This window comes from Arvicola amphibius, chromosome 13 (assembly GCF_903992535.2).
Source record: "Arvicola amphibius chromosome 13, mArvAmp1.2, whole genome shotgun sequence".
Lineage (NCBI taxonomy): Eukaryota > Metazoa > Chordata > Mammalia > Rodentia > Cricetidae > Arvicola > Arvicola amphibius.
The window spans coordinates 68,676,272-68,746,811 of record NC_052059.1 but is presented as its reverse complement, the minus strand read 5'-3'; the positions used below and the strand labels follow the sequence as shown (position 1 = coordinate 68,746,811).

Below are 70,540 nucleotides of genomic sequence, written 5' to 3'. Positions count from 1 at the left end.
AATGAAGTGGATGAGAGTCAAAATCTAGGCCTGGCTTGCCACCACATTGGAAAGATGATCAAGGAATGGAGCCCTTGTTACATTTCAATTACCTGACTAAACAATTAGCAGTAGAAGCTGAGCCATTTTATACACCAATTCTCCCTTTTATGGAGAATTTTCACAATGAACGAAGAATTTAACCAAACTCAGATTTCCACAAAATGCTTGCATTTCTGAAGCAGGTTGTAAAATGTAAAGAGAGATACAATAGTAAATTACATTAATTCATGCAGTTAGTCTGCTGCCTTCAAGCTCAGTACTTGTTAATATTAATGTGAGTTCATGAAGGCTTTTCCAGTTTGTGACCCTTTCCCTTCTGAACCACAGTTCAAAGCGTTTCCAAAACCAGCTCCCTTGGACTGTTAGAACTACAAATTCCTGGCTATAATTAATTAAATTGGAAACAGAGTTGATTTAAGTCCTTCCAGTCCCGCCAACTAAAAAATAAATAAAAATAGCCAACATGGTGGAATTCTGAAGTCTCTGTTAAAAAAGATAAGGAAAACACAAAAGAAAAAAAACTAATTAAAAACTCTCAGTAGCAAAACATCAGAATTAATTTTAAAAACATTGATTCTTCTCCAGCTGTGGCGTTCTGAACACACCCCAACCATCCAATGCCCAGCCACACCTCAGACTCCTGACTCACTCTCTTATCCTTCCTCACATCTGTGTGCTTGGGAAACGCTGGCACCTTCTGTCTAGGACAGAGCAGCTTCGTGACCTTAGGAGCTCAATCCAGTGTCAATCCCCCCCTCCAGCTTTTACAGAAATCACATTGTGTAGGTTAGGACTGCCACATTACCTCTGCTTTCATCGTATGCCGCGTCCTGTACTCGGCGGCTCAGAGACAGGCCACATTGCTGGTGATAAAGCAGCAAAGTTAGGGCTTGTGACAGGAGGAGATGCTGCTGGTATGTGTGGAATGCTAAGAAGGACATCAAAACTGAGCCTCAGTGGGGGAAGTAGTATTCTCAAGAAAGACATGCCAGAAATCAACAGTCTCGAATGAGACTTGAGGGGAGAGAGGCATTTCTACAGAAGCAACACATTTAACCTAAGAACAGAAAGTAAGGATGACACTGGGTATCTAAAGCAGACCTATTCTCGGGCCTCGGTCATTCCCTGTGAAGTCACTTTCTGGCCTAAGCCAGTCTTTAACTGAAGTGGCTCACCCGCTCCCAGATGCCATTGATATCTTCATAAGTGTAAGTAAAATATTGATCTTTCCCAGCTTATGAGTCAATGAAGCATTCTGACTGTGACGCTGACAGTAACCTGGCGTCCTGGGAGTTCCAAGGGAAGGATGCCACACTTGGGGAAACAAAGGGAATTGGGTACCGCCTCTCCCCTTGGGCTTCCGCCCTGGCGTAACCTCTGGTGCAGAGCTGCTGTCTGGTGAGCACACTGACCCTGAGGAGGGTGCTACACTGTTCCTTCACAGGCTCTTTGTTTGTTTGCTTGTTTTTTGAGACAGCGTCTCACTAAACAGGCCTGGAACTTGCTGTGTAAACCAAGCTGGCCTTGAATTCACAGAGATGGGTCTGCCTCTGTCTCCTGAGTGGTGTGGTTAAAAACATAAACCACCATTCCTGGATATACTGTTCCTTCTTTTGCCACAAGCAAGTCAAACGTCAGGCCCAGCCTTATCTCTGTAGAAAGAACCAGTGCTCTAGGCCAGGCTGGCTCAGGGCCTGTGAACGACAGCTGTCACTACAGTGTCACTACCAGGGCAGTGGCTGGATGGCAAGGGGTGGACGCAGAGGGTCACTTCTACACCGAGAATACAACACACTTACCAATAGCTGATTTCATCTCTAGTGGTTGAAAAGCACTATCTTTCTTTCCTTGTCTTGCGACGGATTTCAGGTAGAGAGTGTCCATTTTCTGCTCTTAGACCCATTCTCCCTGGCTCCTGGTTTTAGACAGAGTGGGGAAGAGCTCTGGAGCCCGCTGATAGATCTCTGTACTGAAAGGTAGGATCCTCTATGAGCTTCTGGTCAGGAAACAAGACTTGATCCAGACGTGAGGATCTTACCAAAGGAAAGGGGGAGAGGGTGGAGGTGCAAACACGGCCCAAGGGGCTCAGGAGAAATTTGTACTTCTGAGGCAACTTCCTAGACACTGCCTGGTAAATCTGGAAAGGAGACAAGAAATGCTTTCTTAATGAAAGCCATCAACTGTCCCACCAGGCAGCTGTAAAAGCAGCATTAACTATGGAAGTGAGGGAAATCACCGCATGTGGCCCGCATCAACTGCCTCTCTCTTCGTGACACTCGGGGAGAAACGTGTAACCCAGTAACACAGACATCTCTTCACCCTGAGGACTTAAAATGATAGTGTGCATCTTTCCCTTGGGTTCTATGGCAGAAAATAATGGAAGGCCCAAGGGTGTGATAAGATGGTGAGACTCTCTGTACCATCTCTCTCCTGTTGCTTCTCCCTGCCATATTCTTTATATCCTACCAAACATATCACATGTAACTCCACACACCCTAAACACTGCCAGGGATCTCAGACATCTCTGAGTTTCCATCATATGCTCCTTACTGGAGACTCTACTCAGGTTCAAACCTCAGTTCCCTCAGTTGTCCTGCCCTTTCCTTTCCTTCCCATCTTCCTGACCAGTTCTGATGCCTTCCCTCCAGCCTGCTAAATCATGACTTCTTTGTCTTGGCCTATCTTCTACTCTCTTAATAACCAGTGTGCCAAGAGTTTGCCTTCGCATTCTGACACGAGCCTCAGTGCTTGGAAAACCAGCAAGTGTGCTAAGCTGCTCTGAACCCAGACTGGAAGAGTAGCTTCTGAAATAAATGTGATTTGGGTTTTGAGTCAACGTTCTAGGGTCAGTTTGACTGAATGCAACCTTTCTGGACATACTGCTTCTGAGAGCATGGGATTGAGCCGTAATTGAGCCAGCCTGGAGGAAGGGAGCAGCCATCACTAGACTGTGAGGGAAGGAGCCAGAGCTGAAGGGCTGGAGAGCTGCCACACCAAATCAGAGAAAGCTAGAGGGAAGGGATGCATCTGAAGAGACAACCCAAGAAGGATGAGAGCCCTCTAGAGAACGCTGTACAAAACTTTAACCCTTTGCTGAAACAGAACCTAGTGCTCACGCATGTAATCCCAGCACTTGGGAGGACTGCCATAAATCTGAGGCCAGCTTGGTATATATAATAAGATCCTGCCTCAAAATAAAACTTCTTGGTTAAACTATAATACTTAAAGTTACTGAAAAAAAGAAAAAAGAATGAAGAAAAAAGAACAAGGTGAGTTTTTTAATTACAGAACTAGTTTTTCAAAATTTAAATTTTTAGCTAGCATACAAAAAATTTCTTTGAGATGCTTTTATAATACATATTATTATTATTTTTTGAAGGTGCGTGGTTGATCGGCAGTTATGATTCACCAGACAAGCTTTAATATATATAATTCAGTTTTAATAAAGGAAAGGAAAGGGAACTTACAAATCCAAGGTTCCAGCGAGGAGGGCAGGAAAACAAAGAGCAGGCGGGCCACAGACCCGCAAGATTTTATAAGTCAATATTAGCCTAAGGGGGACACGCCTAAGAGGGACACGCCTAAGAGGGACACGCCTTTAGACCAAGGGGGACACGCCTTACAAAACAAGGTTTTTGGCTAGGCTTCCCCTTCATCTCCCCCTTTTGTCTAAATAAGACAGAACCAAACCAAATACAACTATATTCAATAGGAACAAATAATAAATATAAAATTACAAACAATATTAAGAAGAAACATATAACAAAAGTTTTACTAAGCATTCTATTTCAAGGAGTCTAAATAATGTAGAGGGTAACTACAATTATCTAATCTTCAACCCCATCAAAGATCTGAGAAGGGAAGTAATATTACTTAAGCAACCAGGAAGTACAAACAAGAAACTTCCAAAATGTGCAACAAATGACAGAGACAACTAACTACCTGGGCAGTCACCCAAAGTTTCGTTTTGCAATGTTGAGGCAACCAACTTTGGCTAAGGCCTAACACAACTGACATAACATTTTTCAAAGGCAAGGAACTTTTTGTAGAACTGTCCAACCCTGTCTTGGCAAGATAAGACAATCCTGTTTTTATCCATTTACGGATACTCTGAAACTCTGCAGTGGTCTAGGTATGGGCTTTTTCTTTGCCTAAAGGCCACTTCTGCCAAGAAGACAAGCTCCCAGTGGAGTGTCTTTGGTGCTCAACATTCTCTCGGGAGTAGAGTGGTGTTGCCAGGAGTGATTGTGTCTCATAAGTATCAAACTCTAGGTTAGATTAAAGGCCATGTTCTACAGCTCTTCAAAGAGGTCGAAGATTATACTATCTATACTAAATATAATTTCTATGTATCTAAAAAACCTGAAAAACAACTGTGCAATAAATGAGGACAATATCCCCAAACGTAAACAATGTCATTATACAAATAATATCAGAGGTAGAAATGTACATTGCAATATGATAAATATCTCAATATAACAATTGTTCTAAACAGAGGTAGAAGCATACTCTCATACAATAGAGGTAGAAGCATACTCGCATACAATGTTCAATATACAAGAATCAACACCAATGCAATTTTCTAATAACAATAATTCACAAATACCAATCATCCCATCAAACCAGGTAATTCCCCCCCCCTTTTTTTTTCATAAACACCCTTGAGTCCATATAATACCTCCCCCATCCCCTCAACCCTATACCAACTACTAAATGATGTCCCTAAACCAGAGGGCAAACTCTGTTGGGAGAGGGGGCGTCGTCCTGTAGATTGCTTCCAGCTGACATGGGGGCGACGTTCTTCTCAGGGGGTCCCGTGAAAGCAAATGATGGTAAAATTCCCAGAATAACATTTGGTCGAGGAAATTGTAACTAGCCTCTGAGTGTTTTGAGGAGGTCCGGCCAGAGTGTTGTCAAAATTGTACACCATTTGAAACTGTCTTGTGTAGTTGGTATCAAAAAAAAACAAACAAAAAAAAAACATGACGTCATAGTAACCAGGTGAAATTGATGTTGTGGGGCCCCATCTTCATCCTGGAAACTTCAAAGATTACTGAAGAAAAATTTGTTGTTTGTTACAGGAAAGGTAAACATTATCTACAAAGACATATACAGACATATATATTCGATGGAAGGTATAATAAAGACAGACACAGATATGAGGAAAGGCAAAGAAAGTTTATCAAGTATCATCATCATCATCATCATCATCATTATTATTATTACTATTATTATTCTGTCCCATTTCATGGCTCCTGACCTGAGACAGAAACTCTGAGATATCTCTTATAAACAGGCTTGGAATTGAAGAAGGACTGAGCCATAGTCCAACTCTAAAACCAGCTCTATATACATATAAATAAAAGCACAGTATATATGTAAAAAAATGTTTTATACTTACTAAACATATTCGGGTTCTGTGTTGATCCATATTAGGTTGTAACTAGTGTCCATGCATCAGTATTTAAATATCCAGGGTCCCTTAAGTTCTTTGAAGATGAGTGGTTTCCTGTGGAGATAAGAAAAGAACCCTGCCCCCAACCTATATGCTTTTCTTACCATCAGTATGATCATCATCCTTGTGAATGAATTATTTTTCTTTTCCAAGGGGCTTCTTCTCTTCAAACCGAACCTTTATTAATTTTGACGGTATCCACAATTTTTCCTCTCCTGTGGAGACAAGAGCAAAACCCCTTCCCCAACGCAGCACATCTCCTGGCTTCCATTGCGAGGTCAGCACATCCTTGAAATAAACTGGTTGATTTAATTCAGCAGACTTTTCCATTATCCAATGTCTTTCTGCAGCCGTTGTCCCCTTCTCATTAGCGTTGAGAAAATTCAAGGTTAATAAAGCACTATGTAACCTATTTCTAGGGGTATTTTCCACCCCTTTCTGTTTGTTTAACATATCCTTTATAGTTCTATTTGATCTTTCTATGACTGCTTGACCTGTAGGATTGTATGGTATACCTGTAACATGCTTAATATTGTAATAAGCAAAAAACTGTTTCATTTTCCTAGAGACATAAGCTGGACCATTATCCGTCTTTATTTGTGTAGGTATACCCATGATGGCCATAACTTCTAATAAATGAGTGATTACTGAATCAGCTTTTTCTGAGCTTAAAGCAGTTGCCCATTGAAAACCTGAATAAGTGTGAATGGTGTGGTGTACATATTTTAATTTGCCAAATTCTGCAAAGTGAAACACATCCATCTGCCAGATTTCATTCCTTTGAGTGCCCTTTGGATTAGCCCCTGCAGGCAGTGGTGTTTGGTTATAAAAAGAGCAAGTAGGGCATTTCTTTACAATTTCCTTAGCTTGTTGCCATGTAATAGAAAACTCTTTCTTCAAGCCTTTGCTATTGACATGATGTTTTTTATGAAATTCAGAGGCCTGCAGCACACTACCAATCAACAATTGATCAATTTCTGCATTACCTTTTGCTAGAGGACCTGGCAGACCCGTATGGGATCGGATGTGTGTTATATACATAGGGCAAAGCCTGTTCCTGATCATGTCTTGTACCTGGATAAACAATGAGGTTAGTTCTGTATCATCAGGTATAAATTCAGCAGTTTCAATATGTAAGATTACTCTTTCTGCATATTGTGAATCAGTAACTATATTAAGCGGTTCTTTAAAATCCCTTACCACCATAAGAATGGCATATAATTCTGCCTTCTGGACAGAATTATAAGGACTTTGTTCCACCTTACTCAAATCTTCTGATTTGTAACCTGCTTTCCCTGATTTATTAGCATCAGTATAAAATGTACGTGCTCCAGTTATCGGAGCATCACGGATGATTCGAGGGAGAATCCAAGAAGTTCTCTTTATAAAGTTAAGCCTCTTGCTTTTCGGATAGTTGTTATTGATTTCTCCCAAAAAATTAGCGCAAGCTCTTTGCCATGGTTCGTTATCTTCCCACAACATTTTTAGTTCATCAGCAGTGAAAGGCACTATAATTTCTGCTGGGTCTATGCCTGCTAGTTGACGAAGTCTCAATTTGCCTTTTATAATTAATTCAGAGACTTTTTCCACATAAGTTTTTATTTTCTTACTTGGTTTATGTGGTAAAAAGATCCACTCTAAGATAATATCATCTCTCTGCATTAAAATTCCTGTAGGAGAAATTTTGGAAGGCAATATGACTAGAATACAACTGAGCTCTGGATTCACCCTGTCCACATGTGTCTCTTGTAATTTCTTCTCAATCATTCTCAGCTCCTTTTCTGCTTCAGCTGTTAATTCTCTGGGACTGTTTAAGTCTTTTTCACCATCCAAGGTTTTATTTAAATGAATTATCATATCAGGTGTTATGCCAACAGCTGGTCGTAAGCTGGAAATGTCTCCTAACAACCTTTGAAAGTCATTGAGAGTCCGTAACCGATCTCTCCTAATTTGTGCTTTTTGTGTCTTAATTTTTTGTAAACCTATTTTATAACCTAGATAATTAACAGAATCTCCTCTCTGAATTTTTTCAGGAGCAATCTGCAATCCCCATTTAGGTAAAAGTATTTTTACTTCTTCAAACAGTCTTTCTAAAGTAGCCATGTTTGAATCAGATAACAAAATATCATCCATGTAATGATAAATTATCGACTTGGGAAATTGCTTGCGTATTATTTGCAATGGTTGATTTACAAAATATTGGCACAGGGTGGGAGAGTTCAACATGCCCTGTGGGAGGACGGTCCACTGGTATCTCCTTGTAGGTTGAGAATTATTATAAGTAGGCACTGTGAAGGCAAACTTTTCTCTGTCTTTTTCTTGTAAAGGTATAGTGAAGAAACAATCCTTTAAATCAATTACTATGAGAGGCCATCCTTTTGGTAATAAAGATGGCAGAGGAATTCCAGATTGCAGAGAGCCCATAGGTTGAATAACCTTATTGATAGCCCTGAGATCTGTCACCATTCTCCACTTACCAGATTTTTTCTTAACAACAAATACAGGAGAATTCCAAGGGCTGGTAGATTCTTCTATATGTCGAGCATCTAATTGCTCTTGTACCAGCTGTTCTAAAGCCTGCAACTTTTCCTCAGCTAAAGGCCATTGCTTTGTCCATATTGGTTTCTCAGTCAACCATTTTAGAGGCAGTACTGTTCGTATCTCTGAAGGGCCATCAATTGCTTTGCATTCTTGTACAGCCCGAACAGCCGGTTTCCGCCTTCTGTAATATCTTTTAATATTTCCCTCGGTGATATAGGCTCTAGAAGCAGCAGGAATGTTAATTTGGGTATTCCATTGCTGCAACAGGTCACGGCCCCATAAATTCACTGCAATATTGGCTACATATGGCCTTAATTTTGCTATTTGTCCTTCTGGCCCTATGCATTCAACCCATCTCGTGCTCTGCCTTACTTGAGATAGGGTTCCAATTCCCAGGAACTGAACATTTACATCCTGAAGAGGCCAATACGGATGCCAAGATTCTGGAGTAATGATACTTACATCCGCACCTGTGTCCAGTAGGCCAGTAATAAAAACGCCATTTACACACACTCTTAACTTTGGTCTTTGTTCATTTATAAAAGTCTGCCAAAATACACGTAACTCATCTTTCAGGCCATTTTTGCTTTTAACAGCAGGCATGGGGCTTTCTAATTTTCTTGACGAGGCATGTTCTCGGCAGTAACTGGAAATGACTGGACCACATTCGCCATGGGGGCCTGCGAGAGGCCCCCCATTGAGTTTCCCAGTGGCAACAGGTTGCCTTGTCTATCTCTTGTTGACCTGCACTCATTTGTCCAGTGTCTGCCTTTTCCACATCTCCTACATATACCTGAAGGCTGAGTCCTCCTACGTCTGTTATTTCTAGAAGAGGCATTATTATTATTATTATTATTATTGTTGTTGTTGTTGTTGTTATTATTATTATTATTATTTCTGAAAATCCGTTGTCTGCAATTCCTTTTAATATGTCCCATCTTGCCACAATTAAAACATTTGGTAACTTGATGTCTCCTTTTTGCATTAGAAATTGCTTCTTCTACCCATGCTTCAGTGCCATAGTCAAATGATTCAACATTCATTGTATGTAAGACCCATTCGTCCAAGGGCACTGATCTCATCTTTAAAGGCCCCAGGATCCTTTTACACTCCACATTGGCATTCTCATAAGCCAAAGACTCAATTATTATACGTCTTGCTTCTGGGTCAGATATCCCTATCTGTACAGCTTTAGTTAGCCTTTGTAAAAAATCACTAAAGGGTTCTCTCTGACCCTGTTTAACTCTGATATATGATTCCAGTCTCTGTCCTGGGTCTTGAACCCTGTCCCAAGCCTTTAAGACTGCTGTAGTACGTATGGATAAGGTGTGTTCATCATAATTAGCTTGTTCCAGAGGATCGGAGAAAAGTCCTTCACCTAGAATTTGATCTAGGGAGATCTCAATTCCCTTTGCTCTTTCCTGCTGTTCTAAAAGTTTAGCCTCTTGTCTGAACATGCATTTCCAATTTAATTGTGACCCACTCTCTAGAACAGCTGATACTAATTGTACCCAATCATGGGGCATTGCCTTATTGCTTATAGACCAAGTTTTGAGCATCTCTCTAACAAAGGACGAATGTAGCCCAAAGTTCATAATGGCTTGTTTAATTTCTTTGAGATCATTCATACGGACGGGTTCCCATGTATATTCCTTGATGACTTTAGGGTTTTTGGAACCAGTCACCTTTTCTGACGTTACTATTGGAAAGGCAGGTAGAACTTTATGGAAATTATCCCGGAGAGTTTTACTCATTGACGGAGTTAAATTTCGCCTTTGTACCGTTTGCTCCTGTTCATCATAGTCTATAATTTCCTCAATCTTTTCTAATCTGCTTACTATTGCCTTCTGTAAGGCCTGGATCTCCTGTCCAGAATTATGCTCCAAGGCCTTCATGGAGGATTCCAAAACATGAAGTTTGTCCAGTAGAGTTAGTATCTCATCCTTGGATAGAATTTTCATGGCATGAATTGTGCCTTCTTGTATTGACAATCTGTCAGCCAATCTGTCATATCCTTTAGACAAAGTCCGATTTTCACATTCAGCAGTTTTAATTCTCTCTGATAATGTTTCAGACAGGGACTGAAGTTTACGATCCAAATCAGCTGTTCTCTCCTCCGCAGCAATGAGTCTCTCCTTAATATCAGACTGTAGTTTTTCTAAATTTTGCTCATTTGACCGAGTCATATCAGACAAAGCCCTATTCCCTTCCTTGAGACCTTCAAACTCTTTCTTGGTGTCAGTCTGAATTGTTTTTGCAAATACCTCGACCGACTTAAAGTTGTCACTCAAAACAGTTGTGCCCTTTCTTAAGCATTCAACCTCTGTCCTAAGAATCCTGGTTTCATTCTGTAAGGACTTTATCATTTTTCTATTTTCAAACCATGTAAGGGAGAAACCAAATACGAGAAAAATTGCAAGCCCTATAAACATCCAAGTTATGGGAATATCATATGTATCCTGTAATATTTCTACCATAGTATAATTAAATAGATTGCAGAAGCTTTCAACAGTGATATGGTCAGACATTTTTTTTTTTTAATCAAAAGAAATTTTACCTGAAATGACCGTTTTCTGCCAGTAGGTCGCTAGGGCAATAACCGCTCGGCCAAACCGAGTCTGTAGTACCGGCGGAGCTCGAATGTTGGGACTCCGGCAGTAACCGCTAGTCTCCGGCAGGTCAGGGCCCAGGCCGAACTCAGCCGGGACTGGTGCTGCCTGAGGGGTTAGCGAGCTCGGACTGAGTCACCCGCGCACACACACACGTCCTTTGCTCCGTACAAGCGGGGCTGGGACAGGCTAGTCTGGGAAACTGCTCTGAAGCAATCAAGAGCCCAAGGCCGAATCCCTGCCACGCAGTGTGGGAACTGGAGCTGAAGGCTCCCAAATGCCCGAGTTGGACGCCAAATGAAGGTGCGTGGTTGATCGGCAGTTATGATTCACCAGACAAGCTTTAATATATATAATTCAGTTTTAATAAAGGAAAGGAAAGGGAACTTACAAATCCAAGGTTCCAGCGAGGAGGGCAGGAAAACAAAGAGCAGGCGGGCCACAGGCCCGCAAGATTTTATAAGTCAATATTAGCCTAAGGGGGACACGCCTAAGAGGGACACGCCTAAGAGGGACACGCCTTTAGACCAAGGGGGACACGCCTTACAAAACAAGGTTTTTTAAAGATTTCAATTTTTAAAGATTTATTTATTCATTATGTATACAGTGTTCTGCCTGCAGGCCAGAAGAGGGCACCAGATCTCATTACAGATGGTTGTGAACCACTATGTGGTTGCTGGGGATTGAACTCAGGACCTCTGGAAGAGCAGGCAGTGCTCTTAATGGCTAAGCCATATCTCCTCCAGCCCCCAATACGTATTATTTATTATTATTATTACTATTATTATTATGTTAATTTTCCCTCCTACCCTTCCTCACGTCTCTTCTCAGTTTCTTGTCAGTGAATCCCCTTTCATGTTCCGATTTCATGGCACACACATCCTATTATCCTCTCTTGTTCCCTCCCTTTAGCTCTTTCTATAGTCGCTTCCTATCTCCGTAGCTTACATACATACATAAACAATACATTTTTTTTGTATTCGTATTGTACAATGTGTGTATACATTTAAATCTAGAACACGCATATGAAATAAAACTTATTTGTCTTCTGAGTTTGGCATCTTTCCATCTTTTTCTATTAATGTCATAATTTCATTCAAGATTTTACAGCTGAAGATGACTCCATTTTGTGTATTTACCCAATTGTTCCTTTTCTATGTGTTTGTTGATTGCTGTTTGACCCCATTTCTTAGCTGTTACGACTGCAGCAGCAATGAACGCAGGCGTGCAAGGATATCTGTGGCCTGCTGACTTAGACTCCTTGGGTATGGCTGGATAATATGGGGGTCGTTAGTACTTTGGAGAGTCTCAATATTTATTTTCATATAAGCTGTATCAGTTTATATTCTTACCAAGAGTAAATGAAGATTCCTTTCTTCCTATGTCCTGGCCAGCATTTGTTGTCCTTTATTTGGTTGCTGATTCCAAATGGGGTGACATAGAATCTTGAAGCAATTTTAATTTTTCCATGATGGCTAGGGATATTAAACACACTTTGAAATCTTTATTGGCCATTTGTATTTTATTTCCTTGGAGAGCTACCTACTCAATCAATTAGCTTATGTATTAGTTATATAATTTTTGGTATTTAACTTTTGGGTTCTGTATGGTTTTCAAACACTGATCTCCTGTCAGACAGTAAAGATCTTATTTTTCTTCCATTCAGCAGGCTGGGTCCTTGGTCCAGTGCCTGGATCTTTGCGGCACTGAAGATCTTATGCAATCTTGTTTGTCAGCTCTTAAGATTATTTCCTGTACAATTAAAATCTTTTCCAGGAAGTCCTTGTCTATTCTTGAAGCGTTTTTTCCTGTTTCCTCTAACAATCTCAAAGTTTCAAGTCTAATCCTAAGGTATTTGATCCATTTTGAATGAGTTTTTCTTCAGGGTAGGAGGGTGGCTTCATTCTTCTATATGCAGACATGCATACAGACACATGCATGCAGACATGCAATTTTTCCAGAACTATTTGTTGGAGAGACTTTTCGTACAAGAACATGTTTATGATGCCTTTGTTAAAGATTAAGTATTAAAATTACAGAGTTACTTGTATGAAAATGGCTTTGGTACTCAGGTAATAATACAGTCAAACCTAGCTGATCATATAACAGTAGAACATACTAGAAAAATGCTTCCTTATTATTGTGATGTTTATATGCTTATGATATTTTAGATCTTACCTTTAAGGTATATACACATGGTCCAAAAACAAAGCTATAACAGTATATAGGCTAACAGTGCGAGGTATAGCTCACTGGGATGTACTGATGACGTGTACAAACCCACTGTGTAGAAACTGCTCCCTCCTGTGTCCACACCCACTCATTCCCCATCATCTAATTAGCCATTTTCATTACTTTTGTGTGGATTCTTCTAATTGTTTTTGGTATATGACAGCAAAAGGCAAAAATGTTCCTGTGTTTACTCATTATTTTCAGAGTCTGTGCTGTTTCTTTGCTTTTAAGATATCCTGCAAAATCTCCCTTCTCTTGACACTGAAAACAGGCGTGAAATGTTTTAACTCAGATATCTATTAATTATTTTATGCCTTTCTGGAACAAAATATCTAACCAAAGCAACTGAAGGAAGAAAGGGATTGTTTTGGCTCCCGTCACAGTCAGGACAGCATGGTGGTTACATCTGCAAGGTCTCACTGTGTAGCCCTGGCCTGAACTCACTGTCTTAGAACTCCGCCTGCCTCTGCTTACCAAGTGTTGGGACTAAAGGCGAGCACCACCACACCTGCCCCCCTCCCCTGGTTTAGGACCCTAGACCAAGGAATGATGCCACCCACATTTAGGGTGGGCCTTCCCACATCAATTAACTCAACCTAGAAACTTCTTTGCAAATATGTCTAGAGATTGGTTTTCCTGATGATCAAGCCCCATCCAGTTGACAATCAAGGTTAGCCATCACAATGAATCTATTGTGCTAAATGAGCTGCAATCTTCTTGAACTAAACTTAGGCTTAGATCATTGCTTATTGGGTTTTTCCCCTCAGTTTTCCTCATTAGTGACAACTATTGCTATAAACTACATAAAAATTAGTTATGACAAATTCACATATCTGGACTTTTCTTCAAAATCAAATGGGAATATAAATAAAACTGGCTTGGCCATGAATTAGTGATCTGTAGAACTACATGTTGGTAATACCATGATTCATTATACTAGTCTAGCTATTTTTAGTATGCTTCAAAATTTCATAATAAAAAGTCTTAAAAATGTGAGGTAGTAGAGGTAGGTAGGCAACACAGTTGGTGGAATGCTTGTTTTGCAAGCATGAGACCTGAGCTTAGATCCCCTAGACCATCATAAAAGCTGAGTGTGGTGGCATATGCCTCGTGTGGGATGAAAAGGAAGGAGCGATCCTAGAGGCTGCCAGCCAGCTGGTCTTACAGAACTAGTGGGCTCCACATTCGGTGAGAAACCTCAGAAAGTAGGTAGAGAGCGATACAGGAAGAAATCGGGCACGAGCCTCTGACTGCCACAAACATACATGAGCTCCTCACAGTCCTGACATCACGCCTTCCCCACCATGAAGGGCTGCACCTTAAGACTGTGAGCCAAAATAATAAACCTTCATTCCTTAAGTTGTTCCAGAGATGGCAGGAAGTAGCTAAGGTATGTTCCACGTACGGATTACCTCAGTTTGAGCTTTTCCCATCTGCTCTGCTCTAGTTACCTCTCTGGGGCTGTGATAAAACACTGTGACCAAAGCAACTCCAGGAGGAGTTGTTTGGGCTGACGGGGTGACAGGAATCTGTCGTGGGCGGAGGCTCGGCAACATGGCCAGCGTACCTTCAGGATCAGGAAGCCGAGAATTCCAATGGTAAGGAGGAACCAGAGAAAGGGAACTGGAAATGGCATGAGGCTTTTAATCTCACAGCCTGTCCCCCAGTGATGTACTTTCTCCAGCAAGGTTCACCACCTATCCTCCCCCACCCCCCGACCCCACAACAGAGCCATCACCTGGAAATCAAGTGTTGAAATACCCAAGCCCATGGGGAAATTTCTCACAGAGACCATCTCGGGCTCTAAATGCAGAGAGGGAGGATGAGTAAGCACATAACAGTGGCAATCCGAGAGACGACTGAGTTTGGAGAAATAAAGTATTTCCTTGGTTAAAAACTAATGTCAGAAATACCTCCCTAAAGATAGAAACTAATTCTGCAGTATTAACCAGTCTCTGGGGAATGTCAAATGCCATGCGGGTTTTACAGATCCCAGGAAATGCAAACTGATAATGAACTCCTAAGGGAATTCAGGTTTATCAGAAGTAACCTGCTTCTGGGTCCAGACAGTGTGGAGGCAAGGTAGAAATTGAAGAAGACAGAGAATCTCAGTTAGGAAGCAGAGACTACATTAGAATAATGGTAGGAACACAGAAGTCTCTTTTTTATTATGACAGATTCCTTAAAATTAATTATTTTTCTTTTGTCCCATTAAAGTTTTAACAACATAGAAAGCAAGAAAAAATGTTTTCACAAAAATAATACGACAGCAAGTTGCCAGGAACCAGGCAGGCTGGAGGTAGAAGCGGGTGGCAGGGCACTTGACTAGCAAAGATGACTCTAGTCTTGGCCCATAGCACTGTGAAAACAAACAAACAAAACATTTATTTTCTCAATATTGAAGATAGAGCTGGGAGCCACGGTCATAGCAGCGAGGTACTCAGCGTTTAGAGGATTTTTTTCTGGTTTACTTGCCCTCATCCATGGAGAGCCTGCTATCTCTGCCTCCATTTTACACAGGCGCTAATTCCATTGATGAGTGTTCTATCCTGTGTTAGTCAGCTTTCTGTCACTGCGACAGAAACCTAAGATAAGCAACTTCCAGAGATGTTATATGGGGTGTGGGTTCACGGGTCTGTGGATCGAGGGCATGGAGGCACTCTGAGGGTGGTCTTAGCCTTCTCCAGTTGCAGGGGATCAGCCTCTGGGAACTGATTCACTGTAGCTTAGCAAAGGGCTTTTTTATTGTTACCCAATTCACACCTTTATCAAGCCAGTTTCTGTACACCAAGACCTCTAAGGTCTCCAAAGGGACAAATGCCACAAACAAATTCTCAATTAGGAGACAGTTTGGTTTGCTGAGTTCTTCCCCAACCGAGTTTTGCACAGGCTTGGCACCTTTAAAGGAAACCCATTCAAGATTTATATATTTCAAATAGAAGGTAATGGAGACAAAGGTAGCAGTCACATAAGGCAGACCAAAGCTAGGTGCTAACATTTCCAGAAATAAGCCAGCTTCAGAAATCTGCAGGAAGTCCCACAACAGAAAAAAAAAAAAAAAAAAAAAAACCTTAATTTAGCTTACAACTTTTTGTTTATTTGTTTGGTTTTAGACCTGTCTGGCTTCAAATTCACTGCCTCCGCCTCCTGAGTGCCACCATTCAAGGTGCTGAGGATTAAAGCGAGGAACCTGTACATGCTAGGCTATTGTGATACAACTGCTGTTCTGACCATATTCTCCTGTTCACACAGAGATGTGTGATCTCACAGGAAGCTCCCAAGTTAAAGATCTCACTAACAAGGTGTAGAACCTCCAATTATAAGCCAAATAAATGATCCTGATTTTTAAGTTCATTGTTGTGTTAACAAGCTTTCAGGTGCCGCCACAAAATAACTGAAACAAACTTTAAAAAGTTTATTTTGGTTCTTGGTTTCCGAGGTTTTCAGTTCATGGTCAAATAATATTATTTTTTAAGGGATATTGACTACTTCACGATTATTTTTTAATTTAATTAAAATATAATTACATCATTTTCTCCTTCCTCTCTTTCCCCCTACCCCTCCCAAATCCAAAGCCTCCTCTTCCTTCACCATTGCTATAGACACACATAAGAGAATCAGCGCAGAACTACAACCTGCTGAGTCTGCCCACTATCTGCTTGTGTGCCTTTCCAGGGCCCCAGACCCCCACTGGCCACACGGGCCAGGACTCTGTAGGCGATTCTCACTTTGAGGCTGCTTACAGATGCCCTTTCTTCCACCCCAACTCCATTCACCAGAGACTCCAATTCTTGGCATGGACCCATCGTCTTCTCTAAATTATTCTTTGTCCTACTGCAGACTGTCTGAGGGAGCCTGTGGACTTGCACCACCTGGAACTGCAGTCAGGCAAGGGTCTGGGGAGTAAAGAACACACAGAGACACAGTCATTCTTGAAGCAAGAATGCCAATTTAATGTGTTCCAGGGCAGCTTATTCAGTGCTCTCCTTGACTAGTGGCCACGCCCTAGCTCTTGGGATTTTCAGCTGCAAGCTCACCAGAAACCACTTCCTTGTTATCAGGAACTCATGAGGGTCCCATGGTCAGAGCAGCTACAAACACAGGAAAACAAGTTGTTTACTCCAGCAGGCAAGAGGTCACAGAAAGTTCAGGGTCTGAGGGTCTGCAGCTCCCAACAGCTCCCTCTTTTCTATATAATTAGACCAGGCCTGTCTTGGGTTGCAGAAGCACAAATTCACATCATCATCAAGAACACTTGCCTCAGCACACAAGGCCTCTGTCTTAGGTTGACTGTGACAGGCTCCTGTCTTACCCATCTCTGGCTCACTGGCCTTCCTGTAGCATGTTGACCCAGACTGCGCTCAGAGTCAGCCCATTCACTTGGGCAAGCATTAGCTGCTGCGCAGCGATATTAAAGCACTGCTGTTGTTGCACTGATGCCTGTTACAAAGGCAGAGCAATAAAAAAAACCTCCAGCTATGAGAGTTCCTAGGGCACAGCCCCAGACCAGCTCTTCAGCAAGCCTAGGTCATAAAGAATGCCCTCATTTAGTGAATCTGTGGAAGTGGGAGGAACATGAGTCTTGTTAGTATTCACCTGGCTGACAATAACACTCAGGTTTCTGACTGGCCAGAGCCGACACAAATATGATGGAAGGAAGGGGAGTAACTATCCATATGCAAATCTCTATAGCACACCCCCTTTAAATGTACACAAACATTTATAGACAACATTTGGGAATATTGGTGTAGTTCTCTCCAAACTGCTTCCTGCTTTTTGTTGGGGGAAGTAATTTTTGGGGGGTATTCACAGTGACCTTTCGGGGGGGGAGGGGTCTTGGTCCATCAAACAACATTAGTCTGGAATTAATCCACAGGTTCTCATCTTCTGTGGAAACAAAAGAACTTCTTTTCTAAAGCAACATATCCTTAGACCCAAATTCTGAAATCAAGATACCTTTATGCTGGCTTATCTTAGCAGCCCATGCAATAAAATGTCTCTCTGTACTTAGTTCCTTCACAGTCAAAAAATTCAAAGAAAACACAATATACATAATCTAGACTTTCTGTTATTTTCCATCTTCATGTGGCTTGTTTTTCTGTATTCTTTTACTCTTTTTCTTCTTTCTCCCAAGCCTATGCACATTTTTCTCTTTTAATCTCTATACCCTGCTTTTTTCAGTAGTACCTGCAATTCCATTACATGAGCAGACTTGGAAAACTCTGCCCCCATTCTTACAATTTACCCTCTCATCTTCTTTTTATTACTTACCTGTTTGCCAGCCTTCTGGAGGGTGTCCCTTAGAGGTGTCCCTAGTTCCCAATCCCAGTCAGGCCCTGCAGGAGCCCCTCCTCCCACCAAACCTCCTAGGGACTGTGCTTCTTGGTGTGGACAGGATCCCATTACCTCTTTCTCACAGCCTCTTTCAGCCTCTCCTGTTGACCCAGCTCTATTCCACTCTTTCAAAAACTAGGAGACCTACAAGCTTCCCTAAGATGCAGAGGTCCACAGACAGAGCAAAAGGAGGCAGGAACCAGAGCACCCACTCATCAGCAATAAGAACTGATACCACCCATCCACCCAAAAGCAATAACTGATATCAGCCCCCCAACCACCTGTCCTATCCCAACCCCAGATGCCTAGACACCACCAGAACCCAAAAATCTCCCACAGTAGACCTAAGAAATGCAATATAACCAAAGCACAAGACTTCCGAATAGCAAGCATGAGTATGTTCAAGGACCTTAAAGAGACGATGAATAAATCTGTTAATCAAGTCTACGAGAATGGAATGAAATAATGAACACAGTTCAAAACATGAAAATAGAAATAGGCTCACTAAAGAAAACCCAAACTGAGATAAAATTGGAAACAAAATTTAAGTAGTCAAACAAAAACCTCGGGTAAGCCTCACCAACAGAATATAAGAGATAGAAGAATCACAGATGCTGATGACAAGGTAGAAGAAATGGATACCTCAGCCAAAATGAATGTAAAACCTAAAAAACTCCAGGCACAAAATAGCCAAGAAATATAAGACACTATGAAAAGGCAAAATCTAGCAATAATAGGAATAGAGGAAGAAGAAACACAGGCTAAAGGCACAGAAAACAGAAGAAAAGTTCCCTAACCTAGAGGAGATGCCTAACAAGGTACAAGACACATATGGAACACCAAGCAGACAGAACCAGAAAATAAAATTTCCCAGCACACTATGTAGTGAGGAGCGGACAGGCTGCATTCCCACCCGGCTCCCGGCTGCCTGGCTAGCTTATGCCCCGAAATAACAGCACACAAATTGTATTCTTTTAAACACTGCCTGGCCCATTAGTTTCAGCCTCTCATTGTCTAATTCTCACATCTTGCTTAACCCATTTCTAATAATCTGTGTAGCACCACAAGTGTGTCTTACCGGGAAAGATTCAGCATGTCTGACCTGGCAGCTGGCTCCATCACATCTGTCCCAGAGAGGAGAGGCAGGGCAATTGCCCGAGGCATCTGTCTCACTCCCAACATCCTGTTCTGTCTACTCCGCCCACCTATGTTCTAGCCTATCAGGCCAAGCAGTTTCTTTATTAATTAACCAATGAAACAGCAGATAGAAACACTCCTACATCATTTCTCCTTTTTCTGTTTAAACAAAAAAAGAAGGCTTTAACTTTAACATAACAAAATTACATATAACAAAACAGTTATCAGGCAAGAATTAGTTACAATATTTATATCTACTTTATCTTTTATCATAACAAAGGAAAACAACTATAACTATCTATCTATTCTTCAACTCCATCAAAGACTCCATAAGGATATAATATTACCTAAGTAAATGAGAAGTAAACAACTTACAAAACTCTAGAAACCACAGAGATATCTCACTGCCTGGACAGTCACCCAAAGTTCCTCTGTACCGTTAGGGCATCCATCTTTGGCCTACAGGCCCATAGTTTCCAGCAGACATTTCCATGAAGCAGGAAATTTCAAAGGCAGTTCAGTCAGTATCTGCTGTGTCCTGCAGAATGCCTCGCAGACTCTTTCATGAATCAGGAACCCCGAAAGACCATCTCACCTTTAGGCAAGTTCACAGTCCTTTTTCTGTGGGTTCTTTGTGTCCAGTTTATGCCAACAGTCCAGGCAAGAGCAGTCTCTTGCCCAAATGGCTATCAAACTCCATAAGGAGCCTCTTCGATGCCCATCTTCCTCTTGAAGTAGATTGGTGCTGCCAGGAGCAGACATGTCTCGTCCTGAAAAGGCCTAAGTTATTAAAACATTTAAATGCCATATTCTGTAGTCTTTGAAGGATATTAGGAATGCCTATCTAACTGAAATATAGCTCTATATATCTAGAAAATCTAACTAACATGACTACAAACTTGACTATTTTAGATGATTATCTCTTAACCTATATTTCCTAATTATATATTACATTCTTAAATGAACTACACAATCACAATATCTTAATCAATATCAGAAATACATATACATATAACAAAATTGACCTTAAATGTAAATCACTAAAGCAAAATCCACATCAATGCAAATTATTCATATCTATATCATATCCCCCTTTAAATGTAAAAGAACATTTATAAACAATATCTGGGAATATGGGCACAGTTATTTCTCTCCAAACTGCTTCCTGCTGTATGGGGTGCTGTTAATCAGATCTTTCATGGTGTAACCTGTGTGCCAGGTTCATCTCAGTTATCAGTTGGGTGACGTAATTTTCTGAAGGTGTTCACAGCAACCTTTCAGGAAGGCGTGGTCTATCATACCATATTGGGATAGAAGCAATCCACAGGGTCTCATTTTCTATAAAAACAAAAGAAGAAACTCTTTTCCAAAGTATCATATCCTTAGATTCAAATTCTGAAGTCAAGGTATTTTCAAAATATCTGTTGGATTCATTCAGCAGCATTTATAAACAAATATCTTTTAGCATCTGTTGCTTCTTCCTCAGCATTCAAACAATTCAAAGAAAGCATAATAGCATACAGCATCAAGATCCTCTGTGTATTTTCCATCTTTGTGTGGCTTTATTTTAACCTCTAATTCTTTTAATTTTACTTTTACTTTTTGAGACAGGTTCTCTGTATATCTTTGTCCTGGAATAACTCTGTTGACCAGGCTGTCCTTGAACTCACAGAGATCCGTCTGCCTCTGCCTCCCCAGTGCTGGGATTAAAGGTGTATGCTACAACACCTTGAAGTCACAGAGATCTGTCTGTCTCTGCCTCCCAGGCATTGGGATTAAAGGTGTGTCCTGCCACACCTTGAAGTCACAGAGGTCAATCTACCTCTGCCTCCCAAGTGTTGGGATTAAAGGTGTGTACCACCACACCCAACTACTTTCTTTCTTCCTTTTTTACCCTAAGAACTTTAACCTTTAGCCTGCATATATTTTTAACACACTGTAAACCATTTAGATGTTTTCTTCGACTTTGAATCTTTCTTTTACTGCATTATCTCTCTTTTTGTGACCACATGAGTCTTTAATTTACCAAGCAATATCGGTAGGACTAACGCTGTGGCTTTGCCGGCTGGATACAGCTCATTCCTTAGCTTTCCAACCTCATGGCAGAGGTACCGGCTGTAGCCGTGTTTATTGCCACAACTCTATGGCAGTTCAAGGTCCCTGCCAGCAAGAAAGCTGCAACAGTGTTAAACAACACTCAAAAGCTCCATAGTCAAGACCGCCTGCTTGAAAGAGTCAGAGTTTGCTCTGGCAGGACGGCCCAGAAAGACAGCATTTTTAAATGGCACAGTTTTTTTTTGATTGTTTTTTGTTTTTGCTATGGCTGAAAACTGAAAAGCATGCAGTCAGTTTTTCATCAACACCATTTAAGTGTTTGGTGGCAGGACCTCTTAAAGAGCTGCAGGGTTTTGCAGCTAAAGCTGAGTCAGGAAGCCTCTCTTAGATGAAAGCACTTGCTTGTCTCTAGCAAGCAGAGCAAGACCGAGAAATTGCTGCCACCAAGAAGCCATGCTTTATTCTTTCCCAAGCTTTCTCAAGCTTTCTGTGGATTCAGTTATCCACGTGGGCGTTATTCTGTAGTGTGGAGCTGCGGGCAGGCCTGCTTTTTGTCCCACCCAGCTCCCGCACGGCTAGCTTTACAAATAACAACACGCAAATTGTATTCTTTTAAACACTGCCTGGCCCATTAGTTTCAGCCTCTTATTATCTTATTCTCACATCTTGCTTAACCCATTTCTAATAATCTGTGTAGCACAAGTGGTGTCTTACCGGGAAAGATTCAAGCATGTTTGACCTGGCAGCTGGCTCCATCACATCTGTCCCAGAGAGGAGATTCAGGGCAATTGCCCGAGGCATCTGTCTCACTCCCAGCATCCTGTTCTGTCTACTCCACCCACCTATGTTCTAGCCTATCAGGCCAAGCAGTTTCTTTATTAATTAACCAATGAAACAGTAGATAGATAGAAACACTCCTACATCAACACAATAATAGAACAAAATGTTAAAAGCTGCTTTTAGAAAGGCAGATCCACTAGAATAACACTCAGCTTCACAATGGAGACTCTAAAAAGCCAGCAGGGACAACTGTTGTGCAAACTATGAGAACATAGATGTCAATCCGGACCAGTATATCCCATAAAACTACCAATCACAATAGATAGAAAGGGGAAAATCCACAATAAAACCAAACTAAGCAGCATCTATCCACCGATCCAGCTCTGCAGAAGAAAACCTCAATCTAAAGAGATTAACCACACCCAAGAAAACAGAGGAATAAATAATCCCAGGCCTGAAAATCAAAAGGGGGGACACACATCATAACAACAAAATAACAGGAATCAATAAATAAGAAGGTAGGAAAGAAATCACATGGCCATTCTAGAGGAGGAGGCGGCTTAAATACCCTGTAGGCATGCGGGGGTGGTGAGGATGCTCCTCCACAAGCCGGGTTTGTGTCCAAGTAGAATAGCGCTTGGGACTGAGATTGGGGAGTTGGCAGCTTCAGGGTAGGAACCACCAGCGCTTTGGGCAGGTTTGAGGAAAGAGAGAGACACACACACACACACACACAGAGAGAGAGAGAGAGAGAGAGAGAGAGAGAGAGAGAGAGAGAGAGAGAGAGAGAGAGAGAGAGAGAGAAAGAGAGAGAGAGAGAGACATGGAGAGAGACAGAGACAGAGAGACAGAGAGAGAGAGACTGGAGATTCTGGGCAACACCATCCTGATTAAATTCCTGGAGAGACTAGAGACACTGGGGACATAACTCAGCATGATAAGCTTGAGTCATAGCAAGTGCACAGCCAACATCAACCTAAACAGAGAAAACTCAAAACGATTTCACTGAACTCAGGAATAAGGATGCCCACTCTTTCCATACCTACTCAATATCGTACTTAAGTCTTAGCTGGAGCAATAAGACAACTGTAGGGACTGGAGAGATGGCTGCTCTTGCAGAGGACTCAGGTTCTATTCCCAGAACCCACATGGCAGCTCACAACCATCTGTAACTCTCTCACCGCAGGAAACCTACAGACATCCTCTTCTGGCCTCTGAAGGCGTCAGGCACACATGTGGTGTGCAGCTATATATGCAGGCAAAATACCCACCCATAAAACTTAAAAACCAAGACAACTAAAGGAGATCAAAGTGAGAGAGCTGGGGAGGGGGCAGGGGCAGACCAGGTTCTCCTAGTAGCCAGCGGAAACCTGAACCTTAGTTTCGGTTCACTAAAACGGACAGAGCTAAAGAGATAGATAGTCCTCAGAAAAGCCACAGCTTCTGCTGGCTCAGCGGGTACCCCACAGCCTTCTGCTGGCTCAGCGGGCACCCCACTGTCTTCTGCTGGCTCAGCGGGCACCCCACTGTCTTCTGCTGGCTCAGCGGGCACCCCACAGCCTTCTGCTGGCTCAGCGGGCACCCCGCAGCCTTCTGCTGGCTCAGCTGGTACCTCACAACCATTCTGCTGGCTCAGCAGTCTCCTGATACCTAACCCAGACTAACCTTTCCTCCACCAATCAACCCCCAGATTAATCTTTCCTCCACCATCAGCCCCCAGACTAATCTTTCCTCCACCAATCAGCCCCCATACTAATCTTTCCTCCACCAATCAGTCTCAGATTAATCCCTCCTCTCTGGAATTCCCCTAACTCCACTTAAAAGGAGCTTGTGACCATCTTTGGGGGTCACCAAGTGCCACCCCAACACTGGAATTAATAAAGTGCTCTTGTTATTGCATATGTGGCTGTTAGTCTTCTTGGGGGCGTCTCTCAGACCCCGGCAATGGGTATACAAATCGGAAGGAAGAAGATAAAGCATCTTTATTTGCAGATTATATTATTTTTATATTTAAAAGACCCTAAAATCACCACTAGGAATGTCTACATCTGATGGCTACTTTCAATAAAGCCGCAGGATACAAAATTAATACATGAAAATCAATACCCTTTCTATCTACAAGTGACAGAGAGGCTGAGAAGAACAGCATGGAGACCACAACAGCCTCAAAAATAATAAAGTACCCTGAGAAAACTCTAGCCAGGCAAATGAAAGGCTTATGTAATAGCAACTTCAAGACACTGAAACACATACCAGAAGGTAGAAAAAGCTTCCCTACTCATGGATTGGTACTCATTGGATTGGTTTCACAGCCTGTGAAAACAGCTCCCAGGTCTGCACCCAGGGTTACAGCAAATAATGCTTCAGAGCAGCGGGGGGTCTTAGGAAAAATTTTCTATTTGAGGGGAAAAGACTCACGTACACATTCTGAGGGTCGTGGATTTCCAGCTCTTGTTCTCCAGTTCCAATTCACCAGCTCTAATTCTCTCATTCTAATTCTCTCGTTCCAGTTATCAGTGGTCCCTTTGTTCACACAGTTTATGTACACACCCAGCGGCAAACTTTTGGCAATAAAAAAGGTTACCAAACCTACATCTGAGGGGGCTGAGTAACCATGGCAACGCCGGGCTTCAAGGTTCCCGGTGTACAAGCTGAGACCTGCGGCCAGAGGACATAGTGCCCAGTGAGACAAGATGCTGAGGACTTTGTGCAGGAATTGGGTCTTTATCAAACATACTTGGTATAAAGTTTTTTTTTTGTTGTTGTTTTTTTGTTTTTTTGTTTTTCGAGACAGGGTTTCTCTGTAGCTTTAGAGCCTGTCCTGGAACTAGCTCTTGTAGACCAGGCTGGTCTTGAACTCACAGAGATCCGCCTACCTCTGCCTCCCGAGTGCTGGGATTAAAGGCGTGCGCCACCACCGCCCGGCAAGTTTTTTCGTCCGATAAGCCTCTCCGCCAAAGCAATAATCCAAATCAGACCGAATTAGAAAAGAAAAAGCCCAGGTTTAATGGGTGCCAGAGCTCCCGGGTGGCCCTCTGTGTAAAACGTGGAGAGGGAAAAGGTGAACCAGAATGACCATGTGTTCGTTCTGGGTGGCAGCTTAGCCTGTGGGAGTGGTCTTGACCGTTTGGCGGGCTTTCTCGGTGGTGGCATCTGGACTGCAGCAACTTCCAAGGGAGGAGGCTTGGGGTGGACAGTTCCACCCAAACATTCCAGACATTCCAGACTCCCAGGACTTACGGATGCCAGTGGCTGGGGTGAAGCCTCCAATTAAACATCCCAGACTCCTTGAATATAGGGGTGCCAGGGGGCTGGGGTGACACTTCCAACCAAACACGTGGGAACAGAAACTCATAGTATTTTAGGTTGGTTTGTACTAATAACCTTGGTCGAGACCCTGAAACCATGTTTTTGTGCATATCTGTGAGGTTTTAAACTTACGATCCTTTTAGAGAGATACCCAGTCTAATTTGAAATTGTTCTGGGGTTTTAAATCAGCTAAATGTATGTAATTTGTCTTAGACTAGGGAGAAATTGCTGTTTTCTTATGTTAGTCTGGGTAAAGAAACAAAACAGGCTTTTAAGAGTTTAACAGTCCTCTGGAACAATAGATCTAGTTATGAAGCATATCCTAGTATATTTCTGTTCATCAAAATTATACAAATTAATGAGAAGTCATCTTCCTGACTATCCACAAATACATGTGATTGAGATGTAATCATGAGATTACTTGTACAAATTACACAAAAATGCTTGACAATGGGGAGATTGCCCAGCTGTTTTTGCACATGTGAATTTATAGACAGAAGCAGTCGGTTTCCAGAGTCTGTGGTCCTGTAAGCCTTGCTTGAATGAGGTTCTCCCCCATCAGAGAATAATTCATCTGGTGGGTTGACATCTGAATTACCAATTGCCATTGTGACTGAATATAGCAAAAATGGCCATCCTAGCAAACCAATATACAGAGTCAATGTAATCCACATCAAAATTCCTACATAATTCTTCACAGAAATTGAAAGAAAAATGTTTAACTTCATATGGAAATATAGAAAATTCAGGATAGCTAAAACAATCCTGAATAATAAAAGAATTTCTGAAGGTGTCACCATTCCTAATTTCAAGTTGTACTTCAGAGCTATAGTAATAATAAAATAAAATAATAATAAGCATGGTGCTGACATAAACACAGATGCCCTGATTGGTGGAACTGAAGACCAAGACATAAATTCATACATCTATGGACACGTGAGCTTTGAGAAAGCCGAAACTACACACCAGAAAGGTCAGCACCTTCTGCAAATGATGCTGGTCAAACTGGATGGCTAAAAGCCAAAGAATGCAAACAGATGGCTGTTTTTTACCCTGCACGAAACTCCACTTCAAATGGGTGAAGGGCTTCAACATAAGGCCAGATATCCTGAATCTGATACGAGAGAAAGTGGGAATAGTCTTGAACTCATTGGCACAGGAGATGACTTCTGAGCAGGACACCAATAGCTCAGGCACTAAGACCAACAGTTAATAAATGAGACTTCATGAAGCTGAAAAGCTTCTATATGGCAAAGGATACCACCAATTGTACAAAGCAGCAGGCAACAGAAGGGGAAAGGATTTTTGCCAGTTACACATCCAACAGAGGGCTAACATCTAAGCTGTATAGAGAGCATCAGAACCTGGACTCCAAGAAAACAAGTAACTCAGTTTAACAATGGGCTACAGAGCTAAACAGAAAGTTCTCAAAGATGAAACTGAGAAAGACTTAGAGAAATGCTCAACTCCTTAATCACCAAAGATATGCAAATCAAAACTACTTTGAGATTTCATTTTACACCGGTCCGAATAACTAAGTCAATAAAAAAGGGGGGGGGGCAGCTTATGCTGGTAAGGATGTGGGAAAGGGGGAGTGCAGACTTGTACAGCCATTGTGGAAACCATTATGGCAGTCCCTTAGGAAGCTGGAAAGAGATACTCCTCACGATTCAGCTGTCCCACTCTTGGGCATTAATCCAGAGGATACCTCATTGGATACCTCATCCTACTACAGAGACACTCACTCATCTATGCTTATTGCTGCTCTATTCATAACAGCCAAAAATTGGAAACGGCCTAGCTGTGCATCACCAGTGAATGGCTAAGGGGAAATATGGCATTTTACACAATAGAATAGTATTTGGTTGTTAATTAAAACAACCTTGAAATGCACAGGTAGATGTATAGGGCTAGAAAAAAATCATCTGGAGTGGAATAACAGATTCAAAAGAGACACATATGGTGTGTATTGTTTTGTATGTGGATGTAGCATTTGATAGGAATACTATAGTATATATAACCATAGGGATTAGGTATAGAGCAAAGAAATGGTGGGAACTCCCAAAGAGGGAGAAAAATAATACATAGTTATGCAGAGACTGGGAAAGACTAGAACAGGGATTAAATGGGAAGGGGGTGAGGGACAGAATATGGGGAGGGATAGCCAGCAGTAAGGACCACTTGAGGGGTCATAGGGAAACTTAATACTATAGGAGCTTTTCTTTCATATGCATACATATGTATGTATATATCTGTATGTATGGAATCTAACTGGAGCCACCAAATTATAGGGAGAGAATGCCCTAACTAGACACCTTTCATAACCAAGTAAAACTTCCAGTGCCAGGAAATGGTTACAACTTGTCGAGTTGTTAGACAAATGGGCCTACTGAAACCTATGTACATCTCAGGCTATTGCCAAGGCAAATTCCCCCCACAACCTGATGGTGAAGACAACACTTACATATCTCACTGGTCCCAGAGAATCTGCTTTATCCCTACAAATGAGTGTTCACAGTACTGGAAGATTCTCTGCAAGGAGAAAACACCAGACCACTATGATTTACAACAGGGACCTGCCTACATGACATATTGGTGTAACAGTGGCTCAAACACCGTGGAGTAACAAATCACTATCTGACTGAATTTAAGGACCACTCCATAAAATGGAGCCCATGCCTGACACCAAGTCACTGCTCAAGTCACGGAGAACCAAAGCCTAGATAAGTCTTGGGTGAAGGGACGCTAGCCCTCTCGAGTGTGTGGCTCTGGCAGGCCTTGCCCTTCTCCCCCATTCCCTCTGCTTTGCTAAACATCATTAGATTACTTTTCTAAAGCTAGCTACCAATGTAGTTATTCCTTATTTGGCCACTTCCTCCTCCTGAGGCTATCAGAGTCAAGCAATCATCAGAAGCCAGCCCCCTTTGGTTCACCTAATTAACATGCCCAATTAAAATTAAACACCTCATCCTAACACGTGGTTCCCCCTTTACCTTTATAGACTGCCGGTTTCCTATCTGCCACGCCTGTCTCTTCTCTATTTAGAGGCAGTCCTCAGTCCTTCCAGGACAAATACTCCTGCCTCCTTTCCCTTGTCCCCTCCTCCCTCATGATACCTTCACCACCACATCCTAGCCCATTCTAACACAGACCTCCCCTTTTTTTCTCTTCTTAAGAATGAACCTGAGCAAAAACAGCAGCCTATAGAATGGGAAAGATCTTCATATACCCCACATCTGACAGAGGGCTAAGCTCCAAAATAAAGAACTCAAGACATCAAAATACCAAATAATCCAATTAAGCAGAGAATTCTCAACAGAAGAATCTCAAATGGCTGAGATATGCTTAAAGAATTTTTCCACATTCTTAGCCATCATGGAAATGTTTATCAAAATGAGTCTAAGATACCAATTACACCTGTCAGAATGGGCAAAATCAAAAACACAAAACACAGCCTCCTTTGGAAAGGACGTGGAGTAAGGGGAAACACTCCTCCATTGCTGGAGGGAGTGCAAACTTGTACAGCCACTTTGGAAATCAATATGGTGATTTCTTAGAAAGTTGGGAATCAGTCTATCTCAAGACCCGTTATACAAATCTTGGGCATCTACCCAATAATGCTCAATCATATCATAAGGACACTTGCTTACTTATGTTCACAGCAGCATTATTTGTAATAGCCAGAATGTGGAAATCACCTGGATGCCGCTCAACTGAAGAATGGATGAAGTATGTACATTTACACAATGGAGTACTACTCAGTGGTTCTTAAAAAATGACCTCATGAAATTTGCAAGTAAATGAATGGAACTAGAAAAATTCTTCCTCAGTGAGGTAACCCAGACCAAGCAAGACAAACATGGGATGTACTCACTCATAAGAGGATATTAATTGTGTCCAGCAAAATCCCAGCAAAATTCTTCACAGACCTTGAAAGAACGGTACTCGACTTTGTATGGAAAAGCAAAAAACAAAGCAAAACAGGACAGCCAAAACAATCCTGTACAATAAAAGAACTTCTCGAGGAATCACATTCTTTGACTTCAAACTCTACTACAGAGCTACAGTACTGAAAGCAGCCTGGTATTGGCAAAAAACAAACAGGAGGACCACTGTAACCAATTAGAAGACCCGGATATTAATCCACACACCTTCGAACACCTGATTTTTGACAAAGAAGTAAAAAATATCAAATGAAAAAAAGAAAGCATATTTAACAAATGGTGCTGGCATAACTGGATACCAATATGTAGAAGAATGAAAATAGAGCCATATCCATCACCATGCACAAAACTCAAGTCCAAATGGATCAAAGACCTCAACATAAAGCTAGCCACACTGAACCTCATAGAAGAGAAAGTAGGAAATACACTTGAACATGTTGGCATAGGAGACCACTTCCTAAGTATAACCCCAGCAACACAGACACTGAGAGAAACAATTAATAAATGGAACCTCCTGAAACTGAAAAGCTTCTGTAAAGCAAAACACATGGTCAACAAGACAAAACAACAGCCTACAGAATGGGAAAAGATCTTCACCAACCCCACATCAGACAGAGGGCTGATCTCCAAAATATACAAAGAACTCAAGAAATTGGTCATCAAAAGAACAAATAATCCAATAAAAAGAATGGAATACAGACCTAAACAGAGAACTCTCAACAGAGGAATCTAAAATGGCTGAAAGACAATTAAGGAAATGTTCAACATTCTAGTCACCAGAGAAATGCAAATCAAAGCAACTCTGAGATTTCATCTTATACCTGTAAGAATGGCCAAGATCAAAAATACTGATGACAACTTATGCTGGAGAGGATGTGGGGAAAAAGGAACACTTTCTCCACGGCTCTATCTTCTGAGTTCCCTAGATAATCAACATTTTTGTCCATCCCACAGGATAAGCTCAGCGATCCCCTTGACAACCACTAACATCTATCCCTTTTCCAAGACTGAAGCAGGAGACTGTGGTGATGTTCGTTTGTGTTTTAACAAAGAAAGCCTGAAGACCAGAGTGCAGCGCTGAGCCACGGGGGCAGGTAGCAGTGGTGCGCACCTTTAATCTCAGGACTCAGGAAACAGAGGCAAACGGATCTCTGTGAATTCAAGGCCACCCTAGGCTGTACAAAATTGATCCAGTCTAAAAGGGAAACAGAGCTCACACAAAGGTGATCCCAACACTTGAGATCACACGCCTTCAATCCCAGCACTAGGGAGGTGGAGACAGGAGTGATATGGCTCGGGGGAGAGAGGAATATAAGGCGGGCGGAGACAGGAGCTCAGTGCAGTCTGACAGGATCACCCTTTTGATTTGAACACTGGTAGAGGTAAGAGCCCTAGTGGCTGCCTCTCTGCTCCTCTGATCCTTCAGCTTTCAATCCCTGATAGGTGACTCCGAGTTTTTGTTATCAAGAATAATCAGGGGGCTGGAGAGATGGCTCAGAGGTTAAGGATGCTGACTGTTCTTCCAGAGGTCCTGAGTTCAATTCCCAGCAACCACATGGTGGCTAACAACCATCTACAATGAGATCTGGTGCCCTCTTCTGGCATGCAGTCATATTTATGTATTGTATACATAATAAATAAAATCTTAAAAAAAAAGAATAATCAGAATTCATACTACAGGAGAGAGGTAGGAAAAGTGAAGGAGTCAGACACAGACAAGGAAAGAATAATGGTTGGAAGAAAGATGAGGATGAAGAGAGTAGAAATGGAGGAAAGGAGAAAGGGTGAGGTGGAGGAAGGAACAGAGAGGAGAGGTGGACCGTAAGAGAGCACAGATGGAAAGGACAGAGGAAGGAGGGTGTCTCAGTCAGGGTTTCTGTTGCTGTGAAGAGACACCATGATGACCATGACAACTCTTACAAAGGAAAACATTTAACTGGGTGACTGTTATCATTATCATCATGGTGGGACATGACAGTGTGCAGGCAGACATGGTGCTGGCTCCCACGCACGTGGTCGCGTCCTGGGTCTCCCTTCCTCCGGCTCCGAGATACACCCCACGCCGAAAAGAAGAACAACAGTTAGTTTCCTTTCTCTTGCTGTGGGAAAACACCATCACTAAGGCGAGCTATAAAAAGTAGAATTTATGCGGGCTTACAGCTCCAGAGGGATGGGAGTTCCTTAAGGAGGGAACACGTGGCTTGGTGGCAGGAACAGTAAAGTGGCTGATCACATAGGATCTAGAGAGTGCGAGCTGGAAGTGGGTTAGACTAGGAACACTCAAAAGCTTCCCCAGTGAGGCTGTACCACCTCCCCAAACAGTGCCACCAACTGGCAACCTCGTGTTCGAATCCTGGAGCCTCACCAGACTGAACTCTTCAGTGACTATCATGCCACCTTTGGATCTAGAAAGAGCAAAATGGCTCTTCAAGGTCCCATTCGACAATATTCGGACACAGTTTTGTCACATTTGATTAGAAGGGCACCATAAGAGACCTCAAATTTCTGTCAATGCATGGTAAACCAGGCCTCTTGTCTCAGCGCTCAAACCAGGCCTCATATCGAGCTCCAGAACAGCCTGGGCTGCAGGAGACTGCCTGAAAAGAAAGCAAAACAAAGCAAACTCAACCTAGGACTTTTGGTTCAGGTCTTTGCTGACATCACTTCCTAGGGGTTTCTGTAGGAAAGAAGGGGGACACAGCGTGGGAGAGGTGCAGATGAGAAAGACCACACTGTTTTTAGTCTTTAAGCCGTTCACACACCCGGTCTAGCTGCAAAGAAAACGCTGGCAGCGGTGGGATTCGAACCCACGCCTCCGAAGAGACTGGAGCCTAAATCCAGCGCCTTAGACCGCTCGGCCACACTACCAAGTTGTCCGCTTCCTTTTGCGGACACTAACTATTTACATCATTCCACGCTCTTCAGCCCGCGCTCCGAAACCAGAGTTACAGGATCTTCCCGTCGCGTTGCTCGCCCACCCTGCTGGCTCGGCTCTAGCCGACTAAACAAGCTATCCTCCGGTTGTGCAGTCCCGCAACCCTGCTGCCCGCACCGGAGCAGGGCCGGGTGGCTTCCCGACGCACGCAGACCCCGCGACCCCTCATTGCCTGGGCGACCCCAAGGGTTTTTCTGGTCTTGGAATTTGAATTTTTCCGTTTGGAAGCCCGGAGACGAATTCATCGAGAAAGAGGGAGGCCAGCGCAGTTCCCGGGTGCTCAGGAAACCCGCGCGCAAAAGCAGCCAGAGCCCCTGCCTGCAGACTGTGTCTCCTCTGTGCGTCCCTCCCAGAGGAAGCAGCCTGAAGGGCCTCTCTTCTTTCTAGAGAATCCGTATCTTGTTTGTCCAGGGTGTTGCCAGCGGCTGCAGACGCGTTGTGCACTGCGTGGAAGCTGTGCTGGCTGGTGGTGGCTGCAAGAGGAGATGACCCAGCCCAGACTGAGTGAACCAGGACTGGGCTCCAGGCCTCCAGGGTTCTGAGATGTGGTGTCCTCTCGCCACACGCCCCCTCCCATCACTCCTCTTTCTCCCCGAAGCTCACAGGTCATAGGACCAAATGAGTCCTCCGACTTAGGCAAGAGTGGTCACACCGCAGAATCGCTTTGTTGATCTGACCCTTTTGTTTGTGTGTGGCAGTACCCGATAGTTGAACCCATTACTGTTTTCTACAAAAACAGGTGACTATCCCAGCAAAACGCTGGGTTTGGGATTAGGGTTTGTTTGAAAGAATTCTGTATCTTTAAAAGGAAATTGCGGTGGCTCCCTGGTGATATTCAAATTACATCTTCCATTTGACTAAACTCTGTAGACTTGGAGGCAGATTTCCACAAAGAGGCAGTAAGCCCGGAAGCTGTGTATGTCCCTGATCCTTGCTTACCTCTCTGTGGCAAACAGTGCACTCAAAGTTGAGATTGTCTAGGGGTCAGGATCCGGTTCTTTTTCTCCACCTATTAAAAAATTAAAAGGTAGGAAAATCTCAGACGCAGCAGGCAGCAACAGGTAACAGACTGTATTAAACGTGAAGACGAGAAAGAGGGCGTTGTGCACACAGACGAATTGGGAGGATAGCGGGAGGGGGGGGCACACTACAGGAGACATTGCCCACAAAATGGGAACGGGATCCAGAAACTGGTCTGTTTTCCCCTGGAAGGCTAGAAATTTTAAGTTGTTTTGGTGGCATGGGATGGGACCCTTCCGCTTGTTTTATATTGATCGGCCTAAACAAGGTGTGTGGGGGGGGACTGCTGATAGACCCAGAACTTAGGTATCAAGACTGGCCTTGGACATATCTGACTGACCGGTCAAACAGAAGGGGAGACATGGTGGGCAGAAGATGACGAAGAAACTAGAAGCTTGCCATCTTTACTCTCTATCTGTACCCTCTTCCCCTCTCTAGCTATCAGAGATCTGTCTGGCTCCCAGTCGCTCACATCCTTAAGACTAGAAAACTGTTACTGTGTCCGAATCTCTGGTTCTCCTCAGGCAAAGAGATGCACTGTTGCTATGTGCACAGGTGTCTTGTTCTTTGAAAGACGCCAAAAACATGGAAACACCCAGTTCAGAGATTCTCCCAGTGGCATTTTTACCATCTTCCTTCAAGAGTACATAACAGAAAAAAGATATTTATCTTTTCATTTATGGATACATGTGCGAGCCTGCAACAATATGTGTATTAAGTGTGCACAGAGGCCGAAAGAGATCGCTGGCTCCCTGAGGTTGGACTTAGAGCAGTTGTGAGCCACCATGCCTGTGCTGGGAACTGCACCTGGGTTCTCAGCAAGAGTATCAAGTGCTCTTAAGTGATGAGCTCCTCCAGCCCCATAGACTTCTTAGAAGTGCTAACTTAGCGGATGACCTGCGGGATCAAACTTCTTTATTTTATTTTAAATTTTGGGCGTTTGTGATGGCTTGGTGAGTCTATACTTGGCTTGCTTACCCAGCAAGCAGAGTTTTGGACCCCAGAATTCATGAAAATAAAGATGGGAGGAAAACTGATTCCACTCAGCTGTTCGGACTCCTTCAAACGTATCACTAAGATTTTTCATCCCTGGAATTCACTTGGTGAAAGGTTGGTCTTGACTCCACACTCCAGCTGGGGCACTCAAAGACCCCCATACAGATGCAAACCCAGATCAATGTTCCAAAGAGAAGCACCTGAGTTCCAGGCCAGCCAGGACTACATACAGACCCCACTTAAACAAACTAAGGGCAGAAAGTAGCCTTTTGGAAAGTTAATTTTTACTTATTGATTGATCAAGGCAGCGTCTTGCTATGTGTTTGTCCTTGGCTTACTTGCCCTAATCTCAGAGTCTCAGGTCCCAGTCCCTACAGCCAGGTTTACTGGTGAAAGCTACTATTATGTTTAACTTTTATTATTTTTTTTATTTTTGTGATTCTGGACATTGAGCCCAAGACGCTGCAGTTCAGGAACGAGCTCTACTGTTCAGCTCTACTCCCAGACATAATTTAGTCTCAGCATGACTTAGTTGGTGGACTCTAAACACAGGCGAGTCCGGTGAAGAGCTCCCGGCACCTCCTGTTTATCCCACTCAAACCCTGATATTTCTGCACTTCTCTCCTTTCCAGATATCCTGAAAATGTGGCTTTCTTTTTTTACTTTTCCTTTTACAAGTATCAAGGTATGATTGAGCGTCTCCTCTCCTCTCTGTCCACCGTATTTAAAGCAACAGACTTTCGTTTCCCTGTCTGTGTCTTTTTTCTTTCCTTTCAGTCCGCAGCTGCCACTGCCATGTGCTGGCCCGACTCTGGTGTCAGGGCTCTCTAGTTACTCCTCCCCTCCGTTTACTTTGCATTCCATGCTTGCTGAATTTCTGTTTTCTCTTTTCCAAAGGGTCTAACGTCCTTCCTGTCTCCTAACCATCTCAGCTCTTGTCCCTTCTATGAGGGTGGACCAACCATGTTCTGGTCTTTCTTGAACTTTACTTATAATTTTCTTTTGCCAGGAACTGTCTGCTACCCCACACCCCCGATTGTACAGATCTCAGCCTCTCCCAATCCTGAGACCTAGTCCACCCCTTCTAAGGGCTCTCCAAATGGCTTACTTGCAAGTTACACTTGGTACACTTGCTTTTAATTTTGGTTTCATAAAAATTTCCATGGACACTAGGCACTCACGTGGTGCACAAAGAAGTATGAGAAATAAAATAATTTTCAGTGAAGTAAATTACTAATGATAGAGTCTGAATCCCTGTCTAGTTTCTAGTGTAGAACGTAGCACAGAATAGAATTCGGAGCTTCTTGAATGAAGGAATGAGTTGAAAGGCGACCTGGCGCTAGCTTGTGCTGACGCTGAGGGGAAGGATCTTTTAAGAGGCAGAGGGGAAAATGCAGATATGGAAGAGTCCGTTTTCGCCCAGACTTGTGGCAGAGTTATTTCTTTGCGCTGGATTTCTGTTTTGAATTTCACCGTCAGAAGAAGAAAGCCCGAGAGGAAGACTGTTGCTGCGGTGGTGGTGGTGGTGACATTTCTTCAAATTTATCAGAGTAGTGATCCCCATCAGAATCCACTACTGTGTCAGTTCCAACAAGCCCAGAGTCTGTAGACTAAATTCCCATACTGTATATGGGATTGGAGTGTATACGGGAATGTACCATGTATGGCAATGGTCTTCCTTCATACGGTCGGGTGGCCAAAGAGCCAGCAAAGTTATCCTTTTCTAAGAAAGAAAGATGAAGTTCTACCGTGTGGCCCTATAGCTCAGGGGTTAGAGCACTGGTCTTGTAAACCAGGGGTCGCGAGTTCAAATCTCGCTGGGGCCTGAGCGCACAAGAGATTTTGAAGAATCGCTTATTTTGATTTTCGCTGGGGCGCTCCAGTCCACGGAGCTGTCCGCCACGCGTGACGCGTGCTGCGTCACCAAACCATGGTAAGAACTCAAAGAGGTTATGGCTTTCTTTTAAAAGATGCTTTCTCTCCAGGGAGAGGGTTTGTTGTTGGTGGTTTGGTTTGGTTTGGTTTGGTTTTTTTACATTTAGGAGCTGAGGTTGAAACTTGGAAAATCCAACGTTAGGAAACCGCGCTACCAAGCCACGCCTCCAGTTCCTGGGTGGAATTCCTAGCGTCGTGGCATCCCACGCCGTGCTGTGCGCGGGATGCCGTGGGGTCCGGGTGCCGGGAGCACGTTCTCAGCTCTCTGGCGTCCGCGCACCGCGTGCATGCACCCCCTCTCACCGCACGCATGCACGCGCCCACCCCGTAGGCGGACACCCACAGAGCTTTCCGCAGTGGGGCCGGATGCGGGACCCAGCAGGGTGTCTGGGCTTCCTGCAGTCCCCAAACGCCGAGAACTGTCGCTGGGTCGTCCCCGCGGCGAGGTGGCTGTCTGCCGACTGAAAACCGCTTTCTGAAAACTCTTTTGTGTGCTCCCCTTCGATAGCTCAGCTGGTAGAGCGGAGGACTGTAGTGTGTACAACAGCCATCCTTAGGTCGCTGGTTCGATTCCGGCTCGAAGGAGTAGCCTGTATTTTGGGCTTCCGACCCCCCCCCTAGTTATCTCTAGTCCTGTGTTCCGGCTCCTTCCTAACAATCTCGGTCAGAACCGGCAGCAAGAGAAACACATAAATCCCTGGACTCTGGCTTGCGTTTTATTGTTTACTTTTAGTTTCTAGCTGAGCTTAATTTGCTGCCCTATGTCCTAAGTTCAGAACCTATGGACCCGCTTGTGTGCACGTTTTCAGTGCTCTGCTGGCCCGCAAGAACTCTGTTTTGCGGAACAAAACCCATAACTGACAGCGGTGATTGCCTCCCCTCCCCCCACTGGCAGAGAAGCGCTTTTATTCATTTAGGTATTTGTCGGAGATGAGACTGGAAGAGTATAAAGTTCAGCAAAGGAAATGAGATTGAAAATGCAGTTCCTGCTCCTGCGAGGGTCTGCAGGGTTCTCTCCGATTCTCCTCCGGCCTTTCTGGCCGCCCGCAGCGTTTGCGGCTGCAGGCAGCGGAGGTCGCAAGCCTGCAGAACACGTCCTGCGCCAGTCGGAGGCTCAGCTCCACCCGGAGCGGGCAGCGCCACCCAGGCTCGCTTCGGGCGCCTGCCTGGAAAAACAGGCGTGTGACTTGAAATCTGATTCCATTCTGAGCCTGGAGTTGTCGGGGACGTGGAGAGAGAACAAGAGCGGATAGACCCAGAATTCATAGGTGGGAACTGAGAAAGATGGGGTGAAAATTAAACAGCACGAAAGAAAATGTTTCCGTAAGAAGAAAAAAGAGAAAAGAAACACTGGCTCGTCCTTCAGTTCAGCGCCGAGGGATGGACAGAGTGTAAACTGCCAAGAAGCATCCCGGCTCGTTGGTCTAGGGGTATGATTCTCGCTTTGGGTGCGAGAGGTCCCGGGTTCAAATCCCGGACGAGCCCAATTTTACACCTCCTCTCTTTACATACTGGAAAAAATCCCTCTTTATTTGACTTTCTCTGACCATCCCGCCAAAGAGGACCAGACCTCCGGCAGCTCTAGATTTCTGGGTTCTGCAGCGCCCCCTCCCCTCTACCCTCCAGGGGTGGGGTTCTTCTCGATCGTCGTAGCATCTATGGCCGGTATCTTTTGTGGCGGTCCTCGGGACGCCTGCCAGTCTGGTTCCTCTGCCCAGCGGGGAGGGGCGTCCTTGCAGAGATGGGGTGCGGTCCCAGCCACAGAGCCTGGAACGCCCACCCTCCGCTCCTCTGCACCCGGCCCCAATCTGTTTGCGTGTCCGGACCACGCCGACCTCACCCATATTCGGAACGAGATTACAGGGGAAATTGCAGTTCGCCTATTCGGCATCCCACTAGGAAAACAAGGTGAGAAACAAAGCGGCCTCCTCCACAGTTCCACGCCCGGTGGGCTTCTACGCTAAACTATACAGATAGTTTGCCCAGGAGCGGTTTGTCTATGGAAACCCCGTCCATCCAGGGGCGGTGTAGGGGTCCTGGGAGACCCCTTCTCGGGTCTGATTGCGGAGCTGAGGTGTGGCGGCATCAGCTCTTGCCAGAGTTGAAGATCCCCTTTCCACGATTCCCTTTCCAGCTTGGCAGAGGGTAGAACCCAGGCTCAGAAGGGACCACAGAATCTGCGGAGGGAGGATGAGTGCCAGGAACCCTTATCTGAGCGCGCGTTCGCTCGGGTAAGGAAGACATGAGGGTTCCTAGGTTGGAATCAGATTTGTGGGAAAAGCTGTCAAGGTTGTGCACGCAGAACTTAACATTTGAGGACTGGTGTTTTTCATTTTCTATTTCCTGTCTCCCGCCCATAACTCACCCTGAAGAGTGTTGTGAAACTTTTGGAGACGAGTGTCAACAGCCGCCTCCGTCCGTGCCTTCTCACTGGACGGCTGGGATTCTCTTGCTCTGATACAGCACATCAAACCGTGGCTGTGCAATATCTTCGTCCTTAACTGGGACTTCTCCAGTAGGCCAGGATCTCCCTCTGTGGCGACAGCAATTTTTACTGTTCGTTCACACTCGCTAGAAAGCTCAGTCGTCTATCTGAACAGGCCCTGGCCAACTCCCTGCAGCTATTCAAAGTGTCGCACCACTCCAAGTTGAACCAGCGGCTTTAATTCAAGAAACTCCTTGCTGATGAAAGGGGAATTCAAATGTTTGGGAGATTTATAGAAATAATCAGTGTTGGTTTCCTTTAACTAATTTTTAGTATTATTTTAAAAGTTAGTTTTGATTTTTCTAGAAATCATTCCGTCACAGGAATGTAAAAAGTTTCTTGGTCAATTAACGTCCCTTTCTCTGTTCTTAATTTCGACATCTGTAAAATGAAAGTTGGTAGCTTCCCAGGCTTCCCTCTGTTCCCGTCCTGATTGCATGGGCTGGTGCGGTGTCGTAACACGGGTTCAGATACTGTGGACTTGACCTGTAGTTTAACGGGGGGGGGGGGGGGGGGGCGGAGGGGGAGGGGTGGCCAAGGTCAGAGACGGGCCTGCAAAAGTCATCAGTTCATCAGGGTCTCAGTTTTGTGGGGTGCAGACCTCCTGTTCTCTCTGAGTCCCACAGAACGTTTGTGGGGCCGCCCAGTGGCGGCATTGTTAGTGTGACCCCAAACATGGATAAAAAAGTGCACTGACTCAGGCTGGGAAAACATCTCTCGAGATTTCCCATTTCATCTTTATTTGAGCAGAGTGCAATCTCTGTAGGGTATTCTGAGAATAGCTAGAAATCAGGAATAGGCCAAAGCCCAGTGTATGGGGAAGTAAATGTTTAATTTGTATCTTGTTTGGAGATTCAGGGAAGTCTTCAGGACTTTGTTCCGTTCTCCCTCAACCAGTGGAGCCCCCACTTCCTCAAGCCCTAGTCCTGTGAGCTTTTTTTCTTTTCAGCTACTTCTGTCGTTGATTGTGTTAAATTAGCATTGTACAGGAATTTACACAATTTTCTCATACCTTCCCCACCTGACCCTACAATGAGTCCGAAGAACAGAATCAACATACACTCTATTTAAAGGGGAAATATTTTGGAGGGAGAATTTCATGCCTCATGTGTCCATGGATACTACTGGCTTGGAGAAGAGAGTCAAAATTTCCAGGAAAGGAGAATGGTTCTCAGGAGGTTAAAACTTTGGAGCCTGCCTTGGAACTTGCTCTGTAGACCAGGCTGGCTTTGAACTCACAGAGATCCACCTGCCTCTGCCTCTTCCTCCTGAGTGTTGAGACTATAGGCATGCACCTCCACTACCTGGTTGGTTAAAACTTTTTTTTAATGAATACTTCTTTTTAAAAAAAGTTGGCAGTTGTTTCATATGAGTTAAAATTACTGACAAAGATAAAATATTCAGGCCCAGGGATGTGGCTCAGTTGGTAGTCTTCATAGCACGTGCAAGGCCCTGGGTCTGAGCCCTAGCAAAACACACACACACACACACACACACACACACACACACACACTTTATCATTCCTAGGCTATAATAACTTGCATCTTAATAAAATACAAAACTTTAAAAAATACCCATTTCTGTTTCAATATGTGCCGAGTTGGGAAAAAAAAAAGGCCTGGCCTTTTTCAGGGAACTGAGCAGGTTCTCAACCCTTTGTGTGGTCAGATGAAGGGCCAGCGACTTCAGAGAAGGCATTTGGCTGCTCCGCACACTAACACAGCTCCCGAAAGGGAGACTGGTCTGTCTGTCGGGCAAGGCGGTGTGTGAGACTAGCAGACTGTGTGTCTGTGTGTGTGCTGCGGGTTAGGGTCAGGCATCTGCTTTTGTGACTGTTTAGCAGGAAAGAGCCTTGCTGATGGTCATTCCTGGCTATGGGATTGGATGATACTCCTCCCACCCCTAAGGGACAATGAGGCCATCAGGGTGTTGCAATGCGCTTGGCTGTTCTCTCTTAACAGATGAGTGGTTGATGACTCCAGAACTCAGTTCTTCCACATCTGTTTAAAGAGTGATGTGGGATTAATTTAAAACAGGCACCGCCATACACAGTATGTTTGCACATGGAGTGCGTCAGTGTCCCCTGGATAGCAGCAAGGGTCTCACCTTGAGGGTCCCCAGGCTATTACTTCTCTGTACTTTAAAAACACTTCACATTTTGGCAGAGCAAAGTCTGGCACTTGTTACATGGGCAAGGCAGTGTGTGCTTGCGCCTTCTTTTCCAGAGACTCTAGCACCTTCAAGTCACCAGGGCAGAGAGAGGGCAGGCTGCATAGCTTGCTGGGTCATCTGATCACAGCCACAGTTGGGTTAGGAGTGTGGGGGGAAGGGAAGGGAAGGGGAACACTGTTCCTTCCAGGTCCCCACACCACTGATCCTTCTCAAGCTGTCGTGGGCTGTGCTCCCCTCGGGATGTGTGCTTTCTGGGCAGCTTCTTTATGTTTGTTGGTTTGAGACAGGGATTCTTTGTATAGCCGTGGTTGTCCTGGAACTAGTGCTGTAGACAAGGCTGGTCTCGAACTCACAGAGTGCTGGGATTAAAAGCATGAGCTTTTTACAAGATTATACTCCTAGAGATTTTACACTGTAGATGGGAACAATACTTAATTGGCAAAGGCAAATCAGGCGATTTCAGCAACTTTTTGCAGGCAACAACAGAGCACTCCCTGGTCTGTGGCCACACCCGGATGGCCTCATCAGCCCCCAGCCAGCCTCCCTCTCCAGACATCGCTCTACTTAGCGATCAAGCTTTATTTAATAACTGCTATGAAATCTTGCATCTCTGAACCTTTAAATAGAAGCACAGGGAGTTTGCACAGCTAGATGCTCCAGGTCAGTTGATGGGGACTTAGGTGTCAAGTCACGAAGAATACAGAAATGAGGAAGCAAATATTCTTTTCTGAGAAGGTTCCATCTAATGAAGAGACAACAAGATTAACCCTCAAAGAAAAACTGACCGCCTGTTTTCTCAGTTACACCAACCTGAAGTAAAGCCAGATCCATCCCACCCAAGGCCAGGTGTGAGCATGCCTGCAAGTTGGGTCCTGAGGCTGCCCATGTGCCTCTTTCCCGTCTGAGCTTCCCGAGGGAAACAGTTCCGCTGAGGGAATCTGGAGATGATGCTGACATGCTCCCCCCCACCCCCGGCTTCTTCCTCCTGCTAGAGCAAGTTAGTCAGCTCATGGCTCTAGCTCTTGTGCCCAGACTCACTCAAAATATCCCCAACAGGGTTCTCATGTGGGGAAAGGTGTTTTGCCTCTTGTCTCCACCTCTCCTCCCTCATCATCAACCTGTAGGTGTTTTTCCCTACTTATTTATAAATAAACGCAGCTTAAATTACACACAAATATCTATACAAAATGATGGAGCAAAATCTAGAAACTGACAGAGCTAAACTGTTTCAATCCTGCCCTACATGGAATATAAGTGTACAGCAATTCTTTACATTTTACATACTTATTTATTTTCTGTGTGGGGGGTATTTTGCCTGCACGTATGTCTGCGTACCAGGCATTTGCCATACCTAGGAAGGCCAGAAAAATGTATCGTTTAGATGGCTGTGAACTGCCACATGGATGCCGAGAACTGGGCCTGGATCCTCTGAAGGGCTGCCTGTGCCTGTAACCACCGAGCCCTCTGTCCAGTCCTGAAGATGAATACATAACAATCCCAGTGAACTCTCTACTCCCTTCCTGTGTGCTTTGCGGGTGTAGGAAATCTGACGTGTGGCTGATCTACTATTGCTTAGTCAGAGACTTCCTCAGAAGCAGAGCAGAGGTACACAATGGCTTCTTTACGTGATTAAGATCAGGTTGGCAGTCAGGTTCTGTCTCCTGTGGATGGATGACGGGAAGACGAGCCCAGGAAATGCTGGGAAGGAGGTGGGGAGCACAGCTGCTTCACTACTTCCTCTAGACTCCTTCCAAAGTGGTTCTTGAAGTTGACCTTAGGGTCAGAGACAGCATGTTTTTGCACCATTCTACGACATATGAAGAATGAGACCTCAGTCCTACCATGGGAAGGGAAGGACCATGGGCATCGGGAAAGAGGTGTCTTTGGGACAAAGGCCATGCCTACCAAACATTGTTGTCTCTGAGCAAACATGGGCCTGCCAGGCGGTTAATGTTTGACCCGGTCATACCCAGGGAAAGGTGAATGACCCTTTGTTTGTCCCCTAGTGGTGCCCTTGTTTACATCTGTCTGACAAAGTGGTTCCTTAGAAATGGTCTCCCCGCCCCCTCACACAGCCCTGTATATAACCAGACTGAGAGCGCCTCTGCTTCACACCGCTGGACCTGGTCTCCAGGAGCAAACATCTGGACTCATCTTCAGTTGGAGGAAAGCTGGCCAACTTTTGTAAGATTCTGCCTCCTTCTGCTCTGTTTCTCCTCTCCTGCACTCTGTCTAGCCATTCATCTATTTAAAGAAACCAGTTATCCCTCCTTAGGACTTCTAGGCCCAGCCTCATGCTTTAAAAAGAAAATAAGTCAGAGTTTAAATTTAAAATGAAAGCAAGTTTCTTTTGGGATAGTTTGTTTCTGGGCGAAGGTAATAAATGAGATTGAGAGCCAGGAGATGGAGGTGTGGGAGGTGAGGGCGGAGATCAGACGCTCAGCTGTGACAAAATCTCCCAAGGCGTGGGACTATGCTGACCTTCCAGGGCAAGCATGTGGCTTCACAGGAGTAAAGAAAAGAGCCCCAAACAAGGAAGTATGCTACTGGCAGTTCCCTGCGCGTCTTTCCTTTAAAAAAAAAAATTATGGATGCTCTTTGGAAACAAGCGGAATGCGTGCTAAGATCAAAAGACGGTAAATGGGGGAAGGAAGGGAGGGAGGATTCAAAGGAAGGTGAGGCTTTGTTGCTATGGCTTCCTCTGCAAGCGTTGCTCGGAAAACACAGGTAGTGAGGGCGTAACTGTGAAAGGGTTGCCCCATACGGTCAGCCCTGCTCCGTCTCTTGGTACAAAGCCCTGCCAGTGGGGAGAAAAGAGAGCATCGGTGCTTGTAAGGATTGCAGGATCAGTTAAGGGCGGGGAAAATGAGTCTAGAGGAGTCCAAATAACGTCACATGCTGGGTACTGACTAGGCTCGGCCCTTTGGCCTTGACGATTTACACCCGCGCCCCAGACCATCCAGCTGTCATTGTTTTCGCGCAGTTTCACCTGCCACGGAGAAATTCAGAGTTAAATACGCGAGTGAGACAGTTGCAAGGGAGTGGGCAGTACACAGCGGTGCTCCAGGTGTATTGCTGGGGTTCTGTCTCTTCATTAGAGAAATGAAGTTATACATAGTAAGCCCGAGAACTGTTAGGTGAGTTGGTAAAAAATTAATGCGCAATTTCTGCAAGTTAGAAACAAGCAAGCCCTTTACCTGGCCACACAGGCCTGCGTGGTTTCAAAGACTAGAAGGCAAGTGTCTTTTTAGGAGGTGAAACACGGTGTGGTGTTAGTCTGTACACTGACTAGGCTTACACAGACAACCTTCATGGAGGTGTGTTTCAGAGACTGGGCCAAGGTTACCCCATCACCTCTTTCTTCCGTTGGTACCATAGACCTGGAGAGGGAAGGGAAATTAATCACGGGGCATACTGAGAGCCTGCCGTGCGCAAACACTGTGATTCAAGGCAAAGAATACGGATCCCGCTCAACCGTAGGTTATACAGCATCGGGAAATATGGACAGGATCTCATGAGTACCGATGTGCTTTGGAGACAGCCGCCATGAAACCCGAGAGCTGGTAAATATTTGTGATATCCTCAGCCTTTGGATCCTCCACATTGTGGACTTTGCTTTGGTGTCCTAACTACCTAAAGCCTGGCAAGATTGCTTGCCGATTCACATTCCCCACAATCTGTACTCACAAGGTTTTAAGCACAGGCTGACAGTGGTTGCCGAATGGCAGCATCCCTATCCACGACTGCCACCTGCCGAGTCGTTCAAGTATTGCAGCTCTTGTTATTACGTGTGTTTAGGTCTGCATGGATCTCACTAGGCAGCCTGTTCTACTATTGCAGGCATGCATGCAGCACCACACACAGCTCTTTCTAATTTCTGGGGGGGAAAACAACCCACACCCAGGAAAGATAACCCCAAGACCAATGCGAAGAGCTCAGCAAGCGCGTGTCCCGCAACTGGCAGCTCCGCTAGAGCAGCGGCAGCAGCAGCGCGTGAACGCTGGTTATTCTTCAGAGGTGGCTGTCCCTTCTGCACCCGGGCACCATCTTTCCACAATGAACAACAAGACGCACTCGCGTTTGATTCTGTTACACATTATAATGTTCATGTTTAATGGAAGTTTGTTATTTTGATACTGTGAAATGTGGTGTTCTTTAGCCGTACACCGAGTTTGTCTGCGGCCATCATGAAACTCACAGGGTAGGTTAGCGTCAGGTGCTAGTTAGAAAGACAGTTAATCCCCCCCCCCCACCTGTCTCGTACATGCTCAGTAGGGCCTTAGACCCCCTGACCTAGAGTCTTGTTATCCTCCTGGACCCTGAACGAGGAACAGACTACATACAAGCTACATACAAGCTGAGTGCCAGGACCGTCAGTCGCCTTCACACCACACACACACACACACACACACACACACACACACACGAGGTAAAAGTAAAAGTGTTCAGGCTTACATGTGAGAGAAACACAAAATAAAGCTAATGATTAACTTAATGCCGCTGAAAATGTACCACACTTTAGGGAAAAGAAAAAAACAAAACAAAAAATATACCTGGGGCTGATCTTCTCTTTCAATAACACATTTCTTCAGGCTGAAAGATGTAACATTCTTTACATTTATTTACAGACAAGGTCTTGAATATCCCAGGCTGTCCTCGAGCTGGCTATAGGGCCAAAGATGACCTTGAACTTCCTGTTCTGCTGCCTCCATCTCCCCCGAACTACATTAACTGGGCATGATAGTTTTTAGTCAAGAGTTTGAGGTCAACCTGGGTTACACAGCAAGACCCTGTATCCAAGAAAAAAACCTCAAAAACGTTTTGCTGTTGTTGTTAAATGTGGGGGCATTCACGGCTGTCTATCGTGGTTTTGTGGTGAGGTGCACCTCTGTGCATATGTTCCTCAGAAGCCATCCACCATGTTTTCTGGGACCTGAAGCTCAGCAGTCACTGGGCTGTGTCTAGAGGATCCTTGAGTTTCCCGTCATAGCATCCTCAAGCCCAGCATTTATGACTGAACTACTTTCTCCTTATAGTGCTGTTTTGATTCTTTTTTGTTTTTTCGAGACAGGGTTTCTCTGTTAAACAATCCTGGCTGTCTTGGAACTTACTCTGTAGACCATGTTGATTTTGAACTCACAGAGATCCATCTGCCCCTGCCTCCTGAGTGCTGGGATTAAAGGCATGTGCCCCACTGCCTGGCTCTTACAGTGCTTTTTTAAAAGATTTATTTTTATTATTTTAAGTGTATGCATGCATGTCTGTGGGCAGATATCAGTAAGAGAGTGTATGTGCCCACAGAAGCCAGAAACATTAGCTCCCTGGGAGTTGGAGTTGCAGGTAGGTGTGAGCGAGTGTTGGGAACCAAGCTCGGGTCATCTGCAAGAGCAGGATACACTCTCCACTGCTGAGCCATCTCTGCAGCCCCACTGTGAGGAGGGCTGTTAGGTCTCAGGATTATCTTTACATTCTTCTTCAAAGACTTACGGGTAGCATCAAAAACTGCTTGCCACAAACACCTAATGCCTGTTGGTTCTCAGAATTTCAAATTACATTAGAAATAACATCTTTTAAAAGTCCATAAGGGGGTCAAGCTCCAGCAGAAGGCATCTTTGGCTCTAAGGTGTGTGGTTTGTGATGGGTGTGTGTGTGGTACAGGGTGAGCCGAGAGCTCTCCAGAGACCATGGCAACACTCTCCTCTGTCCTTTTCAGAAAGATCTTACAGAGGACTGTGGGCCCGTTGGCTTCATGAGGAGATCTTAGTTTGTTTTGTTATGTTTTATTTTACCACACTGTAAGATCATGTGCCCGTGTGACCCTATTACAGACATGGGGAGACTAGCACCTATTCTCTTGAATCTTCTGAACGACGCTGAAGTGAGACACTCTGGAACACAAGCTTGCGTTGTTCCCCTTTCCGCTCTGCAGACATTGCTCCCAGATCCTCTACAAGAGCTGCACGCTTGGTCCGTTCTTCCTGCGCATTGCACAGTAACTCTGCCCTGTGGTAGAAGTAGACCTGCCCCCTCACACCAAGGCGGTCTGCTCTCAACAGCTTTCCTCACACCTGAATGCCCGGAAGCCATCTTAGTGGCCTTGGGGCCTTGGCTGTTCCTGTGCTCACACCCCCCCCCCCCAGTCACTCTTCATGGCTCTCAGCTCCTGTGTTACTGTCTACCTCACCTCAGGAGGTCCCATTGTGTCCCCCAGGCACCACATTTCTATTCTTTTCTTTCTTTCCATTCCCCCTCCCCCAGCAGAGTCATCTGTGTTGGCCAAGCTAGCACAGAACTCCAGGGCTTGAGCAATCCTCCTGCCTCAGTTTCCTATGTAGCTGGGACTACACCGCTGCCCCTGTCCTTGGTATATTTTAAAGGTCTTTGTGTCCCAGGATGTAGCATGTTTCTGGACCCAACAGGGCGATGAGTGATGTTTGTGATCAAGTTAAGTAATGAGTGGCTAGGGATATAAATAGTTTTAAATTATGCTATGATTGACAGTGATCCTAAAAGAAAGAGAAGGATATAGATCATGGCGCCAGCTAGGAAGGAGAAAGCAAAGATGGAATTCGATGTCTGTGGACAACTGATTTATAATGTTCTGTCACAGAGAAACGTCTCCACCCTTTTAGCCTAAATTGGAATGTGGTGCCATGACCCCTACCATTGCTACTTTTTGTTCTTGCCAGGAATCTCTGTTGGAAGAGATGACAGTGAGTCTGGGCCCCCTGTTGTTGGTCTTCATGCTGGATCTGGTTGTGACCCCACCAGCTCTGGCTCAGGATGACCCCAGGTATAACAAATTCCTGAGTCAGCACTATGACGCCAAGCCAAGAGGCCGCGACGACAGGTACTGTGACAGGACCATGAGGAGCCGAGGCCTGACCTCTCCCTGCAAGGACATCAACACGTTTGTTCATGGCAGCAAGGACAGCATCAAGGCTGTCTGCGGAAAAGATGGAGAGCCCTACAGAAATAACTTAAGAATAAGCACCTCTCAATTCCAGGTCACCATTTGCAAGCATAGAGGAGGGTCTCCTTGGCCTCCATGCCGGTACCGAGCCTCCAGAGGGTCCAGACACATTGTTGTTGCCTGTGAAAATGGCTTGCCTGTCCACTTAGATGAGTCTGTCTTCAGTCAATAGCCTGCAGGCCCCTGGCACAGAGTTGGTTCTGTTTTCTTTTGATCCCCTCTTACCCCAGAACACTGAGGGCAATGATCACTGTCAGCGGCCAGAACACAAACTGTCTGAAACTTATGTCTCCTGATTTACGATGCACAGAAATAAAGATGTCTCTAAAGCCAATAAGAATCTGTCTGGAAGAGTCACTAGTTCCTAGTAAATTTAGTGTTTCCTAATTTTTCTACTCAGCTGCTCTTGAGGGGAGGGACAGAAACAGAGATGTTCTTCTTTATCTGCCAATCAATGGGAGGAGAGACTTCATCTTTCTGTGGCAGTGAGGATGATAATTATTTTACAGACAAGGCAGATGGGAATTTTCAATAGAGTTGTCTGTTAACTAATAGGTTACTAAAGGAGCCCTTGGGGAAAGAGGTTTAGGACCAAGAGCTAACTCAACAAAGGCATCCTCCCCACCTCTCCTCCCTTCTCATACACACACCCAAACACAAACCGCTGTGAGAGACTGTCAGCACTGAGGGCAGACAAACCTCATGCTCTTATCCTCAGCCACCTAATGAATTGCCTTAATTCTCTTAGAAACCTCAACTTTAATGGAACCAGAATCATGGTTTTTCACAGAGAAGAATTTCAAAAGCAGCCTGTGTGAAGCAGTTAACCTCCTGGGAAGGTTAACTGCTCTGTCTCCCGCCCATCTCCTAGGTGTGCATTTAGGTGAAACAGCCTTTCTGAGGATGGTGGTCTCTGAAGGCTGGATTAACTAACCCTGAAGGGGAGAGCACATGTGTAGTGTTCTAATCTTTGGAGCAGAATATCTATTCTACCCAGAGGCAGATATTTCACTATTTTGACTGGGAGGCCCACTGAGTGCCAAGCAGAGGTTCACCTTTCTAGTGGTATCAGGGAAACAGGAAACATGAGGGAGGGGGCCATCCTCAATGACCTCCAGGGCTGCTAATGCCTGGAGGCACGGAAGCAGGGCACAGACATGACTGTGAACATGGGGGAGGGGGTTAAAGAGTAATACTTGCATTTCATACTGGTAATTATCACGTAGCAAGGCAGAGGCTTCAGGTAGGATGAAGTACACATGTGTATCTGTGTACCTCAAACCAGCTCCGAAAGATACGGCTCTTGGTCTGTACCTGCATTGTTAAGTCTGCTTGACTCTGAAAAAACTGTCCCTGTTACTTTGGGGTGTCTGCTTTGTTTGCTCTTGTGAGTCAGTCAACCTACAAGTCGATCTGAGGACTGACCACCAGATGGCAGCATCTGATAGACAGGTCTTAAGCCATTCCTGTCTTTATTGTCCTGTTTTGTTTGTTTAGGTAATATTTTTATTAAGTCTTTAGAATTTCACACAAGTTGCTTTGATCACCTTAACTGTCCTCTCTGAGCTCTCCCAGGTCCCCCATCATCCTGCCCACCCAACTTCACAGCCTCCGTTGTTTTTTTTTTTTTTTTTTTTTTTTTTTTTTAACTCATTGAGCCAAGCTTGTTCTGCCCAGATGTTCAGAGATTTTACTTTGCCGTTCTCAGTAGCTCTCCAGTGCCCGGTCTTTACCCTCTTTCCTTCTGTCTTTGCTTTCTTCTCAGGCCCTTTCTAGGTCGTGATGGCTCTGCCCAGGACCCAGTCCTTGCTTCTGCTCTTGGTACTGGCCTTGCTGGGGCTGGGGCTAGTGCAGCCCTCCTTCGGCCAGGACCGAATGTACCAGCGGTTCCTGCGGCAGCATGTTGACTCTCAGCAGACCGGTGGCAGTGACAGCTACTGCAACCTGATGATGCAGAGACGGAAGATGACTTCTCACCAGTGCAAACGCTTCAACACCTTCATCCACGAAGACATCTGGAACATTCGTAGCATCTGCAGTACCACCAAGATCCAGTGCAAGAATGGCCAGATGAACTGTCACGAGGGTGTAGTGAAGGTCACAGACTGCAGAGAGACAGGGAGCTCTAGGGCTCCTAACTGCAGATACAGGGCCAGCGCCAGCACCAGGCGGGTTGTCATTGCCTGCGAGGGTGACCCAGAGGTCCCGGTGCACTTTGACAGATAGATGCCATTCTGCAGCTGCTACAGCTAGTAACTGCAGTTGGCTTCGGAGGAAGTGACGATAGCAATGAGGGATGCATCGAAGGCCTCGGGCTTCGTCCCCATTGCTCATGCCGTATACCCATGTATGCCCAGTATAACTCATTGTATTCAATGGGGAAGAGGGAAACCTCTCCTCACAGCCTGACTCCCCGAGTATCCTCTGACTCTTGCATCACCTGTATTTAGACAGTATTACAACTATTACAAAGTGCCTTCCTTGTTTAAGCTGTCTCATCCCAGTGCCCTAACCCCCTACCCCATGCCTATTCTGCTACTTTATTCAGAACTTTTAGAGTTAAAGACTTTGAAGACCATGAAAGCATTGAAAGTTCTCAGATGAAAATCCAACTGAGGGCTGGAGCGATGGCTCAGCTGTTAAGAGCACTGGTTGCTCTTCCAGAGGTCCTGAGTTCAATTCCCAGCAACCACATGGTGACTCACAACCATCTGTAATGAGATCTGGTGCCCTCTTCTGACCTGCAGGCAGAACACTACACACACACACACACACACACACACACACATATAAATCTTTAAAAAATCCAACTGAACCTGTTCCGCACACAGGACTTTACCTACTTCATTATGTATGTTTTCTGTTTTCTATTATTCCTAAATGTCATCCTTAGGAAAACCATCAAGAATTTGGAAATAACATGCCAACAAATTGAAAGATATGAGTTGTTTGGTATTATTAATTATGGTTTGTGGCTACTAAGATTTTTTAAATGCTATATCAAAAAAGATAGTAGATAACCAAGATTTTTTTTATCCTCCTTCATTTGAAAGATTTTCTGCATTATCATTATAATAAAGAGTTTGTCAGCTGAAGGTACTGTGTCATGGTCTTGGTTCCCCTGATCTCTTTAAGTTCCTGTCAAGTCTGTGAACTCTCATGTCCTGGGTTTCACCACACATCTGGTCAGAGGCAAATGCTCATCAGAGCCATCATGGCAGAGATTCTTCCAAATGTCGCCTAAGGTCATCGGAAAACACAGATATTTACGTTATGGTTCATAACAGTAGCAAAAATGACAGTTAAGAAGTAGGGACAATAATTTTATGGTTGGGAGGCGTCAGGAGGCTTGAGAAACACTACTCTCCATGATCAGCAAGTACACTTAACCTTTATGCCAGCTCTCCAGCCCCTGATCTTGTACTACTCAAGCTTTGCCTGTTGTTTGCCACACAACACAGAGACATTATGTGATGATCAGACACAGTCCCAAGAGAAGCGTCTTGTTGCTGTGAGCCGGACCCTAATGCCTCAGACTCACGGCAATGACTCTCCCTAAGCCAGGCTCAGAGGAATTACAAAGGCTTCCCCTGGCTGGAACTCCGATGTTGCAGAACAGATCAACCCACAGCTCCTTCCGCCTGCCTGCAGCCTGAGACCACTCCAGAGGACCACGCCCCTCCAGAGACCCCTCACCGAGATCAGCTCCCCGATTCCCCCCTCATTCTTTGTCTGTACGATTGTTCTTCATTCTGCAGAGGAAACTTCCCACAAACCTAAGTAGTGGCAGCTGTACACCTGCTAGTCTTCAATTAAACACGTTATCCACAGTGGTCAGGAAGAAGGCAAGACTCTGGCCTTGGTGTTTTGAACCTACTCCTGTACCCACGAAGAAGCGATATGAAGTCAGAGGTGAGTATCAGAGACAAGGCCGATGACCTGGATGGCAGGACAGGACTAGACTTTGGAATCATTTTACTCTGGTTTGCCAGGAAATACACTTATGAGCCAGACAGATTTCCCTCTGACTTTCCAGACAACCGACTCTCCAAATGCAACAGGGTTTACAGACTGGAAGGTTTGTACAAGTTTATTATGCCAGGCATCATGAACCAAATTCTGATTTCAGGATCGCTGGTGCAGTCGGTGCTTTGAAAGGCAAGCCACTGTTCAGAGAGCAGAAAAAGAGCTGAATTTAAAATAAACTCCATCCTGTCTTATCCACCGGTTTCCCAGTTCTAGCCCCCATTACTCAGATGTGGCTGGAAGCTACTTTTGTTAGTTTGTTCCATTTTTTGTTATTGAATTTCCAGTCATAGTTACTGAAGACTTTCTCCTCGACTGTGGGATTAGTTAAACTAGACCATGTCCACCATGGCCTGACTGAGGAAGACACCGGAGAAGGGGCTTATCAAAGTGGATATGGTCAAATCAGACTAAATGGAGCCACTTGTCCAAGCCTCAGGCGGGATGGAGTCCGGTAAAGAAGCTCTCATGGCACCGCCTTCCTGAACAGCCAGCCTTGCCCCTGTTCTTTGTTCTCTATGTAACCAACAAGGCTGAGGCAGGTGGATCTCAGTGAGTTCCAGGACAGTCAGGGCTACACAGAGAAACCCTGTCCAGAGAGAGAGATAGAGAGAGAGAGAGAGAGAGAGAGAGGAGAGAGAGAGAGAGAGAGAGGAGAGAGAGAGAGGAGAACGAGAGGAGAGAGAGAGGCGAGAGAGAAAATTTGAGCCACATCAGTAACCTTCACATTGCTGGCTCTCTAGTCCTGGCTCGGTTTGCTTCCTAACACAGCTGTGCATCAAGTGGCCCTTGTGCACCAGCTTCAGATCAGAGTAGGATTCGTGGGTTGTAGAAAACATCTTCCACATTTAAAAGGGTTATTCTTTATTGACGAACATTGGAATTGACTAGGAAGCAGAATGCGTGTGATCCTGATACGGACGACAGGCACTGGAACAGGCCTTCATTCCATGCTCACACGTTCTAGATTTCACGGAGCAAACTTGCTGAAGCCTGTGCTTTCTCTAAGACAGTTGCTTTCAAAGACTTATGCCTTGGGCTGGGAAAGCAGATCTGTACGAGAGCATACACCCCAGCGTGCTCCAGTCCGGAGAGGGGCAACTCCCAGCACCACCAAAAAGAAGAATTCTTTCCTCCCTCCCTCCCCTTTCCCTCCATACCTCCCTCCTTCCTCTCTCCTTCCCTCCTTCCTCCCTCCTTCTTTCCTTCCTTCCTTCCTCCCTCTCTCCCTCCTTCCTTCCTTCCTCCCTCCATCCCTCTCTCCCTCCTTCCTTCCTCCTTCCTCCCCCCTCCTACCTTCCTTCCTCCCTCCCTTGTTTCTTCCATCCTTCCTTCCCTCCCTCCCTCCCTCTTCCCTTCCTTCCTTCTTCTGCCACCTCTCAGCAGGTCCTTCCCTCTTCTCTACATCCATCAAGTCACTACTTGCATTTATGTTTTGAATAATTTGTGGAAACTTGCTAGAAAGGGCTCCAGACAGCTGTGCATATAATTGCCATTTAGTTTTTCCTCATATTTATCTCTAAGTTATTTAAACTCAGGTGCTCCCAATTTCTCCCTGGGTGTTCTCTCGCTGTCACTCGAATAGCTGGAGAAGAGGAGGATGTGTGGGATGTAGTTCAAGCCAATCCCCTGCCCCAGCCCGTCGGTGCAGGATCCTGCAGACACCAGGTGGTGGATTTCCTTTGTCTCGTGACCAGGTTTCCTTGTTGGTACACAGGCTGAAACAACCGGGCCTCCTAAGATCCCACAACATACCTCCCCACACCTGGCTTTGGAAATAAGTTCAACTGCTGTATGCAGACATTTCATGCCAGGCGCAAACTGGAAAGAAACTCCATCAGTGCAGCTGAGCTACTAGCTGTCCTTGCGTTGTGATAGAAAGCACGCTCCTTATCTTCACCTACCTACAGATTGCACTTTTGGCTGTGTGACATGGCCCACAATTCGCACCCTTGCTAAACTCCCTATACAGTGTGGCCTAGCCATTCGGTGGGCTTTCCCTAGAAGTCCATGTTTGGGAAGTTTTCTGGTTGTCTGCCCACAACCACCCCGTCTTGAGTCACTCGCTCTCCAAGCTTTGAAGTTCCTTTCTGCCTGGGCATCCTTCTTTGATGTTTGCAGACTGTGCTTACGGCTATTCTCAGGGTGAACCCAAGGTTCCACATGAGAAGACACATGAACAGGCTTTGCATAAAAAAAATGTCTCCTGGCCCTGCCAGAGGCCACCACCTCCGCAAATCCAGCTATACTTTCTATTGTCATTCCTTTTTTTCTACCACTGTGGACTTCTTGCGATCTCCAGAAAGGACGGAGACTCTGCTCTTCAGATCCCCATCTCTTCTGTACCCACCGCAACCAGTGACGTGTGTACTGACAAGGTGAGTTAGAAAGATTGGTGTATAGGAAGGATGATTGAAAGGCCAGGCATTGTAGGAAAGAAGATTGACTGACATTTTAGGGTTAAAGATGAAACTGACCCAAATCAGAGAAAACAAGACCTCAAATTCAGCTCAGCATTAAACCCCACAGATGTGGCTCCCACCCTACCATCCTCATGCAGTATCTACCAAAGCATTTTTTGTTGGCTCACACGGCCCATACGAGGTCAGGGTTGTGAATCAGACGAAAGATTCAATAGGGCCAGGTACATTCACTTAAACGAGAGCAGACTGTTTAAGTGGAAGTCTTTCCACACAAGAAGCCTGTCTTCTGTCCTGAGTTACTTCCGTGAAGGTAGTCTTTGCATTTGGAGAACTTGAACAATCACTCTCAGACATTCTGTTTCCTTTTAGACTATGCTCAGCCAGGCTACCTCTGACCAATCTTGGGTTTGGAAAAACAAAGGGATTAGCGTTCCTGACGAATGAAAGATGTGAGAGTTGTAATGGGGTTGTGTTTCTGTTAGGTTTGGGGGAGGAAATGCTGTAATGAGGGTCAAGACAGGAGAAGCATCGGGTGTCAATCAGTTGTGACAGGCAACCTGGGCCACACACTGCAGAGGACCAGCCAGAACTTTTCCTGCTTGGCCGAGACTCCAAGCAGTACTCTCCCTGCGGTCTTCATCGCGGGCCTTGTGTCTTTATGCATGGATGTGTACCGTGATGAGGAGTTGCAAGAGCACCGTTTGCGGAAAGAGCGAGCGGCATTTAAGAGGAACTTCGAGTTTTCAAAATAAATTCCATCTTCTTTTGCGGTTTTATTCTTGGCTCACTCAGTCTGCAAAATACTTTTTAAATATGTAATTAACTTTACTATCTAATGAGGAATATCTCTGGGAAAACAAAATCGTGTTACATGAATACAGCCTACAGGTTAGTATTTCAGTATTTTCTTCTCTCTTCCCTGTGCCCACGTAGGTGGCCCAGGTGCCTGCTATGGCGTCCTCTCTGACAGCCTGGGGTGTGCTTGTTCTCCTGTTGTGCCTGCAGCACAGCCCACTTGCACAGAGCTCTTCCAGGCGGGAGTTCTTGGATCAACATCACCTAAATACAGACAAAGAATTTTTTTTATACAGCTGTGATGCCCTCATGACGGAGAAAGGTCTGAAACCCAAGAGCTTACACATATTTGTTTACATGCCATGGTACAAAGTTGAGCACACATGCATTAGCGGCAATTGGAAAGATCGCTACAAAAACTCCTATGTATGGACTCAGACTCCCGTTAAGGTACTCAAGTTGCTATTGGATGCAAATTCAAAAAGAAATATACAGAGATTAAGAACATTACAACTATGTTCAGTTGCCATTGTAACGCAGATGGGTATATCGATAGCATTAGCAAGAGGACCATGATGTTGATGGAGTCCCATTCTTAGCCTAGAAAGTCTCCCAGCTCTCTGGATGAGTGTTAAGCCCTGTCTCAGTCAGTTCCTGCTTACACAGTACCCGCTGCTGCCCTCCACTCGGCTGAATTTTAGTGTCTCGCCCATCCAGCTGATTCTCTGGTTTACGATCATGCTATGCTGCTCTCTGCCTGCTTCGATCTCACATTGCCTGACTCGGCTAGCACAGCTTCTGTCGCTGGGACAAAGAGAAATCATTTTAGGAGGATCTCTTCGCCTCCAAGTCTCAGCGGCTTCCCGTGTGCAAGTCTGCTGGTTCTGTTGTCCTTGGGAGGAAGAGTGATGGCAGAGCATCATGGTGGGAAAATGTGGAGGAGCCTGGGAAGTAGAAAGAGAAGGCGGGGGAGGGTATGGGGACAAGAGGTGACAGTCGTCACTGCAGTGGCTTACCTCCTGCAGCTGGACCCTCCAGACCCCTACCCAGCTATGAATTCATCAATGGATGGGTCCACTGCCAAAGTAAGCTACAACCTTCATGACTCAGCCAGCAAAGAAGACGTCAGCACAGGAGCCTGTGGTCGGACATGGGACAGCCAAGTCAACTGCATCTTCATTTGGGCTCATCCAGGTTTTTTCTTTCTTTCTTTTTTCTGATGTTATCATCTTTATGCCTATCCAAACTGAATGATCCTCCACAAATAATCGTTATTCCACTGTGTGTCATAGATATTACACAGTATGCATGCAGAGTTTGTATTGTGTGTTAGCATGAGCTGTGCAGTTACCTGTTATCTGAAGTATGACTACGAACCTTACACTTGGGCTCATTTCCTGTATGCACCTACATACATTGTGGCTAGACCTATGTGCTAGAGTAAAGACAAGTCTTGATTTGGCCAGTGACTACGGTGTCATCTTTAGCTCTACCCAGACAGGAAATCATGGCAGAGAGGAGCAGAGAAAATACCATGTTGGGTCAATGGCAATGTCTCTGGCTCATAACAGCTGTCCAGGAAGTTTGTATGGTTTTTTATTGTTTTTCTGTAACACCTGATTCTGTGTTACCCCCTCGGTACAGTTCGCGCGCCACTGCACCTTACGCGAGTCGGCAAGGGCCCTGGAGATTGAAAGAACACACAAAGAGACCTGGGTCACTTCGAAGGAGATCAGCCGAATGCCGTTTATTTAACTTTGGGGAAAATCTTATACAATCCCATGCTGCCCAAGGAATTCCACCCAGGCAGGTGGGAAATTACCATACCAACAATAGAGTCAACAATGCCCCTACAGCTAATCACCAGGCGGGGCAGAGGGAAGCACAGGAACCAAACAGGATGCTTAGTCCTCTATGACCAGAAACTGTCCCTCAAGATGAGCCCCAGGAACAAGGGAAGACCCGGGCCCTACAGTTTTCCTCCTTTCTTATCCTTTGATTGAGGATTTTAATTTTGACTTTGATAAACATACACGAAAAGTATTCCAGTCATTTGTTCTCCCTGACTGTAGAAGATTTCTAACACAAAATAAATAGTAGGGGCGCCAGAGAAAAGGCTCAGTAGGTAAGGACACTTGCCACTCCTCAGAGCACCCAAGGTGTTTCCAGATCCCGTATCAGAGGGTTTACAACCGTCTATGACTTCAACTCTAGGTCATCCAACACCCTTCGCCTCCAAGAGCACCGGCACCATGTGACATAACCACATGCAGACACATACATACACATAGTCAAAAATAATAAACAAAATCTTTTATAAAAAACAAGGCAGATATTAGGCTGTTGTTTGTGCACAAGTCATAAACACAGCCTGATCAAAACTAATCTTTCCTGGGATGTTGCAGTGGCTGGTTTCATGTCAAGCTGACACAGGCTAGAGTCACCAGAGAAGAGGGAGCCTCAATTGAGAAATGCCTACATAAGACCAGGCTGCAGGCAAGCCTTTAGCTCATCTTCTTAATTAGTGATTAGATTGATGTGGGAGAACTTAGTGCATTGTGGGAAGGGCTACCCCTGAGCTGGTGGTCTTGGGTTCTGTAAGAAAATAAGTTGAGCAATCCAGTAAGCAGCACCATTCCATGACCTCTGCATCAGCTCCTGTTCCTGGCCTGACTTCCATCAACAGCGAGGAACAGTGCTGTGGAAGTGTGAACCAAAGGAAGCCTTTCCTCCCCGCTGCTTTTGGTCAGTGTTCCAACGAGCAACCCTGACTAAAACGGAAGTCGGTGTTGTTCAGCAGTGGGTGTGTGTGGTTCAGCAGTGGGTATGGTTCGGTAGTGGATGTGGCTCAGCCGTGGATGTGGCTCAGCAGTGGGTGTGGAGGTTTGAGTGAGTGTCCCTTCAGTTCACACATTTGAACGTTTAGTCCCCAGTTGTGGTGCTGCTTGGTGAGGCGGGGAACCTCCAGATAATGGAGTTTTGCAGGAGGAAGTGCACTGCTGGAGCAGTCTCAGAGAGTTGATAACCTCAGCCAAATTCCAATTTGATCGTTCTGCCTTCCGAATATGGTCAGACTTGTGGTGTCTCGGCTTCCTCCTCTAGCTACCTGCAGCCCTATTTCCCCACCTTTATGGACTCTCTCTCTAGAACACAGTCATAATAAAGTCCCTCTTCTGTAAGTTGCTTCTGTAAGTTGTGGTCTTTTATCACAGCCACAGAAAATGGCTTATCCAGCAGGTAAGGAAGAGACAGTGCCCTCAGGCCTAGTGACCTGACTGATCCCTGGAAACTATCCCAAAGGTGGAAGGAACTCCTGATACAACGTTGTCCTCCGGTTTTTGCACGCATCATGTGACTCCATGCACTAACACACTAACACATACATGTCACATACACACACACAAGAGTAACAAAACATTTTAACGACTTAAATTTTTTATGATGTATGTGGGGGGGGGTGCCTGTGGAGGCCAGAAGGTGCTGGATCCCCAGAAGCTGGAGTTTCTGGTGGTGGTAAGCCACTGGATGTAGATGTTGTAAACCAGACTCAGGTCTTCTCCAAGAGAAGTATCTTAACCACTGATGCGTCTTTCTAGTCCCAGAGAAAAATAAAAAACAAAACAAACCCTCAAAACTTTTCCTCCATCAATCACAGACAGATAGCATCTGCTGATTTGCTCATTAGAATGTTTGTCTTTAGGACCTGGGCAGAAGGGATACTCAGGAGGATTTGATGCCCAAGTGTGAAGGCTCAAATTAAGATCTCCAGGATCTGAAAGTTTGTGTTATGTTGACATAAAAATCCCAGACACAGCAGACAACCATAGGCAAAATCAAACTTTATTAAAAGGGGAGCAACACAGAAAGAAAAATTTCCTGAAGAGCAGAGAGGGGACTGGTCCATTTTTTCCTATGGAGGTCTGGGATTCTAAGTGGCTTTGGTGACCTTAGAAGGCTCATCCTCCATTATGGTTCTATTTAATGTCCACTTGCCAGGAATTAGAATCACCTGAACACAGAGCCTCTCTGGAGGAAGTGTCTTGACCGCCCTGAAGGATGTGGAAGACTCTTCCCAATTGGGGGTGGCACCTTTTGGTAGCAGCTCAGACAAGAGAGAAGTAGCCAAAAGCAGCTCTTGCTGTGGGCTCGATTGGCCTGTCCTCGCCGCCTGAGTTAATTTGCCCAGTTGCTGTGGCTGTTGCTTCCTTCACTGTTATAGGAATCAGATTTTCCAGGCTTTCCTAATGGCCTAGGGACCAGCTGCTCCCCAGGGATCTTCTGAACTTTCAGCACCAGATTGGGATTGCTGAGGTCTTGTGGACTGAGCGATTGTTGGTTGTTACTCTTTCCCATCTCAGTGAGAGACACTGCCATGGACTGCTCTGCATGCCTGCGGACTGAGTAACGACTGGGTTCTCAGCTCTCGGGTGTGACTGAGCTGTGACTTTTTAAACAGATGTGTGTGTGTGTCCCCCGCTGGTTCTGTTCCTCTAGCGAACGGTTACTAACAACTTCAGGGGCATTCTTAGGACACACCTTGAATGGATCTGTCCCACCTGACCCAGTCAGACGCAAGGTCCCAGCTTGTGGGAGGAAAATGCCGTTTGGGGATCTTGGCAGAGAAGTGAGGATGGACACTTGCCCTCTTTGCTATCTATCAGGGGTCCCCTTCCTTATCTGTCTTTCAGGGATCTCTCTGTCCAGCCCCTAGCCTGTCATATGGTTTGTATTTTTTCTGGTTTTCCTTTCTTTTCTTTCTTCATTTTTTCTTTCCCTTTGTCCTAAACTCTTTCCTTTCCTTTCACCTTTCCTGGTACCTAGGGCCTTGATGCCTCAACTTCTGAAGAATGAGACTGGTTCCCCAGTATCCGAGGGCACATCAGCATCCCTTTCTGCTAGGAACATCCCCTTTGCTCCTTCCTGTTTAACAACTTAACACTGACCATTGAGCCCACTGTGATTTCTCGCTGCTGGTTGTTCATTCTCCCCAGTCGGATCCATGAACTGAGAGATTGGCAAACACAGTAGCAGGTTTCCCTTTTCCACCTGTTAGAAGTCAGCGCAGGGTCCAGAAGACAGCACTGCCAATCCAACAAAAGCATCTTGACAAGGCAAAGCTTGAAGTATAAGGGCAAGCAGCTCACAGGAGCAGAACAAACCCACAGAGTGAGAAACCCAGAAGCTTTTATCTTAATGCAGGAGTGCCGTGTCCTTTCCCACTGGCTGAGCCCCAACCTCAGCCTTTCATGGTTGCTTAGTTTGAAAAGAACTGGCACAAAGGAAGAGAAAGGAAGAATGGGGCAGGCATCTCAAGACCCAAGAATGCAGCCTGGCCTCTGTGTAAACAAAAGTTTTACCAGGTAAGGGACAGAAAAAGATTTAAATTCCTTGTCAGAAACAAAAACTTTACAGTGTTTGACAAAAAGACTAGTATTTAATGTTCCTTGCATACTGAGAACACTCGGTACTGAAAGAGCTAACTGTGGGTGGCAAACACTTACCCTGGTCCAGGGTGGTTTACCGCAGCAGAGTGACCCCCGTGGAAACAGCTCTCACACTTCAGGGAGGTCTGGGGAAAGAGACTTACCTCAACACTCCGGCAACCTAGACACTCCTGGACTTGAAGAAGGATATCTGAGTCACAACAGCAAAAACGTAACCAGCGCTCTAACCCCAGATGGGAAGAGCCCAGCACAAAACACAAGCAACATGAAAATCCATGACAACATGTTTCCTCCAAAAATCTCTAACACCAGTAACCTCTAAGAAGAACAACTTAAGTGAAAATCCAGACCAAAAAAACCCCCAAAAGAACAATTTAAAATCTGCTCATAGAAGACACAAACTCCTGAGCGAATTCTTTTCTTTCCCAACATCATGTTTTTGTTAATTATTTAGGAATTTCATACAATTCACCTCAATCACACTTGCTTCCCATTCCTCCCAGGTTCACCTTCCACACTTGTGCCCCCACAAAAGAAAAACCAAATTCAATTTGTGTTATCCATATATTCACTGGAGCATGGTCAACCTCCAGTGACCAGCCCTTAAAGAGAATTTAGTGCTGTGCCCCCTGACCTGGGGTGTGTGTTTGAAGAATCCATCATCTGTGAAGAGCTACTTCAGCATCTTTACCACAGATTTTAAGAACTCTCTTCAGTAGCTTCATGTCTGGACTGCTTCCTTTGGATGGGTGTTGTCATAGAAGAGCCTGCAATATCATTCATTTTTAGTTATGAGTCTGCAATCATCAATACCACTGTACAAGATGCTTCCCTACCCATAGAAACTGGTGGGAGCATGGCTCACAGACGTCAACATGGTTTCTGGCAGCAGTACAGATCATTGGACATCAGTGTGCTTTCTGGTGGCAGCACAGATCACCAACATCTACATGGTCTCTGGCTGCAGCATGGATCACGGAAGTCTTTTGAGAAGACGTAGCCCAGAAAATGAACCATTCTTTGTCTCAGATATCTTGTTGCTGCTCAGAGTCAGGACCTTGTGGTTGAGCAGTGTGCCCAGGAGCAGGACCTGATCCAGGCTCTGTACACCATCCTGCCCTTGACGCCTGCAGTAGTGACAGCTTCATGCTGTGGGCCAGCCTGCTGTCCTAGCAGGAGCCCACAGGGTGAGGTAGGTCCATGGTGGTCCTAGCCTCCTGGCTGCCTGAGTGTTGGGTCTGGGGGGGGGGGGGGGTCGCACAAAGATGAGAACACCACTAAGTCTAATAAACCAGAAGCAAACTTTATTCCAGAAACCAGATCCTAGGAAAACCAGAAGCAAACTTAAAAATAAAAAATAAACACTGCAGGACACAGAAGCTTATCAGCGAGCTGAGACCAGAGCCAGAGATGGTGTTTGTTAGGCTGTGGCAAAAGGCCCGGTTCTGAACCCACTTTTTATAGTAGGGGCATCAAGCATTAGCTCTGAACAAAGGAATTTTTACGATCTTGCCCTGACCCATGGGTCAGTCAACATAGACCCTAAGGAGGGGAGTGAGTTTTAATGTCAATGGGTAACTAGGCAGCTATCATGAAATATGTTTTAGAGTAGATTACAGCGAAAGTCACTAATTGTAAGAAAACAGATGTCTTTAGCAATTAGTTAGAAAAAGGGACTGCTAGTAATACCAGAAGGTTAATAAATCAGGATAACACTATCTAAAGATAAAAGTCAGATACAGAGCTCATTAGCCAAACCAGGTGTTTGCACGGTATTCATTGTCTCTCCTGGTTCCTCCAGGCAGTGTATACTGGAGCCCCATGCCTCTCCTTTGATGGTGCCAGTTTCCCATAACAGAGACAGTGCCTAACCCAGAGGTCACATATCTCTTTCTCTTTGAGGTTAACTCAGTTCACATAGCCGTTTATCAAGGATGGCCAGGACACTAACCTCAGTTTGCAGGGAGAAGCTCTGGCCTTGTAAATCAAACAGTTGGTTGTAAAATGGAATGACCCAGGCTGATGGAGGCTTCCCAAGCATCCGAGAAAATAGCTCACTGTGGATGACTGATCCTTGATCTGCTGAGAAAGCTGCTGATAGTCTGTTCTCATTCCCCTAGACTTATAACTTCATATTTCTTTATTTCTACATTCTTACTTTTGGAATCTACATTTTTATTTCTTATTCTTGGACTCTTCACTGAGGACTGGCTCTACTCTGCAAGGACATGCTCCCTGAACGAATTTGTAGAGAAGACAGATTATCTGAATGACATCAGAAGTCACATTTGGGATATGACAATATAATTAATTCAGCAAAGAAACAAAAATGCTGAACAAAATCCAAGTGGAAATGATTATGAAATGAAAATACTCAGTCAAAGAGATGGGATGAGAGACAGGGGACATAGGCCTGTCACTGTCTTCATGAGGTTCATTTTCTCTGACAGTCAAAGAGAGCTTCGATGGGATGAGAGACAGGGACATAGGCCTGTCACTGTCTTGATGAGGTTCATTTTCTCTGAGAGACAGGGGAACATAGACCTGTCACTGTCTTGATGAGGTTCATTTTCTCTGAGAGACAGGGGACTTAGGCCTGTCACTGTCTTCATGAGGTTCACTTTCTCTGACAGTTAAAGAATGGAAAGGCGGTGGGGGGGGGGGGAGTCTCTGGAGCAACAGGTAAGAGCAGTGGAATTTTCAAACAGAGAAGACACTTTTATCAGGGTGAGGAAACTCGAGCGAGCACACAACAAGCACATGGAGGGAGAGACCCATGGCAAAGCAGAGGGAAGATTTAGGAATCTGAAATCCAGTTTTTGAGGGCCCTTCCTTCCCTAATTTAGGAGTTGGTCACTTTGAATAAAACAAGGTAGCTGAAGGGCATGCAGCTTTGGGGTAAGCTGTCCTAGCCAGCCCTTCTGAGGCTGGCTAGAGAAAGTCTTTCAGGCCTGTTTCAGCTTTGTCAGGCTTCTGTCTCCCACCAGTATGGGGAGGAAGGAGCCAGCCCTCTTTGAAGTTCCCTATCTTTACGACCTTGTAATGGCCCTTCTCACTCTGTCCTAGCAAGGAATCTAACTCATAGTCCCTCAGGCAGACAGGGAAGGTGAGAGCAGGCTCCCTACAATGATGGCTTCTTGTTCCTAGATGTTTGTGAGGAGAGAAGATGAGGTGTGTGGTCTGTATATAAACAGGACCCCTAGGGGAAACAGCCTGTGAAGCAACTCAGAATCCAGTTAGAGGACTCGGGGCTCTAGGCCTCTTCCATCCTGAAGGAGCTGTTTGCAGTAAAGCTATTACCATTACTTTATCTGAGGATGAACCTTCTGCCTTTACTGCATGTTCATTCTTCTTCTGCCTCATAGACCGAGCTTGATGATCTGCAGCACCCCTGGGACAGGAAACTCTGTTGTAGGATATTATTTTAAGGTGTGTTACTTGTTTATGCTCTGGAACATTTGTTTAATGATGCAAAGATGTGTTTGATTAAATAAAATTCATCTGCAGTCAGGAGGCTGCACCAGCAACTGGCTGATGGAAAGTGGTAGGGAGGAGTCAGGTGGAGAAGGGTTTTTAAGGTGGGATGAGGAGAAGCAGAATGGGTCTGAAGAGACCATGAAGGAGAGGAGGTGGGCTGCTTGTTATTCAGCCTCTCTGAGGAGCAAAATTTCACCTCAGCCTTTGAATCTTGCATTCCTTAGAGGGACAGATATTTAGATAAGTTCCCTTTGTAGCTTTGAAAGTATCGGTGCCTGAGGGAGCAGAAGTCCCTTCCTGCCTCTGGCTCTTGCTGCACAACCTGAGCAGGGGAGTTGCAGTTCCTGAGAGGACCGAAGTGGCTTAAAAAGCAGCAACAACTTAAGATAAAGGACAACAAAACTCTTAACAGCTCAGTTAATCATAGGGAAGACAGTATATCAAGGCTTAAGACAGAATAAAAGAATTGGGTCATTTAGTCAAATTAAATGCCACACATCTAAAGAACAACGATGTAGTTCAGACTGGCCTCACGGACCCCCTGTGATCTTCTGCCTGTCCTACCAGCTGAAGTCTCCACAACCACACTGTTTCTGACATGTACGAACGAACACACAGAACCTCTGGGGCAGCATGAACCGTGGGACTAGAAGGGAAAGATTTTCGCACCAAAGCTGTAGAAAATGCTTTCCATAATGCATAGAAGAAAATATCCCAAAGCAAGGGGAAAAGGCATGCCTATCCATATAGAAGAAACACACAGAACACCAACTAGAACCAGAAAACACAATTCCCATATCATATCATTTCATATTATATCATAACTGAGACACTGAATACTCAGAACAAAGAGTATTTCATAATTGTAGAGAAAAAGACAAAATCATATCTAATGGCAATCAATGGGGACTCATGGTTGGTCAAGGTGTGAAGAACAATTGGATATTAAGTGCTCAGCTTTGAGGAGACGCCTGTATCATCCTCTCCAAGGCTCAGAAACCATCAAGACAGAGTGCAGAAGAAAGAATGCAACCGTTGGATGATGACGAGGTGACAGCCCCTTAATGCAGTCTTACTGATGCTCACAACGCCCATGGCTGCTTGCTAGGGACTGCACAAGACTAAGACCATAAACTTCAGTCATAGGTAGGGGAGAGGCTCATGAGACCCCTCCAAGGGGAGCTTTTCGTATTGATGGCTTTCTGGAGAAGTTTCTGTCTTCACTGATGCAGCCTTTTTGAGTTGCTGTACTCCAGAAGATAGAGCTTTATAGCCACGCTCACATGAGCAGCCCTGAATACATGAAGGTGCCTGGTGGTAGGAAGGAGAAACTGGTAGGAGAGTGAGGAGAATAACACACACACACACACACACACACACACACACACACACACACACACACTAGTGAGGTGGCTCCACAGATAAAGGAGCCTGCCAGCAAGCCAGGATTATCTGAGTTAATCCCAGGGGGCTACAAAGTAGAAGGGGAAACCAACTCTTGCAAATCAATCTCTGATCTCCACACATGCACCATGGCACAAGTTCATGTGTGTCTGAGTGCACATATTTAGATATTAAATAAATTACAAGTTTAAAAGAGAGAGGGTGGGGGCATGCATGTGATCAGAATGTAGTGTGTATGTGTGTGTGTTTATGACATTGTGCAAAGAAGAACTAATCTTCAAAGCTATTTTTAAAGGTGTGTGTGAGGTTGGGATATACATGAAGGTGATTGCAGGTGACCAAGAGGGCCAAAGACATCAGGCTCTCCCTGGAGAGGGGGGAGTTAACAGGAGGGTTGGGAGCTTCCTCATTTCGGTGTTGAGATCTGAGCTCATCCTCACAGAGCAGGTTCACACTCCTGAACCTCTGAGCCATTTCTCCAGTCTCTTAAAAGCTTTTAAAACATGCTTTCTGTTACTGTTGTTTGTTTATTTATTTGTTTGGTTTTGCTTTGAGTCACTGTTCCAGGCTGGCTCTTGTCAGTATCATAGCGCTTAGGTTGGCAGGAGTGAGCCCCATGTCTAGCTGTGTAGTAACCTTGAATTACTGCGGATGGTCATTGGTTACCCAGGAAGAATCCTTTATGGAGGAAGGGTTTTGCTTTGGCTTCACAGTTTTAAAGTCCATCACAGCCTGAGTCAGTATGCCAGGGAGGCGTAAGGTCAGGAGCAGGCTAGTTACAACCGTCTCAGTCAGTTGTTGGTCCCACGGGGATCGCACAAAGATGGGGACAGATCACCAAAGTCTAATAAAAATAAATCTCCATGGGGCACAAAAAGCTTATCAGCTAACTGAGACCACATTCAGAGATGGACTTGTAAGGCCATTTTCTGAACTCCTCCTTTTGTATAAGCATTAGGCATAATAAAAGAACTTTACAATCTCAAGGTAAAAACTCAGATACAAACTGCCCTTCTTTTGGCAATTTCCGTACAGGTTGGTTGTTTTTGTTTTCCAGTTAAACTTGTTTTTGTATTTAGTCTATTGTTTTTTTTTCCTGGTGTTCCTTGACAGTGTTTACCAAGCTCTGCCCCTCCCTTGACACTGCCGTTTCACATAGCAGGGAAGGGTATGGGAAAAACAGAAAAAACAAAAAGTCAAACATCACATATATCCCATCATTTAAAAGTTAACTCTCTCAGCATCACAATCATTTCTGGCCATGAGTGGCGAGGGGTTATCTAAAAGCTGTTCCCTCAGTTTGCTGAGTGACCCTGAGTTTGCAGAGGGGCCCCTTCAGTCTTGCAGACAGAGCTATGGGTTGTAAAGTGGAGTAACCCACTGTTAATAGTTAATCCTTAAGCTGCTGAGAAAGCTGCTGACAGCTCTCATATCTCCTGGGCTTACAACTTTTATTTCTTTATCTCTACATTTTTTTTTTTTTTTTTTTTTTGGTTTTCGAACAGGGTTTTCCCTGTAGTTTCTAGAGCCTGTCCTGGAACTAGCTCTTTAGACCAGGCTGGCCTCGAACTCAGAGATCCGCCTGCCTCTGCCTCCGAGTGCTGGGATTAAAGGCGTGCGCCACCCAACAAAACCCCACCGCCCGGCTTATCTCTACTTCTTATTTCTACGTTTTTATATTCTTATTCTTGAACTCTTCAGTCAGGAAGCGTAGAGCCAACAAGAAGTGGAGCTGTGTATAAAACCTCAAGCCCCATGTGCAGTGACCCACTTCCTCTAGCAAATCTCTACCCTCCTAAGGGTTCCATAACTCTCCCAAACAGCCCACCGGCTGGGGCCAAAGTGTTCAGGACACTCGGTCTATGGGGGAAGCACTCAAAACCACAGTGGTTAAATCACATATGAACACGCCCTCTGTGGTTATCATCAAAGAGAGCACAGTGGTACAACACACCTGCATCCCGCACTTGGGAGAGAAAGCAGGAGGATGCTGAATCCCAGGCAAGACACTATCTGAGCAAACAAACAAAAAACACTTCTCTGAATAAAAGTGTACTAGTGTAACTATACTTATCTGGGTGTACCGGCATGTCCGGCGGTACCCCGGCGGTCGGAGGGGTTAGGAAATAACCAGATAGTCCTTTTATAATAAATCAGTTTTAATAAAAGGGGAAATAAGGGAACTTACAGAACCAAGGGTCCAGCGGAGTAGAAGGTAACGCGGGGGATAGCAAACGGGGCTCCTTCCGCCCCCGATCCTATTTAAGGGGTATCCTACTCCGCTGGGGCAGCCACGCCCCTGAACGCAGGGATTGGGCCAGCTGCCCCAACATCTGGGAAAATGCAGAATTGATTAGAAAGAAATAAGGGCAAAGGCAGGGAGTCCCAGTGGAAGCCTCCCTGAGACGATGAGGTGCAGTGATCCTGTCATTCACACCAGGGGTGAGAGGAAAGAGATTCAAATCCAAGTGCCCTACACTTCCTCTTCTTCACGCTTTCAAGTCTCCTCACACACAATTCTGCCTTTAAAGGTCCTTCCCGCTCTGTTTACCTTACTCAAAATGCAGCTCAACTTGGACAATTGAGTGTCTCTTGTTCCCTTGGGTGTGAGTCCCACTGTGAGTGCTATTCATGGCTATTAATTCATACATGGTTATTTATTTACCCGTCTTTTCACTAGACTGTAAACTCCTAACAGGAGTGGCCTAGTATCTGGCCCTATAGACATATATACAAACAAGTGATTTTTCACGTGTACTTGTAGAACTCACATTGCCAAGTACATGGCAACTATTATACAACATACAAAATATATTTTTTGTTAAGAACTGAAGTCAAAGAGCTTCAAAACCAGTGAGTTCCAGTTGAAAAGGGAAGTACTAACCCTTGAGGGCTGGAGAGATGGCTCAATGGTTAAGAGTATTGCCTTCTCTTCCAAAGGTCCTGAGTTCATTCCAGCAACCACATGGTGGCTCACAACCATCTGCAATGAGGTCTGGTGCCCTCTTCTGGCCTTCAGGCATACACACAGACAGAATATTGTATACATAATAAACAATATTTTTAAAAAGGAAGTACTAACCCTTAGCAAGTGATCAGGTCTTAAAACTGAGTTTTTGAGGCCGACTTGTTTCTTGAGTTGAGTTATTCTTCCTCTTCACTGACATTAAAACTCTGAAGTGCTTACTTGGAGGTGGAGCCCAAGTCCCACCGGACTTCTGCAAAATCTAAGGTTCCTCTTTCATGGCCTTAAGAATCCTTCTTGCCATGCCCCACCTTTGCAGCTGTGACTGACTTGAAGCAGAAAAGCTCACAACCTTGGACTGATCAACTGCCCGTGTTCTCAGGAGGAACCCAGCAAAACCACCTGGTAAGAGAGGCGCTTCACGGCTCTGCCAGGCAGGGGAGCTGGCTGGGAAATTGCTGCTTGCAGAGGGAAGGTAAACATGTAAGGAGGGAAGTACTGTGTGCATGAACACGGGCCAGAGAGAAGGAGGAGATGTGCCTGCCACTCAGGGAGCACGCCCAACTTCTGTCTTCCTCACTGGGTTTCAGAGTTTTCATAGAATTATGAGACTGTTTTCTTTCGTTTTTAAGAGTTATGAAATCTTAAAAGAAAGGGAAAAATACAGCAAACTGGTTTGCTCTTACTGTTTCTTCTCTTACTACAACTTTCTTCTTCCTACACAGAAAAACATGGCGGTAGATCTTCGCAGAAGCTTTTCTTCTCTCCTGTTGCTGCTGGGGGCTGTGGGAGCCCATGTGTCCTCCTCAGCGGTGCTTCACCCTAAGGGTCTCACCAAGGCCCGCTGGTTTGAAATTCAGCACATCCAGACAAGTCCTCAGCAGTGCCACACAGCGATGTCTGTCGTCAACAATTACAACCCGGCACTGTAAGCCAAAAAACACCTTTCCTGCACGACTCCTTCCAGAACGTGACTGTCGCCTGTGGCCTCTCCCAACATCACCTGCAAGAACGGTCAAAGAACTGCCACAAGAGCGCAGGGGCCTGTCAACAGTGACGGACCTGCGCACACACTGGAGGGACCTACCCCAACTGTCCGCTACAGCAGTGCTGTGAAGTTCAAGTTCTTCAATCGTGGCCTGTGAACTCCCCAAGAACCCCCCTACCCAGCTGGTCCCTGTGCATCTAGATGCTATTGTCTAAGGTTCAGCACACTTTTCTTCTGTTTGGACACAGGGTTCTCTTACCCTTCATTCCACTGTTTCTTTTGTTCCTATGAGAAAAGGAAGGCCTTGGGCGAATTAGAAAGCCTCAGCTGTCAGAGCTGAGTCAAGACAAAAAGAAATGGGGTGCGTGGGTTACGATGGAGCTCAGGAACTGAGCAGTTCACCAGCCCCCACCACCCAAAAAGGGAGAGACAGGATTTTAATTGCTCTGGGGGTTGCCTTTGTTGGGGAGGGAATATAGAAGACAGATAAAGAAGGTCTGAGCAGCTGAACAATTTATCCTGCAATTGTTTGGGTCAAGCTTCACTGTACTATGCTTATAGAAATAAAGTCATTTCCTTTTTCATGCAATAAATTTTGCCTGGTTTGTTTGTTTTTTTGTTTTGTTTTGGTGGTGGTGGTTTGGGGTTTATTTGTTTGTTTAACAGGGTCTGAAACAACAGACCTGTTGTTTGGTCAGGCTGGATCCAACACCACTATGTAGTCAAGGATGGTTATCAACCCTTTTATTAAATTAAAAAAACTTCAACAATTACAGTCAAATCCCACTCCCTGTTGCCCCCACGCTCACATCAGTCCCTTCTTCCTTGCTGCCCCTGGTGAGGGTCGTGTTCCCACACCAGAAAGGAGGAAGGCCACTCCAGCCTGAAGTCGGGACACTGCCAGGGAGGCAGGCACTAGAGGTCGGCAAGGCACACACGGGCTGCACACAAGCCACATGCAGGAGGCATGCAGACCTAAAGATGCACAACAGCCACGCTGGTGAGGTGATGCTCTAGACTCAGACCTTTGACCTGAAGGCCGTATTTATACCTTAGTCTTAGTT

General features: G+C 45.0%; 3 protein-coding genes, 1 long non-coding RNA gene, 4 other non-coding genes and 1 pseudogene across 10 annotated transcripts; 7 read left to right on the top strand and 2 right to left on the bottom strand.

Annotated features, from left to right (window-relative positions):
* Positions 1-32,224: 32,224 nt before the first annotated feature.
* Trnal-uag lies at positions 32,225-32,306 on the bottom strand. The gene has a single exon. It is a non-coding gene; the product is annotated as a tRNA-Leu (tRNA).
* Positions 32,307-36,142: 3,836 nt separating this feature from the next.
* Positions 36,143-36,215, top strand: Trnat-ugu. Its single transcript has one exon. It is a non-coding gene; the product is annotated as a tRNA-Thr (tRNA).
* A 607-nt stretch (positions 36,216-36,822) lies between these two features.
* On the top strand, positions 36,823-36,909 carry Trnay-gua. The gene is given in 2 exon segments: positions 36,823-36,859; positions 36,874-36,909. It is a non-coding gene; the product is annotated as a tRNA-Tyr (tRNA).
* Positions 36,910-37,737: 828 nt separating this feature from the next.
* On the top strand, positions 37,738-37,809 carry Trnap-ugg. The gene has a single exon. It is a non-coding gene; the product is annotated as a tRNA-Pro (tRNA).
* A 24-nt stretch (positions 37,810-37,833) lies between these two features.
* LOC119799941 lies at positions 37,834-39,212 on the bottom strand. The gene is made up of 2 exons (XR_005282955.1): positions 38,690-39,212; positions 37,834-38,576 (listed from the first exon to the last, which is right to left on the bottom strand). It is a non-coding gene; the product is annotated as an uncharacterized LOC119799941 (long non-coding RNA).
* Positions 38,095-51,049, top strand: Rnase4 (ribonuclease A family member 4). Of its 2 annotated transcripts, none has more exons than XM_038309847.1 (2): positions 38,095-38,232; positions 49,720-51,049. In XM_038309847.1, the coding sequence occupies exon 2, from the start codon at positions 49,737-49,739 to the stop codon at positions 50,178-50,180; it is 444 nt and encodes a 147-aa protein (XP_038165775.1). In that variant the 5' UTR covers positions 38,095-38,232; positions 49,720-49,736; the 3' UTR covers positions 50,181-51,049. The 2 variants fall into 2 exon arrangements, with proteins under 2 accessions (XP_038165775.1, XP_038165774.1); XM_038309846.1 differs by lacking the exon at positions 38,095-38,232 and adding an exon at positions 43,057-43,165.
* On the top strand, positions 38,109-48,294 carry Ang (angiogenin). Of its 2 annotated transcripts, XM_038309843.1 has the most exons (3): positions 38,214-38,232; positions 43,057-43,165; positions 47,671-48,294. In XM_038309843.1, exon 3 carries the CDS (start codon positions 47,689-47,691, stop codon positions 48,124-48,126), a length of 438 nt encoding a protein of 145 aa, XP_038165771.1. In that variant the 5' UTR covers positions 38,214-38,232; positions 43,057-43,165; positions 47,671-47,688; the 3' UTR covers positions 48,127-48,294. The 2 variants fall into 2 exon arrangements, with proteins under 2 accessions (XP_038165773.1, XP_038165771.1); XM_038309845.1 differs by lacking the exon at positions 43,057-43,165 and having other exon boundaries at positions 38,109-38,232.
* Positions 51,050-55,342: 4,293 nt separating the features above from the next.
* On the top strand, positions 55,343-55,797 carry Eddm3b (epididymal protein 3B). The gene is given in 2 exon segments (XM_038309714.1): positions 55,343-55,672; positions 55,675-55,797. Coding segments are annotated over 2 exon segments (441 nt in total). The 5' UTR covers positions 55,343-55,354.
* A 12,921-nt stretch (positions 55,798-68,718) lies between these two features.
* On the top strand, positions 68,719-70,069 carry LOC119800294 (annotated as a pseudogene).
* The last annotated feature ends 471 nt before the right edge of the window (positions 70,070-70,540 follow it).

Excerpts from the sequence above, each read along its gene's own strand:
- Ang (XM_038309845.1), top strand. The coding sequence starts at position 47,689 with ATGACAGTGAGTCTGGGCCCCCTGTTGTTGGTCTTCATGCTGGATCTG.
- Rnase4 (XM_038309847.1), top strand. The coding sequence starts at position 49,737 with ATGGCTCTGCCCAGGACCCAGTCCTTGCTTCTGCTCTTGGTACTGGCC.